Genomic DNA, 57,155 nt, shown 5'->3' on the forward strand with positions numbered 1-57,155 from the left:
AAAATTCGTCAACCTTTAACGAAGAACAAATTAAACAGTTATGCAAAATTTCTATGATAATTAGATAATTTCTGGTGAAATCATAAACATGCATATGTCTATCGACCTGGAGCAGCACCAGTACGCCATTTTAACGTCACGTCAGCCGGAGATGTTTTGCATGTAAAAACGGTCGGGAAGCGTTTACTCCTCTTTCTTTGTTATCATATATTCCATATAAAATTCAAACTCTCTATTTTCTTCAATGATTTTTTAAGACGTTGCGCACAGAATTGGGGCTGATTTTGTAACGTCAAAATATGTATTTCTGACGTTATTGTATACGTCGTTTAAGCGTAAAAACGTCAAAATTTTAAGGCGTAACAAATTAGACTAGACATCCCATTCCTGCTCCTGTTTTCTTAAAAATGTCTAATTCTTTATGATTCTTCCAATACAAAATTTCATTTATTTGCAAATTTAAAAATAAGATTTTTTCTGTAACAACTTTTTCCATTAAAAAGAGAATACAGCTCAAATTTACGACATACGTCCCGTGAAATACAATAATAGGTTTAACTAGTGCTAATTGTAACGGGGACCGTTACAGATGTTCCCCAAACGCTCCCCAACTCCCTTTTGGTGCCACATTCCCTGTAAGCTTCATTAAATAAGACAAACTCTATGCAGCTGAGATTTTAACAACATTTACAAAGAAGTGTACAAAAATCATTTAAACTTTAGTATTGCACGCGTGCACATGTGAATGCATTTGCGTCATGACCATATCATCTTGTCTACACAATCTATATTTTTAATTCACTGAATGTTAAAGTATTTCATCCAAAATTATTTTAAAAATACGCTCATGCAAGTGAATGTTTGATTTTACTCATTTCACGTGCACGCACGTGCATACATGAGCATGGTGACCATACCTGTAGAAGTCAATTACATCTATTCATGTTCTAAATTCCACCCCGTTTGGGTGAAAACTAAGGGAGTTATAGCTGTTTAAAGTTTCAGCCAATCAGATTGCAGCACATGTACACGCACGTGTATGCATGTGCATGGTGACCATACCGACTTGTAGAAGTTCATTATATCTATCTATGTTCCAAATCCCATCCTGTTTGGTTGAAAACCAAGGGAGTTATAGCTGTATAAAGTTTCAGCCAATCAGATTGCAGAGCACGTGCATGCACGTGTTTTCATGATAATTGCTTTATTTCATGTTGTAGGATATTTTAATACATGGCCATGTGCAAAATTTCAAAGGATTTCGTCAAAAAACAAGAAAGATATTAAGACTTTAGTTTCAGCCAATCAGAGCGAAGTGCACGTGCATGCGCGTGAGATCTTGCTATTTTCACCATGTCGTCATGTCTATACTACTAATATATCCTCACATTATGAGTTTCAAAGCATTTCATCTAAAAATAGAACGGTTGTGGCTATATCTATTATGTTGATCATTTCACGTGTTGCACGTGCACGCTCTTGCAAGCACGTGTGCGCAAAATGACCTTGATTCCGCAAATCTACATAACATGTCTTCTAACCCTAAAAAGGTTTTACCTACATCGGACGAACAGTTTACAAGATCATTCCCGGACAAAAAAGTTCCAGGAAGAAGAAGAAGAAGAAGAAGAAAAATAATAATAACTAGAAACGATCTCGTTGCTAGCAACGAGTGGGTCTTCCGTCCGATTCTGAAATAAAAAACGAAAAATCTAGCTGAAAAAGTCGTAAAAAAATATCAGTCACACGAGGGATCGAACCCGGGTCGCCCGCGTGAAAATCCAACGCGCTAACCATTATGCCATCGGGAACACCGCTTCAAATTTTTAAATGCGAATTTCTCGAGATTGGCTTCTTTAATTCAAAAACAAATTACACATTTCGCATTTATTTAGGAGTCTCTATTAACACAATGAAAATCAAAGAAAAATAATGAAAAACAAAAAAGTTGAAAATTTTGATTTTTTTAATTCGCTTCCGGTAGCGACCGGAAGTACTGACGACAAACGAAAGGGACATTCCGCATATCTAGAGGTCATGCCCTATGTTCTCCAACAAATCTCCAGTTCATATCTTTAGTAGTTCTTTAGAACTCGAACTGACAAAATTTCATTTTAAAATCAGGAAAATGGCCATAACTTGGCACCAAAAGCGAGTTGTTCCAAAATTCTTCCAAAATTAACAATGGCATATAAGAGCGCATCATCCCTGAAAGTTTGATGAAAAACCGTTGAATAGTTCTCGAGATATCGCGTGCACAAAATTTGTCTAAAAAATAAGAATAATAATAATAACTAGATGCGTTCTTGTTGCTGGTGCAACAAGCAGGTCTTCCGACCGACTTCTCTTTTGCAATCTATGCTGTTCATCCCATGAAATAGATTTCATAATGTATTTTTTTCGTTTACGTTCATTTACAGTTGTTTCTCAACACAGATCGGGATTGTTCAAGGTATTTGACAAAATATCTCCTAATATAGCTTTTAAAAATCGGCAAAATCTACCACACCTGTTATAAAAGTGTGAAAAGTAATTTGCAACTAAAAAAAGACAAAAACAAAGAAAAAAATTGGGGAACGCCCCGAGCGGGATTCGAACCCCCGACAGTAAGACAAAGTTTGGTTCGGTCATATCTTTGCAATAAAAGTACGCATGAAAAAAATGAAAACATATATAGATATCTTTGAGGACGCTCTATAAACCCTGTAAATCTGAAAGAAAAATATTGAAAAACAAAAAAAATGAAAAATTAGACTTTTTGAATTCACTTCCGTTTGTGACCGGAAGTAGGAACGACAAAAAATGAAGGACGTTCGGCACATCTACATGTGATGGTCTTTCATGTCCATGAGTTTCAATGTCATATCTTTGGCCGTTTTCGAGAAAAGTAGTGTACAAAAATCCATTTAAAAAATAAAAATTTCCCCAAAAATCGCTAACGGAAGAAAATTTTGAAAAAATGAAAAACACGTCTGGAGATATTAACATGATACATCTTTCCTGTAAAAATCTTTGAAATCCGTACAGTCACAGCTGAGATATCGCCATAGAAATGAAAAAAAGAATAATAATAATAATAATAATAATAGGAAACCGACGGAAAACAATAAGGTCTTCCGAAGGAAGTCGGAAGACCTTAATAATAAGAAACAGTAGAATCACTATAAGGTCTTCCGTGAAGACGGAAGACCTTAATAATAATAAGAAACAGAGTAAAAACAATATGTTCCCCAATTTCGTTTGGGGAACATAATTATGTCGTGGTAACAAAACCGACTAGACATCAAAATCGCTCTATTAATCTATGCTATTACTTGCGTATAATTTTTTAATGATACATTTGACTACTTCTTGATTTGCACATTTCATTAGTCACTTTAGTTTTACGAAAAAAAGATGGTATATAATAATATATTAAATCTTTACCAAACATTCCATCTTTCCTTGTTACTTGTCAAAATCACGGCATATTACAGAATGCTTCCAATTTTACGTTATGCGATATAACATAACTCGGGGTAGTTTACGCTTTCTTTTAACTGCTTCGCCCTTAAACGTAAACTGCCCCAAGTTATGTTATATCGTAAAGCAAAAGTTGAAATTGGCCTCATTCCTTGAATGGAAATACTCTTGTGGAGTTAAACGCAAACGTCTGGATGATGCAGACTATATAGGCTGTTTATAGAAATTCAAAATAGATTTTTAATTTAATGCATGATACTAACTCTGCAAGTGAAATCTAAATATAGTTTACGGACACATCTTGTATATAGTGTATTCACCGTATACAACGGGTAACGCGGGGGAGACGCTAAAAGTATGGGGAGTCGTTTTCAACGTATGGGGGAGTAGATTTTCACCGCTTCGGAGTCAGAGGAGATGTGGGTCACGTCTTTTTTCGGTATGTTTAAGATGTATTTACAAAAAACAACTAGCCCACGGAAGGTAGCAATAGTTAAGCTCTTGTTAGTCATTTGTCCGGCTAGCATATACATCTAGTTTTCTCAAACGAAACAAATTCATTTTTACTTTGATCGGTTGATTAAAACATGCATGTTTTGCACAATCTAAGACTTGTGTAGGGATTCTGACAATTAAAACAGCAAAAGTAAACGTTTATCTTTTAAGTGCAACAATTAAAACTTGTCTAGACTTTATACAAAATAATATTTAAGAAACTTTCTCTTCAGACAGTAACGGTTACGTAGGGGGGGGGGGGGGATCGTTTCTGGAAAAACACAACGCACAGGGGACTCGCACAATTGAATAGTTATACTTGAAATTTCGACTTTTCTTTTGCTAATTGCTTCCCAAGACTTACTTTGATAATTTATAATTTAAGTAAATGTAACATGAATAAAAATCAATATAAGACAATATGTACAAGTAAAAAATATAAACATGTATTTATCGTTCCCTATTTTGAAGTCCATGAGAATACACATGTATCAGTACTTTATATACTTTACTTCATGTACATTTGAATTGTTACAGTTTTTTGCACGGATGAGCAGTGGCATATTTAAAAAAATTCAGCATTTTAAATTAAATACAGTTGGGGAGTTAATGTCGAAGAAATATAAAAACAAATTTGGAGTGGGTATGAAAGGGGACTTAAGCTTTGTCACTTTCCTTCATACATAATGAAAATAAACTATAAAAATATATATCGGGATTAGGGCATAATATTTGAATATCTTTCTTTGTGAATTTTTTTAGCTCTGATTATAATTAGAGCTTCAAACCCTGCCATTTCCCGGAATAACAACTTTTAAATACATTTCACAAAACAGCCACGTAGTATTAAGGGCCATCCAACGTTTTGATTGATTGATTGCAGCCCGGAGGACCGGGCTGCTCTATACATATAAGTTTAAGTGTTGGTATATGGGGATTGGGGTGGGAGTAGTTATTCAAAATTAAGGGTTTTCTAAACATGGAAAAGATTGTTAATCAGAATGTTCTTTCCCTTTATTAATTACGAGATACATAATATATTTACTTCCAGAAAGTGAATCTGTAAAAATATATATGTTTTTCATATTTAATATATAAAATTGTTTATTATTTACAATCGAAAAAACGACAGGTCCCTCTTTTTAGAACATCGAATTTTACTTCTCGCATAAAAACGTACTCTGAACGATTCATGTTTTATATTCTAAAATTGAAAAATAAATACGTTTTTGAATATAGGTGATGCATGTGTCTAACTTCAATTTATATTTTATGCAGCCAACATTTACTCGAGGAATTGTAGTTTAAATTGGTATCGTTTTTGTTTTACATTTATCCGACTATAAGTTTTCCAAATATTCGCGACTATCGTCTCCATCAATTAGACGCATGCCTTGTCACACATATCGAAGCGGTTTAATGATTGACTCATGTCCATAGTTTACCTTATATATTTCCCGGGCGACAATTGATGGTTACATCAATGTTTTCTTGTTGTATATTGTTCAACGTCCCACACGAGATTGTTTCACTCATATGGAGACGCCATCACTTGCCAGTAGAGAGAACTGCAAATTTTGTCCTATGCTGAGCACTTAGGGCCATTGAGCAGGGAGAGATCTTTTTCGTGCAAGCACCTACTGCGATATGGGACCTCGTTTTATACGGTCTCATCACAGGCACGTAGCAACGGGGGGGGGGGGGGGGGGGGGGCTGCCCGCCCCCAACTTTTTTCCCAACATTACCTTTAATATTGAAAATGTCTATTGAAAGGCTAGTTGCCCCCCCCCCCCCTGTATAGTTATATCAAGGAAATGTAGTATTGTATCCAAAAAAATTGGAGGTGAAAGGAAGTTGGCCTTGAAAAACATTGAAGTTTAAACAGAACATATATACCAAAATATTTCTTAACTGTATACCTTTAATTATATGATACCCTCTCTTACTTTTTCGCAGGTATATATATACAGTTCCTCAGAACATAGGAGTCTGAAGTTTTAATCGTCAAAAAAAAAAAAAAAAAAAATCCGGAAAAAAATTTTCCTACCCTTAACTAAAAAGTGAAGGGTAGGAAAAAATTTTTCCGGATTTTTTTTTTTTTGACGATTAAAACTTCAGACTATTGTGCTCAGAATGATACCCCCACCAAATATGATTTTCGAGTTTGGGCAATTTTTTTTTTTTGCTTGTCAACTTATACAGGTAAGGATAAAAAAAAATTTCTCTGGTTGCCCCCACCCACACCACTTTCAAAAACGATTCTATGTGCCTGCATCCAAAGGACCGGTCTCCACGTCCCACAGTGGGATTCGAACCCACGACGTAAGGATTGACTCCTTACTTCGCAATTCTAGAGCTCTAACGACTGCGCCATGCCGTTTTGTTGCCGTATGGTTTAATCATAGTCATATTTGCTAATATGTTAATAAAATGTGGTGCAGAAACTCTGTTGTTTATGATTTTTTGTCATACTTTTGAAAAATTGTTGTTGTGAAAAATTATACTTAAAATGTAGAGCCTTTCTACTGTTTCCTTAACGGTCAGATAAACGCTGTTTGACCGTGGAGCGAGATATAGAACCTGTCGATGAGATATTGCACCGCTTACGTCATGGTATAGGCAGGGTCAGCTGTCAGATCTTTTACACGAATTAACCAAGTTTAAACTGCAATGCTGGTGAACATTTCATTATGATAATATCATAATAAACAGAAAACATTGTAACAAATCGATTTATCGAATGTGTTCTCGGACAAAAAGGCGTTTTGTCGACCCCTCAAACAAAACTAACAGCCTCGGGCAAACAGTTTGGTTCGTCGATCCGACAAAAGATATTTTGCCCTCAAACCCTGTCTATGAATGCCATTAATGGTTGCCCTCTTTCAAAAACGTCAAGTCTGCAAAGAACATTTCATGTGCCTGTGTTCATTATACATGTTTGTCAACATTTAGTTTAAATGCTGCATGGATACTAGTTATAGTAATCAGGGAACAGTAAACAAATGGATATCCCCGAGTAAATAAAAAGGTATTGGCATTATAAAAACCAAAAATAACACCAAGTATAAGTGCATTTGACTTTATTTTGCGACTCCCCTATGCGTTTTGTTTTTTCCAGAAACGACCCCCCCCCCCCAACGTACCGTTACTGTTTGAAGGGAAGTGTCCTAATTATTACTTTTTATCATAATAAAAAGATTGTGCAAAACATGCATGTTTTAACCACACGATCAATGTAAATATGAAATCTTTCGCATAGTTTCGAAGTGTTTGAGGAAAGTGGACGTATATGCTAGCCGGACAAATGACCAAGAATAAGCTTAACTATTGCTACTTAGCGTGTGCTTTTTGTTTTTTGTAAATACATCTTATATATATACCGAAAAAAGGCGGGACTCTCATCTCTACCGACTCCGAAGTGAAATGAAATTTTAAGCCTTTTTCTGGAGAAAAAATTGTCTTATTGTCTGCACTGCAATTAAATTATAAGGAATGAAACTTATTTCAACTTATGTTCTACAATATAACATAACTTGGGAAAGTGTGCTTTTTTTATACACCGCTTCGCGGTTTATAAAGTGTAAACTGTCCTAAGTTGTTAAATGTTAATCAAAGTACTGAAAGTACTGAAAAGCGGTTAGCATGCTTTCATCGAATATGTACAGTGTACAATAACAAAAAATGCATTGAATGGTATCTTTTTCCAGTGTCATCAGCGAAGAAGCAGACACACTGAATTTTGTAGTACTTAACTAAATGGTATAACCAATAACGTCCCAGACTGATGTCACAAATGTTTGTTTCAAAATATCAACCTGAAATTTTCAGTTTGAAAGACAGGAAGTTCAATTTCAAAAATTACTCCCTAATTGTCTCCATTGGTGGCGTCCAAAAGTGCTCAGAACGAAAAACAAATTATGTTGATGTTGCAAATTTAATTAGCTTTCATGCTCTATTGATTCTGAAATTAGGTAACTGTAAAGGCTACTATAGCAAACAACTCAAAAAGAAAATAAAATGATAATTCAAATTCTTTAGATTAATTGATTTTGGAGTACTGTACATAGATCTTTAGCTGGCTAGTCTGAGAAAAACGGATGGACGAGCAGAGAATTAATTAATTTCAGAGAGCTTCAGTTTCGTAGGCTCACTGCGGGTCAGCAGGTGTGACCTGTCATTGGGGATGCTTACTTCTCCTAGGCACCGGATCTTTCAAGGATCCGTTTTTCTTTTGAGACCGATCACTGTTCATTCTGTATTTTGATACAGATACTAAGTACATCTGTTTATTAATATTATGAACTATTTCTGTCACAGGAAGAAAGACAAGTAAACAAGATAATAAAGTTTTAAGAAATGTACATTATTGACTTTTCATACAATTAAATGTTCGAATAAGTAAATTGTATATGACAATTATTTAAAAAAGAGTCTTGCACGATATGTATAAACGAATATATACCGAGTATTTAGCAAATAATTTTCATGAAATATTGTAAAAAAAAAAAATAAAAAAAAAAAAAAAAAACGTGTGAAAAGGAAAAAATGTTGTTGTTTAATCCATCAATACTAGTATTTTAAAAATTCAAAGGTTCACTAAAAGTCAGTGTATAACAAACAATTTATTTGTCCATTGCAAGAATTACCTAGGTATCATTGTCACTTTCTTCAATATGTCGCATAAGCAATGCATTGTTTTTTTTTTTTGTTTTTTTTACTAAAAACAAGTATGCGAATTTCTATCAATATGTCTGTAAGCATCTGTATTTTAATTTTTATTGCTTCTCAAAGGCTCAAAATGATAATTAACAAATTTGACAAATTCAAATTCAAAAAGTATTTTTACAACTTATACCTTGCATAGGAATTTAGCAAACTTTCAAAAATAATCATTCATTAGATATATTTTTCAATTTGTGCTTATCGTCAAGATTTTTCAAGCCTCTTTTTTTCTGTGGATATTTTATATCGGCTGATTTTTAGAAAAGGATCGAATGCCGATTAAATTTTTTTTCTCCAATTCTTTAAAATTAATTTTAATATTTTCAGGTTCCCATTATTTTTTTTTTTTAATAAAAATGTGATCGTTTAAAATCGTTTGTAATAATTAGACTGAGTACAGAATTTATCCCTGGAAATAAAGCTTTTATCATCTTTTAAATAATTTCAATTGAGAAAAAAAGGAGAAGAAAACAAACGTTTCATTATGGAAGTAATCCATAACTGTACAACTTACAGACGTATTCAGTATTTTTATATAAAGGCTTTCTTCGTGCACTAGTATTAGTTAAGTTAATTAAACGATGCCTTAATTTTTTGGAAAATGAAACTCGATCGAGAGATTCTCCGATGTTTTGCAGTCGGTAATAACCTTCAAACCCTTTAGCCAGTAATTAACCCGTCCTCTCTGTGCCAAGTAGCATAATTCGGTCAAATATTTATTGTTCATGAGGGGTGCCTTATAATTAATCACAGGCACCTGAATTTTTATCAGTCTCTAAATTAGCCAAATATCGAAACATTCTACCCCCTCTATATATAAATACACAAGGTGTCCAACGCCATTTTAACCACCTGTTCGATTCAGGCTTCAATTTAACACATAAATCGGAAATGCCTACTTGTTTTCGTGTAGCATTGGGTTCAAATATGATATTTCTCGCTATACATTTCTTCCTAAAGTTTAAATCTAACGCGTTGATAATGATATCAGCTAAACTTCATGCTGACTTCGAACCGATCGCCTTCAGCTGATGTCACGGAAATTTAATCTGGACACCAAATGCTCCTATACATAAACTTTTTTTAATACAACAATTATAAATTTATTTCATTGACAAACAAAATCAGAAAAAAATTAAAAAACCGAAAGATTATGTTGTTTTGATAGTCTTGATTTTATTTAACATATGTTATATGTGTTAGAAACAAATCATAGGTACTAGGTAGAGGCTTTGTTGAAGTTTCCGTTGTCGATAGGTAGCGCCTTATCGAAGTTTCCGGTGTCGATAAAAATCCGACACATGCCATAAAGCGGTTAGCGCAGCTAACCGCTTAAAAAAATCAAAAATGTTTCAATACTGAAAAGTATTTAATACTAGCAATCTATTCTTGTGTGCAGAGAGGCTATCTGGCTGTGAAGTTATCGAAGAGATGTAATCCATGTATATAGCTTTAAAAGTGTTTCTCTTGAATTTGTAGCCAAACACAGAACATAGGTTTCCGAGTAAATATCTAAACATGTATATATACTTACAAGTTGTTCAGAATATATTGTTGTACTGGGTGAAATACTGGGAAAGGGCGCTATACCTCTTATAATATTCCCCTGAATGTAGAAAATCTCAAAGCATTATACAACCAGAACAAAACTTTATGTTGCATTTTCTTTGCTCCTGTTCGATACTCGAACCAACACAGTCTTTTCCCCCGTTCTGTGGTACCGGGTTGTTACATGTCCGATTTCGAGTTCTCTCCTGAATTCCGTTTCCACAGCTTGATGAGCATTGTGTCCATTCACTGTATGGACCATAAATGGACCATCCACCAGGAACTTGTTTGAAATTAAGTACATACATGAAAATACTTTTATTTAAAATTTTCTCCAGGAGAATAAAAAAAAAATAAGCGGATCAATATCAAATTTATTAAATTGAATAATTATTTAACAATATTCACAAAAATGTCCGCATTTCAAATTGTTTTAAGTATGTGCATTTTATACCTGGACAACCTTGTCCTCTACATTGCTTGTTTTCTAATCTCGTGCTACGTCCCATACAGGGTTTACCACCATAAAGAGGAGCAGGTTCGGAACACGTTCGGAATAAGACACGTGTTTGGACTCCATTGCTACAGGATACGGAACACTGACTCCAGTCACCATATGGAACAAATTCTGACCACCCACCGTTGACTTTAGATACATGTAAATGTGTTACATTATAAAACGTTTTCATGAATATTGTACTCTTACTACAAAATAACAAATTAAACACTTATTTAGAGAATTGAAAATTGAAAGCGTTCTGTCATACCCGGGCAAGGACTCAAATTACACACTCTTTCATCAGTGTATATATTTGTCCCAGTGCAGTTTTGTCCTCCGTTTTGTGGTTTCGGATTATCACATTCCCTCTTTTTGTTTCGCTGTTCTTTCCCCTTACCGCAGGTGACGGAACAGATTCCCCACTCGCTGTAAGGACCGAATTCTGACCAGTTCCCATTAACTTAAGTATAAAATGCAACTTTATTGATTTTATTTAAAAAATATAATGCAACATGAATTACTCAATTAAACTAAATGTTTCTTTAAGAGTCAGTCCGCGAGAAAAACGAAGAACTGTCCAAATCGAAGGTTGTCATATCTTAATGAAATTTGGTGGGTAGGTTGACTTAATAATATGTTATTCAACCAAAAGTCTCTATCGAGACTGAAGCTCTACTGGTTTGTAATTATAGGAAAGGAAGAGAAAAGTACTTACACAGTTGGAAATTGAAACTTTTCAACAGCAATAAATGGAATAATGATCCTTGATTAAGTCTCTTTATGTTCTTAGTGTAGTCTACTTGCATGCCACATTATATTATAATCAGACTAAAACTGTATTTGGAGTAGCATTTTGAGAGTATTTAACAGAATTTCTATTTTTAGTAACCATGGCAACACCGTTCATCGAAATCAAAAACTGATATACAGAATTATGAACCTTAGTGTAATCTACTTGTGGGCCAAGTTATATTGAAATCAGACCAAAACTGTAGGAGGAGTGGCATTTTGAAAGAATTTTACAGAAATATCTATTTTTAGTAACAACAGCAACACCGTTCATCGAAATCAAAAAATGATATACAGAATTATGTACCTTAGTGTAGTCTACTTGTGTGCCAAGTTATATTGAAATCAGATCAAAACTGTAGGAGGAGTGGCATTTTGAAAGAATTTTACAGAAATGTCTATATTTAGTAACAACAGCAACACCATTCATCGAAATCAAAAACCGATAAACAGAATTATGTTTCTTTGTGTAGTCTTCTTGTGTGCCAAGTTATATTGAAATCAGACCAAAACTGTAGGAGGAGTAGCATTTTGAAAGAATTTCACATAAATTTCTAGTTTTAGTAACAACAGCAACACCATTCATCGAAATCAAAAACCGATACCCAGAATTATGTTTCTTAGTGTAGTCTACTTAAGTGCCAAATTATATAGAAATCAGACCAAAACTGTAGGAGGAGTAGCAATTTGAAAGAATTTCACAGAAATTTCTATTTTTAGTAACCACGGCAACACCGTTCATCGAAATCAAAAACCGATAAACAGAATTATGTATCTTAGTAAAGTCTACTTGTGTGCCAAGTTATATGGAAATCTGTAGGAGGAGTAGCATTTTGAAAAATTGTTTACAGACGGAAAGACAGACTGACAGAAGGACGGACGACGGACGCATTACTATCGCATAAGCTCTTCTTGTCTCTGACCAGTAGAGCTAAAAATGACCAAAAAATTCCCATCATCAAACATGGCAGCCGTAGGCAGCGCCAAATCCTTTTTGCACATTTAAGTGCAATTGCACTTAAAAAATTCAAGGAAAATGGTATGTTGTGAGATGTGTATTGTTTCATTATGTATATAATTAGTAACATTAAGTTTCTTGAACGTTCCAGAGTGGTCAACATGTTCGGTCATTTTATCTAGAACATTCTTAAATTTTGTGTATGTCCAGATTGTTCCAGTAATATCATGTTTTAACAATTTCTAGAATATTCTAGATTTATGATACTGTATAAATACCCTGTCAATTCGATGCATAGATATACTTTGTCGTATAAGCACTATTGAGAAATAACTGGGATATATTTTCACTGGGACATTGTGTTCAGCAACTGACACTCTGATGTATGTATTTTTAGATTCTTGCTAGGTTTGTACTTTATGTTTGATATATTTATTATATATTACTGTAAATAAATTATTGTTAAGTTTAAATTGTGTTATTGATCTTTGCTGGCATTTCGGGTAATTCTGACCCATAACAGAATTGGGGGCTCGTCCGGGATAAAGAAATTTTTGCACTTTTGCAGTTATTTGACAGAATTTTGTTTATTGAACCGTTAAATTTGATTATAAGCCAGCAGAAATCAACATGGTGTTTTCGGTCACAGACTTTCTTAGTTCACCAAGTGTTCAGGTTTTTGATACGTTAAAAAAGGATGACTTGATCGCATTAGGTTTGCATTTTGGGTTAGATGTTAAATCCTCTCAGAGAAAGCAAGACATTAGAATTAAGGTTGCAAACAAACTAGTAGAAGAAAACGTCTTTGAAAAATACGATCTTCCAGAATATACAATTAAATCAGAGTTAGGCTCTTATAAAATGGCAGAATATCAGTTTCAAGTAGAGTTAGAGAAAATGAGATTAGAAAGAGAAAAATTAGAAAATTAAAGAGAAAATGAAATTAGAAAGAGAAGATCGAGAAAAAGAAAGAGAAGAGCGAGAAAGAGAAAGAGAAGAACGAGAGCGTGAACGAAAATTTGAATTAGACAAATTAGAAAGATAAGAGCGAGAAAGAGAGCGTGAAATGAACTTTGAATTAGAAAAATTAAAATTACAGCACCAACCAGAACCGTCAGTTGTCAAAACTGAATTTGACGCAGCAAAAAATATCAGATTAGTTCCAAAATTTCAAGAAAAATCTGTCGACAAATATTTTCCCCAATTCGAAAAAGTCGCAGAGAATCTTAAATGGCCACGAAATGTTTGGTCAACGATGTTACAAAGTGTACTGGTTGGCAAAGCAGCTGAGGTATACTCTGCACTAGGGGTAGTTGAGAGTTCAGACTATGAGAAGGTCAAAGCAGCAATATTAAAAGCATATGAATTAGTACCTGAAGCGTATAGACAAAAGTTCAGAAAGTATAGAAAGTTTGATAATCAAACATTTGTTGAATTTTCACGAGAGAAAGAAGATTTATTCGATCACTGGTTTAGATCTAAGAAACTTGATAAAACCTTTGCTAATTTGCGCCAAGTCATCCTAGTAGAAGAGTTTAAGGAATGTGTTCCTCAAGATTTGAAAACACATTTAGATGATAAGAATGTTAAAACTCTTGAAGAGGCAGCAGTCATATCTGATACTTATGCTCTGTCTCATAAAAAGAATTTTGTATCAAGATCTCAGACTAGCAGTAATTCTACCAATTCAGACACATATAAAAAGAGTGGTTCAGGGTCTCAGTCTTTCACAAGTTTCCAGTCTCCATCCCAAGGTGGTTCTAAGTCCGGTCCAGGACGTTTTGAAGGATCTTCTGGAATAGGGTCGCTTCCTACTTGTAGTTATTGTAAGAAAAAGGGTCATCTGATCAGTGAATGCTTTAAACTTAAGAGAAAAAATGACTTTGATAAAACTCAACCACACGCTTGTGCGGCAGTTAGAGGTGATAGAGAAGCCTTAGTTTCCATTTGTTCTGACACTCCTGATATCCAGGGTTCACAGTCCAGTTCTATTGATTCTATGGAGGATTATAAGCCCTTTATGTCTCAGGGATTTGTTTCACTCGGTGACTCTAGCGAAATTAAACCTGTCCAGATTTTGAGAGATACTGGTGCTGCACAGACGTTATTGTTAGAGGGCGTGCTTCCTTTGTCTGAGCAGACTTCTACTGGTGGGTCAGTTTTATTACAGGGTGTGGAGCTAGGCGTCATTGATGTTCCCCTGCATAGAATTAGTTTGAAGTCAGATTTAGTTACTGGACCTGTTATCGTAGGTGTTCGACCTACTCTTCCCGTTCCAGGCATTTCTTTGTTGTTAGGCAACGATCTAGCTGGTGGAAAAGTTGTACCAGATCCTATAGTTTGTGAGAAGATCACTCCAGATGTCATGTATAATGATGAAGATGATGACATATATCCAGCCTGTGCTGTTACTAGAGCGATGGCCAGAAGACGAGAAATGGAGGCAGACCATACTCAAGCCTTTGACGAGACGAATTCCTCTGTTGATATTGATTTGAATGACACTTTCTTATCTGACCTTGATGACACTCAAACAAGCATGGAACCACACAATATCAAGAAGCAAGAGAAGAAAGAACTTTTACCAAAATTTGGTGAAGATGAGTCAAATCTACCAGAAAGCCAAGACAAGGATATCATAAGCCGAGAGCAGTTACTTTCAGCACAACATAAAGACCCAGATATCATCCAACTTAGCAAGAGGGCACTTCCACCAGAAGAGGCCACTAAAGTTGAAGAATGTTTCTATATGAAAGATGGTATCCTTATGCGAAAATGGCGACCACCTGACGCTTCCGCAGATGAAGTGTGGCGTGTTGTTCACCAAATAGTGGTACCAGCTGATTATCGTCAAGATGTAATGAGTTTAGCTCACGATACACCTATGGCAGGTCATTTAGGTATCAATAAGACTTATAATAGGATTTTGAGTCATTTTTATTGGCCTAAGCTAAGAAAGGATGTTTCGAAGTTTTGCAAGTCATGCCATGTCTGTCAGATGGTAGGTAAACCAAATCAGAAAATACCATCTGCTCCTCTCCAACCCATTCCAGCTTTTGAAGAACCGTTTAGTCGAGTGTTGGTGGATTGTGTAGGACCTTTGCCTAGGACTAGGTCAGGAAACCAGTATTTACTTACCATTATGTGTACATCCACTCGATTTCCTGAAGCCATACCTCTTAGGAATATAAAGGCAAAGAGCATAGTTAAGGCCCTGACCAAGTTTTTCAGTTTTGTAGGAGCACCCAAGGCAATTCAGTCGGATCAAGGCTCAAATTTTATGTCGGGGTTGTTCCAGCAAGTCATGCATGAGTTGGGTATTAGGCAGTATAGATCAACTGCTTATCATCCTGAGTCCCAGGGGGCGCTAGAACGTTTTCATCAAACCTAAAAACAATGCTGAAGACCTATTGTTACCAGTATGAGAAAGACTGGGATGAAGGGGTTCATTTTGTACTATTTGCTGCACGAGAAGCAGTCCAGGAGTCTCTTGGGTTCAGTCCTTTTGAATTGGTGTTCGGTCATACAGTTAGAGGTCCTTTGAAATTGTTGAAGGAAAAGTGGCTGACTGAGACTAGTGATCTTAATCTTTTAGATTATGTGTCTGATTTCAAAGAAAAACTTTACAATGCTTGTAAATTAGCACAAGAAAATTTGAAGAATTCTCAGATGAAAATGAAAATGTGGTATGACAAAGATGCCAGAAATAGGGTGTTTAAGCCAGGTGATAAGGTTCTTGTATTTTTACCTATTCCTGGTCATCCTTTACAAGCCAGATTTTATGGCCTTTATGAAATTGAAAGCAAGATCAGTGATGTAAACTATGTAGTTAAGACACCAGGTCGACGTAAAGAGAAACGGGTTTGTCACATTAACATGTTAAAAGAGTATTTTGAAAGGTGTGACCGAAATTCTGTAAAACCAGTTTCCACTTTAGCCAATGCTAAGACTGTTCAAAATTGTATTGATAGTGATACGAGTGTAGAAATGAATGAGAAAGATTGTAATTAGAGTGTGCGCTTGAAAAACTCAGAAATTTTGGCTGATTTTGATGCCAAACTTGGACATTTGAACATTCACCAAAAAGAACAAGTTAAAAACTTGATGAATGAGTATCATCAAATCTTTTCGGATGTTCCAAAGAAAACTAATGCAGCTTGTCATGATGTCATAGTGAGTGACGTTCTGCCTATCAAACAACATTCGTACCGTCTGAATCCAATAAAATTGCAGTACCTAAGAAGGGAAGTGCAGTACATGTTGGACAATGACATTGTTGAACCTAGTAAAAGTGATTGGAGTTCACCGTGTATTCTTGTACCAAAACAGGACGGTTCGTACCGATTATGTACAGACTTTAGAAAGGTGAATTCTGTTACCAAAACTGATTCATATCCAATACCTAGAATCGATGACTGTATTGACAACATTGGAAACGCGAAATTTGTCAGTAAATTTGACCTGTTGAAAGACTACTGGCAAGTACCGTTAACAGAAAGAGCAAAAGAAATATCTGCTTTTGCTACATCAGATGGACTTTACCAGTATAAAGTAATGCCTTTTGGCATGAAAAACGCACCGGCTACATTCCAAAGGATGATTCACTCCCTTCTTCAAGACCTCGCGGGATGCGAGGCCTATATTGATGATGTCATCATATACAGCAACACATGGGACGAACATATCCAAATCATGCGTGCTTTATTTGACATTTTAGCTAAAGCAAATTTAACTGTAAACCTTAAAAAGAGTGAATTTTGTCATGCTTATGTAGAGTATTTAGGTCATAAAGTAGGTCAAGGTTATGTTACACCCATACTGGCTAAAGTGGAAGCTATTGCAAAGTTCCCGATTCCTACAAACAAGAAAGAATTAATGAGGTTTTTGGGCATGGCTGGGTTTTACAGAAAAATTTGTCCAAATTTTTCCTCAGTTGTTAGTCCACTTACAAATCTTTTACAAAAGAGGGTTAACTTTGAATGGACAAAGGACTGTGAAAAATCCTTTCATAAAATTAAATCTGTCCTTATGAGCAACCCAGTTCTGTCAACTCCAGATTTTTCTAAGCAATTTAAGCTTACTGTTGATGCTAGTGATGTTGGAATCGGGGCAGCTTTGTTTCAAGAACATAGTGATAAGGTAGATAGAGTTGTTTCTTATTTTTCAAAAAAACTTACAAAATGTCAACGAAATTATTCTACTATTGAAAAAGAATGCCTTGCTTTGTTGTTAGCTTTACAGCATTTTGATGTTTATTTGAATGTTACTTTGCATCCAATTCTTGTGTATACTGATCACAACCCCCTGACATTTTTGCATAAATTGTCAAACAAGAATCAAAGACTGACTAGATGGAGTTTGTTGTTACAAGAATACAACATAACAATTAAGCATATCAAAGGCAAAGACAATGTTATTGCAGACGCCTTGTCAAGAGTATCGTAAACATACTAGATTTTGTATTAATGTACATGTTTTACAATTTAAGTTTTTTCATTGACATTCAAACTTTTTAAGGGGGGAGGTGTTGTGAGATGTGTATTGTTTCATTATGTATATAATTAGTAACATTAAGTTTCTTGAACGTTCCAGAGTGGTCAACATGTTCCGTCATTTTATCTAGAACATTCTTAAATTTTGTGTATGTCCAGATTGTTCCAGGAATATCATGTATTTACATTTTCTAGAATATTCTAGATTTATGATACTCTATAAATACCCTGTCAATTCGATGCATAGATATACTTTGTCGTATAAGCACTATTGAGAAATAACTGGGATATATTTTCACTGGGACATTGTGTGCAGCAACGGACACTCTGATGTATGTATTTTTAGATTCTTGCTAGGTTTGTACTTTATGTTTGATATATTTATTATATATTACTGTAAATAAATTATTGTTAAGTTTAAATTGTGTTATTGATCTTTGCTAGCATTTCGGGTAATTCTGACCCATAACAGGTATAATTCACATTTGACTTATTTTACTCAAAATTAAACTTGCATTTCCATTAAGATTTTTTAAAGTTACATGAGATTATGTTCTTTCGAAATTGATATTTGTTATCATCAAATATGCAATATATCAAAGAACAGACAGCTCTTGAAAATTGGCATTATGCCAATTTTCAAGAATTGCCAAAAATATTACAAATTTAATGCCCCAAATTTTCCAAGACCAATCTTTGAAATTAATTATTTTGATTTTATTGTACAAATATAACTCTAAACATTATCTTTTCAAGATATTGAGCTTGGGAAATAATAAATAATTAAGATATGGGGATTTACAAATTGCCAATTTTCGGGAAAAAATGTTCAAACTCAATTGGGTTACAAAGTCAAATATAGTACTTTAAATCATAAACAATTGTCGTTCAATATTAAGCCTTTTACCATTTTTTTTTTTAAATAATAATTTGGATTGAAAAAAAAATTTAATTAAACTAAATTCTCAGAAATGACTCCTAATATGAAGATTGGCATTTTGCCAATTGTTTAGAAATGAAAAAAGCATAATAAATTGTATTGGCTTACTTTCAATTTTTCATCAATCACATAAATATTCATATTCTTTACAATTTGTAAGTTAGTTTCTATTTAATTAATAAAAGGGAAAGCACAAGTATTTAAATGCAAACGGACTCTATTTCAGTATCATTCATATGAATTTTAAGACTTGAACATATAAGATTTGCGCCATCAGTAAGTTGTTTGCTTTCTGTCAATTTTAAATTGGCACAATCTTATAAAAATACTGACAGCAGATGTTATACAAAATACTCCATAAAGGAGTTTAAGAAAATGAAAGATGCTGGAGTTTAGTCTTATCCCAACTCCCGAATCAAACAATTGTCATCTTTTTTTCGCTTGGCAAATTCTTTTCAGGTAAGTTTAATTTTACACCCCCTCCCCCTCGACCCTTTCAAAATTGTTTCTACGTCACTGCTATGACTGCGATTTTCGTGAATAAGAGATTTTATGAACATTAATATATCAACTTATATTTAAGAAATAAAATATCATTTTTAGAGTGTCATTGGGATATGACATGAAGTCGGTCACGTGATCAAATTCTATAACCCGAAGGGCGTTATAGTAGATTTGATCACGTACCAACTTCATGTCATATCCCAATATTTACATTTGCAAATGTTTCCCTTATATTACATTGTAAAAAGGAATGCGTATCTATTTAAGAAATAAGGTATCATTTTTTGAGTTTTATTGGGATGTAAAACGGGTTGGTCACGTGATCAAATCCCATAAAGCCCGAAGGGCTTTATGGAAGATTTGATCATGTGTCGGGTTGGCACATGATCAAATCTTCCATAAAGCATCCAATAAAACTAAAAAAAAATGATACCTTATTATTTATATTTGTGACTTGTTCATACTTTAAATTTGCCTGATGGTGACTTTTAACGTGTGAAATGCATTATTTTTCAAACCCAACGGCATGTATGTAATCCACTGAACGCGCATCGACCCTTTAGGACGTCACTGAGAAATTACGTCGAACGTTTATCCATACGAACATCTATGACCTCTTGACCCCGTACCTGTATTTATACAGTTATAAAAACGCTTGCTTTCAGTAGTGTTATATAAAGGAAAACATTTGCAAATGTAAATATTTCTTAAATAAATACAGGTACTGGGTCAAGAGGTCATAGATGTGCGTTTGGATAATTGTTTAACGTAATTTCTCAGTGACGAAAAGAAATTGAGCAACAACTGAAGATTAATCCTCAAATCTTAATCTTCAGTTGTTGCTCAATTTCTTTTTAGTTCCTTTTATTTATTTATTTAATTATTTTGGTATTGTTCCTCTGTTTTAAGTTTATTTTGTTTTGTTTGCTTTAAAAGTGAGTAAATTTAGTAGTCATAAATTTATAGTATTAAAAATATTCTTTTAACTAAACAAATTTGCTATATTTTTATCAAAATATAAAATATTTTTATCAAATATATAATTCATAGACTATATTTTTAGAGCATAAGTGCTACTTGGACACTCATTTATATTTATTTTCTGTGTTTGTCTTATTTATATGCATGATATATATGTGCTTTCTGTGTCGTTTTGTGTGTATATGTGTAAATATTGCTTGTTGTGATGCATGACAATGTAATGTAAATATAAGTAATAAGGTATCATTTTAAAACATCTATTGGGCTATAAATACGGGTTGGTACGAGATTAAATTTATCATATTCGGGCTTTATGGAATTTAATCTCGTGACCAACCCGTATTTATATCTCGATAGATGTTTAAAAATGATACCTTATTTCTTAATTGACACTCTAAAAATTATATTTTATTTCTTATATTTATATTTTTATTTCTATTCACATTATAAAGATAAAATGCCCTATTTAGACTTTGTTATTGATTGCAACATAACGTATAAATACAACGTCATATGACGTCACAGTCAGGACTTTCCAAATGTCTCGTGCAGTTTGCTTTCCATACGCAAGAAAGTCTGATCATGTGACCAACTGCATGTCATCGAAAATTGAATTTCATTTTTTTTAGTATTGTCATATAAGGAAAGACATTCGCAAATGTAAATATTAAATAATGGTAGATTGAATTTATGAAATATATATTGTTTATAAATTTGTGTATTTAAAGTGATTTGATATAAAATAAAAAGTATAATACGTTTTCCATTCCTCATTTTAGCAACACCCCTCAAGAACCCCTCATTTTTCATTATTTTATCCATTTCAATACTAGTATAAGTAGTATGTAAATTGTGGGGAGGTGAATGGGATTAGACGATTGGGTACTAGATTCACTCGTATATTTAAAACCTGACCTTTAAAATGAATTTATTAATCTTTTCTTGACTGACACGCCCCCTCCCCCAACTGTTTTCAGTGGATACATATAACATTTAAAAAAAACAATTTATCTTCAAAATAAAAATCTGTCTGTAATGGTATTAATAATACTATTATGGTTATTCAGAAAAAGTATCAAATATTAATTTGCAAAGTCTTATACAATTTTATTAATAATGTTATGGAAATAATTTTGACAAAATTTCATAGCCCACCCCCCCCCCCCCCCCCCCCCCCCCGCCATTGAATGTATATGAATCCAGCCTTTTATCATGTTTATAGATGTTAAATTCAAGCCAGTTTTAAATTGTTACCACTTTGTACTGCAAACTGGCATCAATTTTGCCTGCAGTAACGGCTCATGTTTTCTTTTTCTTTTTTAAATTTGGGGGGGGGGGGGTAAGTACCCTCCCCAGAATAATTTTGCCAATATACATCTTGGATTGTCCTATATCGCTGGGGTACCTATATCGGTGGCATCTCCTTTTGATGTGATGATTTTTTAATTGGAGATCTGACTTTATCCATATATGAATGTTAAGTAACAGTCAGTAGTTTAAAGTATGTAATGTAAAATTAAAAATATTCCTAGGAATGACGGTGTTTGGTTTACTCATAAACACACTAAATTTATGAAACGTAAACAATTTGCATGTTGATTGAAATGACCAATTATTTTTGAATTTGTTGAGAGTATGCAATCAAATACCTGTATGCATTCTTATGTTTTCTCAACTGATGACAAAACAAGTTTCTAAGACACTCAGAAAACTACGTACGTTTATATTGAAAATATATGATTTTAGTTAGTCGGTCCTCCATGATGATTTTTCCCCTCGCTTATTTAATACGTGTTTTTCTTTTTTCTCTTCCTTTTCATATTATGATTATGTATTTATATCATATACTTGTGTCCCTGACCTGAATTTATATGTTGTAAATATTCTTCATTGTCCTCGCGTACCTGAAATGGTTTGAGTGAATAAAATGATCTTGAACTTGAACGGGGCCAGATGCCATCAAATGCAAATTTTTATTAAAAAAAAAAATATCTCTTATTATTTGATTTAATTTCCTACATTCATATTGTACTTGTTAGGAAAAATTTTGTAACTGTTAATTACCACGAAATACATGTAGATTCCTCGAGGACAGAACCCTTTAGAAAACATAGCTACTACATGTATATGCTTGTTCCCCAAATAAAAAAAAAACATCTGATGACCTTTTATTTTTTTTTTTACTTTCTATGGAATTCTTGGTATTTGATAATGTAGGTTGTCCCCACTCCCGCACACTGAAATGGCTTCCTATGGGCCTGCTATTTGTTTATTCAAGCTAGGTTCTATATTACGGCGCCGCTGGAGGGCCAGGTAAAAAAATATTTTTATTTGTTCGGACAAATTGGAAATTCGTTCGGACAAATTAGTTATTTGTTCGGACGAATTAGATATTCGTTCGGACAAATTAGAAATTCGTTCAGACGAATTAGTTATTTGTTCGGACGAATTAGATATTTGTTCGGACAAATTAGAAATTCGTTCGGACGAATTAGTTATTTGTTCGGACGAATTAGATATTCGTTCGGACGAATTAGAAATTCGTTCGGACGAATTAGTTATTTGTTCGGACAAATTAGATATTCGTTCGGACGAATTAGAAATTTGTTCGGACAAATAAGTTATTTGTTCGGACAAATTAGAAATTCGTTCGGACGAATTAGTTATTTGTTCGGACGAATTAGATATTCGTTCGGACAAATTAGAAATTCGTTCGGACGAATTAGATATTCGTTCGGACAAATTAGAAATTCGTTCGGACGAATTAGTTATTTGTTCGGACGAATTAGATATTCGTTCGGACAAATTAGAAATTCGTTTGGACGAATTAGTTTTTTGTTCGGACGAATAAGAAATTCGTTCGGGCAAATTAGTTATTTGTTCGGACGGATTAGATATTTGTTCGGACAAATTAGATGTTTGCACATATTATCTTGTAAAGAGAGATATACAATTTGTCTATTCAGGAGCATTCATCCCTTTTTAATAATGCTCTTTGGACCATGACATACACACGTAGCAGCTAGACATGTGCTATTAAAGTCGGGTGTGTTGATTGTAAATATTTGGAAATAATGGTTCTATATCGGTATAAATTATAGGCCTAAAGTCTGCCATTCTGAAAGTATATTATTTGAGAGCCCACTACCGGTATTAAATTCAGAGGGTCAGTTACTTCTTATCAAACTCTTCACTCCCATCCCTAATCTGGTTCTACCAGACCAACTTTTGCTGGTGGTGTTAAATTGGTAACACTGGGGTGCCAGTGGTCAGTTACCGCTTCTTTGAAAAGATGAGATCCACTCCTTAAGGGTTTTATTCCTACTGCAGACAATTGGTACGGGAAAAAATTGGCATTGGAAAAGTAAGCCCCCCCACGAAATAGGACTGTCACCTTTGGGCAACTTTTCCTGAGTTCCCCCCCCCCTTTTTTTTTGCTCGTCAATTTTTCAGGTAGCTATTTTTTTCTCACCCCCCCCCCCCCACACACACTTTCAAAAACGATGCTTCGTGGCTGTATTAATTTATATTAAATAAACTTCGGACTCAAAATATCGAGCCTCTTATTCGAGGTCACAGTCGATGGGTCTAATTTTTTTAAAGGTGGGGCTTACTAGCTAGGACATTTGTATAGTTTTGCTTCTATACCGCTGTTCCCACATTTAAGTATTTTGTGATAAAGGAACAAAAAGAGGGAATCTCATAAGTCCATCTCCAATGGATTCATTCTAAGATCGTTAAAAACTATTTTTAAGTATCTAGATCTATATAAATATTATTTTATATTTAAATATCAGAAAAGCGCATGAATTAAAACATGCAGGTATAATATTGACCAAATTAAACACACGCCCTTTTCCGGGAAAAGGATAAAAAATAGATGAATGCATGTACGTTCCTAGAAAGTGCAGTAAAATTTAAAAACACATCATGATTTAATGCAAGTTAAGCTTCTCAATGATTAAGACAATCGATCGTTTTTAAATAGAGGGACTGAGGAGGGGGTGTTACTTGAAAATATTTTGACTTTCATTCATTCATGATTTATTTTCCCCATAAAAGAGGTTGGTTTCATAATTCCATTTCTATGTGAGTCATTGGCCTATCAAACCTTCGAATTGGTACTCAAATGTAAAAAAGTATAAACAAAATTAAGAAATGCTGAAAGCGAAATCAAATAGTTTTTTCAACTACATGAACCTCTCCAATAAGGGGAGGGGGCTATAAGTATGCTCTAAAAATCATTGGACTAGGGAATATACCAGATTGACCGGTTCACATTTTAATTCACCGGCTCGCGAGTCATAGGAACAACCTGGGATCAATACGAACAGGTTCATTTTTGTGAAGTTTTCTTAATTCACAAAACAGGAATATTTAATTAAAAACTCAATGAGGACCTTTATTCATTTTATACACTGCATATGTACCAGATTGATTGATTGAATGTTTTACGCCGAATCGGCAATATTTCAGCCACATGTCGGCGACATATGTATCAGAAATGTATTTCAAAAATCATTCACATGTCATGATTAATAAATGCAGGGTAGTGAATATGTACATAAAAATTAAAAGAAAGAGATCAACATTAAAACGACTTATCTTCAAAATATTTAATGATAATGTTGTTCATTAAAGTTATTTTACAAAGAATCAAAATAAAATGAAACGCCTTGGTGCAAATCGCACATTAATCGCGGTGTCGTGACAGTTGTTCACAATTTCTCTAATTTTTCCGAACAAATAATTAATTCGTCCGAACGAATTTCTAAATTCGTCCGAACAAACAACTTATTTGTCCGAACAAATTTCTAATTTGTCCGAACGAATATCTAATTCGTCCGAACAAATAACTAATTCGTCCGAACGAATTTCTAATTCGTCCGTACAAATAACTAATTTGTCCGAACGAATTTCTAATTTGTCCGAACAAATATCTAATTTGTCCGAACAAATAACTTATTTGTCCTAACAAATTTCTAATTCGTCCGAATGAATTTCTAATTTGTCCGAACGAATATCTAATTCGTCCGAACAAATAACTAATTCGTCCGAACGAATTTCTAATTCGTCCGTACAAAGAACTTATTTGTCCGAACAAATAACTTATTTGTCCGAACAAATTTCTAATTCGTTCGAACGAATTTCTAATTCGTTCGAACGAATTTCTTATTTGTCCGAACGAATTTCTAATTTGTCCGAACAAATATAAATATTTTTTTACCTGGCCCTCCAGCGGCGCCGTACTATCTTACATTAAAATATCTTAAAATAATTTTTCCCTCTTTCATAGTGCAATAATGCTCCACAAAAACTCCCTAGGTGAGGAAAAAATTATCATACATGACTTTCTTCTTTTCATATTGACATACCTGTCACTTTTTACCCAATAATACTAAAGAGTTCCAACACGGGGAGATAACAATTTAACTCAAGCAAATTGGTAAAAAGGGGCTAAAATAAGCAAAAGAAAGTAATATGAAGTATCCAAATCAGTTATTCCTATTCTAAAAAATATATTAGATTCAGAATCTTCTCTTTTTCATTTAAACATCATAGAAATAATCCAGAAATATGGTAATAGACTGTTATTTAAAATATGTGATATTGTACAGCAAAGTATAGTATTTCAAAAATAATTTACAACATGTAGATATTATTTCCCAAGCTCGATATTTTAATACAAAGTAGACCTTAGATCATTCTTAAAGTAACAGTTAATTTAATTTCAACCTTGGTCTTGATGAGAGAAATGAGCATCTAAAAATGGCTAAAAAATCATACTCATTGATATAGGATCTATAAATAGATGTGTAAAAAATAAAATATTCATTTGAATTAAGTTTTTTCTCATTAATTTTGTAAAATGGACCATGACTTTGAAAATAAAACAAAATTTGAAAATTAACTGCTGAAAAAAAGGTAACTTTTTGACTTGATCAATTTGTATAGATTTTCTATTAAATTTTGTGTGATTTTCGACAAATATGCAAATGAGCTGTTACTAAAAATAGATGCAGGGTTCGCCATTTTTGTGGGTAATCTGACTTCTACCGCAATGTAGAAAATTTTAAGGTACTAAAAACTCCCAAGTTGCAACCTTCCATTTGGACGATTTTTTGAATTTTGCATGGTTTTCTAGCGGACTGGCTCTTAAAATCATATCCTCCATTTCTGGTAGAGCTTTACCTGGACAAGGGTGAGTATTACAGGATCGTGAAGCCCTTTGTCCATAGCTTGATCCTTCACAAGGTTTGCCATCACCATAAGGAGAGGGGTTTGTACAGGTGCGCCTTTCTTGCCCTGACTGTATACCACCTCCACATGTTACTGTACACGACTGCCAGACGTAGGAAAATTGTGTCCAGCCTCCATCAACTAAATGAATTTTAATCAGGTTTTATTTATATGTTAACCATCCTCCTTGTATTGCCATTACATTAATTAAATGTTTACAAAATAACTAGGTACTCTGAAACGTGCATCTCTCTTTAGAAAGTGAAATAATCAATTGTGCACTTGCCTATAACTAGCTACAAAACTGTAACTCTCCGAAAAGAATATTTTTACAGACCGGGGAGCTACAGTTACACCCACTGAAAAAAGTGTACATTTATTGCGCTCAAAAAGTGCAATGTTTACATTTATTGCGCTCAAAAAGTGCAATGTTTATTAATTTAATTTCTCCTAAATTTATTAATTAGTTTTTTTTTTATTTTGTTATTGGGTAACCGGGTATTCGACCGAAAAATGCGGATAGCCGCTTACACTAAAAACTTATGTTAAAACGGGAACTATCAACATATGAAAAGTTGAACATCATAACTTTTTTAATGATATAAAGTAGAGATCCATGGCGTTAATACATACTGTAAAATAGCATATTTTCGTGGGGTCAATTTTTTAAGGTTTGAGGAAAAAATATTGGTTTGTGGGGATTTCATTTCGTGAATTTTAAACTTTTTTTTTTAGCAATAATGCTTATAAAATTTTACATTTCGTGGTGATTTTATATTCGTGGGTCTCTCTTTACCTCTTTAACAACGAAATTAAACCCCCACGAAAATTTGTAATTTTACAGTAGTCTATATATTTTTTTTAAATGTTGTGTACATAAAAATGTATTTTTAAGTGAATTTAAAAAAAAATTACTTGGGTTGACACTTAACTGCCTATTGCAGATAGAATTTAAGAAAAGGCACTGTTAATTGCCAACCATGTAAAATACTCAGTAGCTGAAAGTATCATGTGTTTAATTAGTCCGAATAATCTTAATGTTTTTCAGGGGTTTTTTTAACGATTTTGTGTTAGTATAAATGTAAGAGCTAAGGGAATTGAACTTATATAGTTAAATTACGTTGCTTTTCTTGCTTCTATGTTATGTTTTTGGATTTGTAATTTTTTATACCCCCGCTTGAAAAGCGGGAGGTTATGTAGTAATCGTTAATTCCGTCCGTCTGTACATCCGTCCTTCCGTCCGTCCGTCTGTTACGCTTTGCAATTGGGGTACCCATCTCTTATCCGCAACTCCTCTCATACCACTGAATGAAATTTGAGGAACTTTTCACAGAATCTTTATTACATATTGCCATTGTGCACCTCTTATTTTACCTTTTTGATCCGACACATATTTTGGGTTTTCCGACCACAGCAAAACATGGACTTTGCCATTAAAACTACTAGTATATGGGGGGGGGTAACATTTAGTGAGCTCATCGCTCACAGTACCTCTAGTTTCAAAAATGAATTCAGATGGTTGAGAGTGATAACTTTGGGGGCCTCCCTACAAGTTTATGGTTATCAGAAACATATGCCATTTTGATAATGCACCCAAAAATATAATCATAAAACTAGAGGTACTGTGAGCGATGATCTCACTAAATGATACCCCCCGCCTCCCATATGGTTATAACTGGTGAAAAAGTCCATGTTTTCCTGTGGCCGGGAAACCCAAAATATGTGTCGGATCAAAAAGTAAAATAGGAAATGCACAATGGCAATATGTAATAAAGATTCTGTAAAAGTTGCATCAAATTTCATTCAGTGGTATGAAAGGAGTTGCGGATAAGAGATGGGTACCCCAAAGCGTAACAGACGGACGGACGGACAGACGGAAGGACGGACGTACGGACGGACAGACGTACAGACGGAGGGAATTAACGATTACTATATACCCTCCCGCTTTTCAAGCGGGGGGTATATTTAGGCTCCTCAATGACTTTATATCCATTGGGATTACGCAAGCTAAAAAATCCATACCAGATGCATTGATCATGATGCTGCTATTAAGATATGCAATCAAATATATGTTGGAGCAAAGTACATAAAAAAAATCCCCTCCTTACATTCAAAAGTTTAAAAAACTAGAGGTACTGTGAGCAATGAGCTCACTAAATGATACCCCCCGCCTCCCATATGGTTATAACTGGTGAAAAAGTCCATGTTTTCCTGTGGCCGGGAAACCCAAAATATGTGTCTGATCAAAAAGTAAAATAGGAGGTGCACAATGGCAATATGTAATAAAGATTCTGTGAAAATTTCATTAAATTTCATTCAGTGGTATGAGAGGAGTTGCGGATAAGAGATGGGTACCCCAAAGCGTAACAGACGGACGGACGGACGGACGGAATTAACGATTACTATATACCCTCCCGCTTTTATAAAAGGAGTTTTATTGTATAAAAAGTAGGGGGTCACATTTCTATAGGGGTCATTTTTCAACATGTGTGGTTTTCAATGTGTAATGTGTGTGGAGTCGTAGAATTACTGGTCTGGAGAGGTTTTCTACGTCAAATATTTCGGACTAGTGTTCAATGTGTTGTACATCGAATCTTATGGTCTTAGGACAAGAAGGTGAAAACCAAATTACATGTACGTGTATTTCGTATTTACATGCTTACCTTTCCACGAGGACTGCATACCTTTAAACTGTATTTCTCTATTATTGAAGCATGTAGCATCTGCAATAAAATGAACACAAAATGGGTAAAATAATACTTTCATATATATATTATGCAGTTATTATACTTATACGTAAAACGTACCTGAAAACACAGACATGCATTTTTGCACTAAATTGTATTTCAGTTGAAAATGCCCCCTTTTTACATATCGAGCAAAAAGATCTTGATTTTATTCTGCCCCACACATTTGAAATCTTCAAAATAACGCACATAAAGAAAACGCAATACACTGAAAACCATCCTTAAACTTAACCACATCTACTGTTTACACTCAAAAAATAATGTTAATGAAGGTCGTGCAGTGGAAAATGTTCTCTTTATATATTTGGCATTCCTCTTTATAAAAGTCAAGGTCTCGTTTATCACATTTCTCTTTTTATATATCGAGGTTTTGTTTGTATATTTCGCATAGGTTTCAAGACAGTTGATGCTGAAATTCAGTGCAGTGAATTACAGTACTGTATTAAGTGCCGACAGTCTACAGAGAATATTAAATAGTCAAGAAGACAGTTTCAACACGGATGCGTATATGGCAACTAATGAACATAAGGAATTAAGTTCTGATGAAGATTATGATAACAGAGATATTGACTCTGATTTCAATGCAAGCGATTTTGAAGATTCAGAATTGGACGAGGAATCAGATGAAGAGGAGACATGTAACTACAGATTAGATGAAACAGATAATCCATCAGAGGAGGAATTTTATGTTGTGTCAGAAAGTGCACTTTTTCAACTTTTGTCTGTCTGTGATATTTGTAATGGAAAAAGTGTCCCACTTGTAGAATACAGCAAAGGCTCCATGATATCTACAGTGTCAACATGTGAAAATGGTCATATCAACAGATGGCAGTCACAATCAACACATAAGAAAATGCCATAGTTTAATTTACATCTTGCAAGTGCAATGCTTTTAAGTGGGAACAGCATACTAGTATCTAAAGTCCTTATGCTTTTTAACCATTTAAAAGTTCTAGCACCAAGATCCCGCACTATTTCCCGTCTTCAGTCCTGTTACAGTATTCCTGCAGTCATTAGAAGAGATTCACAACAAGCAGACTATTTTGATGAATTGCGCCGTAAGTAATAAATACGTAAATTTATGTGTAACAAATATGATTATATCTTTATTTTATTTCATATATGTCTACAACTAGTTGTGTAACACTATAGTTACTTTTTCACCAGAAAAATCTCATGTCGTTCTTGGAGGTGATGGGAGATGCGATTCACCTGGTTACAGTGCAAAATACTGCAGTTACTCACTGATGGACCTTGAGACTAATAAAATCATTGATGTACAGTTGGTCCAGGTAGAATATGATATAGAAATTGAAACATCATTTATAATGAATATTTTCTATTAGATAATTTAATTGCCTTTGTCTATTTGCAGAGTAACGAGGTGAGAGGATCTACCCATATGGAGCTAGAAGGCCTTAAAAGTGGACTAAACAACTAACCGAATTAAATCGTGTCCCGGTGCATGATCTCGCGACAGATCGCCATGTAATGATCAAGTCATACATGAAGACTAAAAAACCAGACATCAATAAATATTTCGATGTTTGGCACGTAGCAAAGGGTAATTTTAATTTTTGTTATTTTATCAATGATATTTTTTTAAATAACTGTAAATATAGTAAGTTGCTTAATGTCAAATATTTCATGAATATCAAGAAAACTTGAGACATCAGCAAAAAAGCGTGGGGCTGGTCAAATCCGTCCTTGGATAAAAAGTATAGTTAACCACACATACTGGGTTGCAGCGGCAAGTGGAAACAATGGGCAAATGAAGGTTGACAAATGGTAATCTATTAGCAACCATCTTATCAATGTCCTTGAACATGATTCTGAGATCTTTCCACGATGTGAACATGGCCAGCTAGATGAACCTAGAGACTGGATGCAGCAAGGTCATTATCCAATTATTAAACTATTTTGTTTTATTTTATAACTGTACACATTCCAAAAATGTTAGCAGTTTTTTTTCATTCTAGGCTCTAGATGCCACAAGATGGTAAAAGATGTTGCAGAGAGTCCCTATCTGCTTCGAATCTTCCAAAACTGTCACCTACAAACCAGACATATGAACTTGAAGGTTTTCACTCTGTGGTGAATCATTTCGCACCAAAGAGTACGCACTTATTTTACATGCCAATGCTTGCAAGGTTTGTAGCATTTCTTTTTTAATACATTCATAGTTCTAAAGATTAAAGTTTAACCTTTAAAGTTTAAGATTAAACTTTTCTAAAATGAAAATTTCATAGAGTGTATTCGAACAAATTCATCACATCCAATTATACATTTAACTAGGAACCAAAGCTTCCGGATAAACAATGCTCCACTGTACTTGGAAATGAATCCTACTTCAAAAAAATTAACCTGTTCACTTATCTTGAAAATGTAGGTCAGATTCAGCATCCGAAGCAAACACGGTAGTATGCATCCTAAGATGCACCATCCATGCAATTTTGGTCATTATAGGGCTCAAAGTATCTTGGAAATGAAACCTGCACCAAAAACGGTAACCTGTTCACTCAACCGGAAACTGTAGGTCAGATTCAGTATCCATAGCAAGTCTGGTAGTATGCATCCTTAGATGTATATCCATGCAAGCTTGGTCATTATAGGGCTCATAGTTACTGGAAAATGAAACCTGCACCAAAAGCATTAACCTGTTTATTCAACCAGAAATTGTAGGTCAGATTCAGCATCCGAAACAAGTCTGGTAGTATGCATCCTTAGATGTATCATCAATGCACGTTTCGTCATTATAGGGCTCATAGTATCTTGGGAATGAAACCTGCACCAAAAACTTTAACCTGTTCACTCAACCAGAAAATGTAGGTCAGATTCAGCATCCAAAGCAAACCTGGTAGTATGCATCCTTAGATGTATCATCTATGCAAGTTTGGTCAACATAGGACTTATAGTTACTTGGAAATGGGACTACACCAAAAACAGCACCAAAAATGTTAACCTGCTCCAAAACATTAAGCTGGTCATTCCTTTGCTGAAATTACTGCATCTGAAATTTGACTGGTACAATGAAACACACTAGAAGCATCTTCCATGCATGTCTAATCCTTATAAGGACATAGAAGTAGTTTAAAAAAAGAAAACTGCTCCAAACAAATCAACCTTAACCTTGCCGACGCCGAGGGAATTACATAAGCTCCCCTAACTTCGTTGAGCTGAGCTTAAATTGCATTCTGTTTTTTTATACAGTATTTGTAAATAAACATATTTAATTTGATGATCCTTAACTTTTTTGTCCAGTATATAAATATAAAGCGAGGTTCTGTTTATATATTTTGCATTTCTTCTACATGTATAATTATATTAAGGTTTGATTTTAAATATTTCGCATTCCCTTTACATATTAAGGTTTTCTTTTATATATTGCTTATAAATGACAAGTTGGCACCAATGGGATCGAGACTCCTTGGCTAGTATAAAAGATATTATAATAGAAATCAGGGATGGGGTAATTGAAAAAAGTAATTGTAATTGACTGTAATTAATTACATTTTTAAAAGTAATTGTAAGTAATTTGTAATTGAAATTTTTTTTCAATTATTTGTAATTGTAGTTTAATTAATTACACTGATAAAATAGCATGTAATTTCAAATACTTTATACAGTACAGTTCAAAGATATATTATCACCACTTCCTCCACATTTTAATGTATTTTATTTAATTGTTAAACTTATCCTCAGTCCTTCCATTACTGAAGTTAATTTTTACAAGCAAATAAATAATTGGTTTGATAATTATAATCTAGTTTCTTGTGAATCATTATGTATTTTTTTAAATATAGATTTATCTAAATTTTGTATCACCGTCCTTAGGTCTATTCGTTATGAAACACACAATTATTATGTTTCAATGTTTCCTGTTTGAACAAAAATAAAAAGGGATGTGTGTGTCAACGCATAATTAAGTTCTCACTTTCTGGGAAAAAATAATAGCCCTCCAGGTCATAGGTATAAATTGCAATCAAAACAAAATTCCTCTGAGTAGGTATTCATTTCATGAACTATAAGACAAAGCCAATGGATACAATTATTTCAATTTAAAATGCTCTGCTAACTGTAGAAAAGAAAAACTTTTAATTTCATTATTATTTTAACATCTAAAAAGAATTTTTTGAGTAAATTTTGTAACTGTAAAGGTTATGTTCTGTACAAATATTAGTTATGAATTAAAAATGTTCAACATAAATAGCAATTTAGGATGTTCAGGTACATAAATGTTTCATTTTAGCCTTGCAATTGGTTTTTCATGGAAAAAACCGCATCAAACTGATCGCGGTGTATTTGTTAAATCATGTTGTTTTGTAAAAATAATTTATAAATTAAACCACAATGATACAGAATGCCCATATCATTTTTCTTGTATTCTTTGTGCAGAGTCCAAGCTTATATACAAATGAATGTAGTTCTGTATATTTATTGACAAGAATTTAAACATTTTCAACAAAAAAATTTTAAAATGTAATTTGTTATTTAATTAATTACTTTTGCAAAGTAATTGTAATTTAATTAATTAAATGTCTTAGAAAGTAATTTAATTGTAATTTAATTGAAGATAAAGTCAAAGTAATTGTAATTTAATTAATTACTTTTTAATGTATTTGCCCCATCCCTGATAGAAATGTCTGAAATGGGTTTATTAGGTTATATTTACGGAAGGTCCATACTTTTACATATCCGATTTTCATTTTACACATACTGTGAACCAAGTTTTATTCGAGTGCGAGAAATTTTCGCGAGGTTCGCAAGAGCCTCGTGATCGCGAATATTTCTCGCCGCGAACCGGTGTTTAAAGCCTCTTTGTTACCATTAACAACAGATCCAAAAACCTTTGATCACAAAAATAAATCGTCGCGAACTAGTTTACCCTAGGTAAATCACGAAATAAAGTCTTCGCGAATAAAAGTTGGTTTACGAGTATATAATTTTGATTATCACCTATCTATTGATATAAAATATTTTTGTATGACTGAAAATAATTTTGCAAGTATGTACCGGTATTTGTTTATAATTATATACTTAAAGAAAAAGAAACGCATAATAAACTTTTGAATAAAATTAAAACTTTTATTTCCAATATCGTTTTCCAGTATTGTTATCAAACATTTTAATTCAACTTTAAACAACAAGTAACCGAAATCTTGTGTGACTTTGACTGATAATTCCGGAGTTATGGAAGTTGATATGTCGATACCCCCCCCAAAACTAAAATAAAAATTCTCATCATGTCACTTGCGCATCAGTAATAGTCTTGATTTTCTTGTGCATTGAGTTTTTATCTTTCTCATAGGATTATCAATCAATACTTCCGACGGTAGTCTTAATGGTTGAGAGTAGATGTATGATTTCAAAGCCAACAAATCCCCCCGCCAAATGAATCCCACGAATTTTCGATTTTAGATAGAATTTAGGATAGAATTGACCGAATGTAGCTTATTCGGTACACGTGAATGTTGTAAGGAAGTCTCGACAAACACTGGATACATTTTTGAGAGTAAAATTGACGTAAAGTTGCCAAGCTTGCGTACCAAATTAGAGCAGAGAGTTTCTGTCAGTATTAGGGTGAAAATATGAGTAGGATTGTCTGCCGTAAAAATATCGGTTTCAGTAATAATGACTTGACAATAACCGAGGTGGCATAATGAAAAGCCAGCTCTTGATGTGACGTTGTTACGCGCCAACGTCACCGTGATGGTTGGTTGGAAACATTTTAAGTTACTCTCTGACAACAGAAAAACCTTTTTTGATTAAGAAGTTAAAAACAAAATGCAGAACAACATGTTGTTGCCTTTTTATTCAGTTATTCAACTCAATTACTAGACCCCATGTAACTTCCGTCAACAATACCATGATTGCAACAAATTTTACTGACTGCAAATACCGGAAAACGATGTCTATAACTCTAATGCATCTCTTGGCACTACAAAATGTGATCACAAAATTGTCATCATCAACATGCATGTGTATTTGGCTTTTTATCACTTCCCCTACGTGACGCCATACATTTCATGGTTGAGTAATTTTGACCAGCGATTTAAGTGCACAGTAATCAAAATACACATTTGACCAATTTTCATAATTTTCGGCCAAATAGTTAAATATATTTCGCTATTATGCTATTATGCGTTTCTTTTTAGTCCCCTACCGGTGAAACCGGGGGGGGGGACTATAGGTTTCCTCTGCGTCCGTCCGTCTGTCTGTGTAGCTGTCTGTCCGTCTGTCTGTCCCCGTCAGTCTGTCCCACTTGGTTTTCCGCACTTTTTTTCTAAACGCTTGCAGATATTGAGCTGAATTTTGGTGTGTCAGTGTATCTTAATGAGTTACAGATCAAGTTTTAATTTCGCTTCGCTTCATTGATGTTTGACAGAATTATGGCATTTTGAATATTTTTCATAATCGCTTAATTAAGATCGGGTTCGAACTGCGCTAACTTCCGATTGTCGACAAAAATATGAAGCGAGGAAAAGAAGGTGGAGAAATGAGTTGAATTTTCGTCTTAATGTGGATTATCTTATTAGTTTTTAGGCATTTACAACTTGAAAATCTTTCAGTTTTACCTTGGACATGACTTTTGCATATTATAAAATGACATCTTGAAGAAAAAGGGGAACCCGGTAGGAGACATGTATTGCTTATGCAATACTCTCAGAATGCTTGTTCTTTTCAGTATAATGTCATTGTGGACACAAAGCATTTAATATACATTGTTAATGGAAAGTAACACTTTGCACTCTGTCTATAGGATCTACATGTCATTTAGTACATACACAGACATAAAATTCGTAATTGCTAAATATATGGACCTAAAGCTTTTTAATTCTTTTTTTCAACAAACTAACTAGATATCTATTTTATTGATTTCGAGCCTATATCATCATATGAAATTTTTTTCTTCATATTTTGGAAAGAATGATTGAAAAAATTGATATTTCAAAAATAAGGGCAGACATGTTCAAAGGGCTGTTTGGTTAGATTTTTCTGGTCATTCTTAATAAAGTTGTGCTTTTTAGCTCACCTGAGCCGAAGGCTCAAGTGAGCTTCTCTGATTACATTTTGTCCGTCGTCCGTCTGTCGAACTGTCTGTCTGTCTGTCCGTCTGTAAACTTCTCACATGTTCCACTTCTTCTCAAGAACCACTAGGCCAATTTTGACCAATCTTGGTACAAAGCATCCTTGGGTTAAGGAAAATTTAAATTGTTAAAATAAAGGGCCAAGTCCCCTCAAAAGGGGAGATAATCAAGAAAAGACAAAAATAGGGTGGGGTAATTAAAAAAAATCTTCTTCTCAAGAACCACTGGGCTAGAAAAGCTGAAACTTATGTGGAAGCATTCTGGGGTAGTGTAGATTCTAAATTGTTCAAATCATGACCCCCAGGGGAAGGGCGGGGCTACAATGGGGAATCAAATTTTTACATAGAAATATATAGGAAAAATCTTTGAAAATCTTCTCCTCAAGAACCACTGGGCTAGAAAAGCTGAAATTTATGTGGAAGCATCCTGGGATAGTGTAGATTCTAAATTGTTCAAATCACGACCCCCGGGGAAAGGGCGGGGCCACAATAGGGAATCAAAGTTTTACATAGAAATATATAGGAAAAATCTGTGAAAATCTTCCTCTCAAGAACCACTGGGCCAGAAAAGCTGAAACTTATGTGGAAGCATCCTGGGGTAGTGTAGATTCTAAATTGTTAAAATCATGACCCCCGGGGGAAGGGCGGGGCCACAATGGGGAATCAAAGATTTACATGAAAATATATAGGAAAAATCTTTGAAAATCTTCCTCTCAAGAACCACTAGGCCAGAAAAGCTGAAACTTATTAGGAAGCATCCTGGGGTAGTGTAGATTCTTCTAAATTGATCAAATCATGACCCCCGGGGGGAGGGCAGGGCCACAATGGAGAATCAAAGTTTTACATAGAGATATATAGGAAAATCTTTGAAAATCTTTCCGTCATCTTTGCTAAAGAAGGATACAAGTGTTTCTTTGTTTTCAAGAACAGAAGTGGGTCAAAAATTGATTCAAGAGTAGGCTCCTCAAGATAACGCTGAAAAAGTTGTATACTCTCTGAGATGTTCCACTTTCGCTTGGGTGTAGATTTTGGCAGAAAGTTAAAGAAGTCGTCAGATTCTTGCTTCTTGTTTGGAGAAGTATCTGAATTTCCGTCATCTGCCAAATCACAAGAAGAGCATTCTTTTAAAGCATTGTTGTAAGCTTCTCAACATTTTCTGGAGCTTCCCACAAAAGCTTGAAACGAGGATCCAACATAAAAGCAAGTTGATAAGAAACATCAGACTCAAAATGAGAAAGCCGAGACTCTAAAGAGGACTTCAGAACTGAAAGAAATTTAGAGGAGTAGTCACATCTTTTGGCATCAAGATGCTTCTTTAGGCCAAATGTCATAGAAATAGTCATGCTGCCACTAACACTTTTTTTCTCTATGCAGCAATAATGTTGCATCTTCAAAAGTTTTTGTCAACTCTAGTAGAACCTATCTGTCATAAGATGAGATCACCGGACAGTCCAATTTTTCCAACTTTTCTTCGGGAATACCAAAACAGAGTGAATCATGTGGAGTTGGCTATTCTGGTAGCATTTGATGCTTGGACAAGTTTGGACACTTTGATAATAATTTTTTTTGGCTGTAGTCAGATTTATCAAATGCATCTTTAATGACCAAGTGTAACAGTGGGCATAACATCTTTTATGGGTTGGAAATGGGCGGTCATCTTCAGTGGTAAACAGTCTACAGGTGAAAAAGAACAAAACAGCAAAAGAAGTATTGATTTAGACAGATTAGCAAACATATCCAATGCTATGCTCCAACAAATGATGCAGAGGAAGAAGCAAAAGATAAGTTCTGCAATAGACTTCAAAGCGTTATTGACAGAGAAAGGTGTTACCATCATGATGGGAGACCTTAACGTAAAAATTTGAAATAACACCGGATGTGACGAGGTCATGTGACAACATGGGCTGGACCAAATGAATGAAAATGGTGAAAGATTATATTAAATTAGTAAACTTTTATGCATTCATCAAACTAGTTATTCGTGGCACTTTATTCTAGCAAAAAAGAATCCACAAAGCCACCTGGGCATCATCAGACCAGATAACAGGTAGATAGATCATTTACGTATCATTAAAGAGTTTAAGAAATCTTTGCAGGAAACCAGGGTCAAACGAGCAACAGATGTAGCCTCAGATTACCATCTACTGGCAGACAGCATCAAACTGAAGCCTACGAAAATGAAAACAGAGTGAAACTATCATAGATCAGATAAAACATATTGTTGTTAGTTCACCTATTTCCTGTAGGGCTTGGTATTTATTTTTCACTCAATCCTATTCTCCTGTAAAATTTCGGTATCTTGAAGTAGCTTCTTCAAGATACCGAAATTTTACAGAAGAATAGGATTGCAGTGAAAAATAAATACCAAGCCCTACAGGAAATAGGTGAACTAACAACGCTTCTTCAAGATACCGAAATTTTACAGGAGAATAGGATTGCAGTGAAAAATAAATACCAAGCCCTACAGGAAATAGGTGAACTAACAACATTTGAAAATGATTGGAAAGGGATGAAAGAGACCATCACCACAAACTGTCTTGAAATACTAGGCCTGCTGGACACATAATTACAGGTGACGTAAATATAGTTATTTTCCGATCATGACAAGGAGCACACAGCGGGTGTGACCGGTCAGCAGGGGATGCTCACTCCTCCATGGCACCTCATCCCACCTCAGATGTTTCGCAGATCACAAATGACACACTCAGGAAAGTAAAGGAGAGGAAGGATAAGAATGTTGTGGTCAATTCAAGTACAACAAGAGCTGAAAAGCGAAAGCACAAAAAGAGTATGCAGAGACACGAGAAAAAAAGTATTAAAGCGGACAAAAGAAGAATTAGCAATGGAAGCAGGCAAGGTACAAAAGCAAGAAGTATGAAAGACCTGTATGACATCACCAAGAAGCTAGCTGGGAGGCGAAGTAAACAAGAAAGGTCAGTGAAAGACAATGCAGGGAAACAACTATAAAGGGGAGATAAAAACAAAGAAGGAGAGGAAACAGCATTTAGAAGAATTGTTGAATAGACCAGTTCCAAGTGACCCTCTATATACTGTTGTACAGTATGACGTCCCACTTGGTTTTCTGCACTATTTAACCTTCCAGGTATTGAGCTGATTTTTTGTATGAAAATGTATCTTGATGAGTTACAGACCAGATTTGCATGTAGTTCCGCTTCAATGGTTTTTTTTACGAAATTACGACCTTTCAGATTTTCCAGGGTCTTCCTTTTTTCATTGCAGTTATTGAGCAGATTGTTTTAGTATGTGACTTTAGCTTGATGAGTTTTAAGACCAAGTTTGCATTTCGTTCCGCTTCATTGATTTTTGAAGAATTATGGCATTTTCAATTTTTAGCGAGAACCAGTGAAGATCTGTTCAACAGAGCGAACGTTCGCGAACGCTCGCAAAAATAAATTCCTTATACCTCCAATAGAAATGCTTGCAAGTGCTAGCTCTGTTGAACAGACCTCTGGTTATATTTGTCGGTACGGGACTAATATTGCTTAATATGCAAATTTTTCAGAATGCTCGTTTAATAATTATATATGTGTAGTTCATACATTAATGTCGTTAAATTTTTATGCTTAATTGCACTAATCTTGCTCAAAAGTCTGTAGTGCTTCCTTCCTAAGCATTCTGTTCTGTGGTGCCTAAGATTGCCATCAAACTTCCCTACTGAGTATTTTTCGTGTATGTCTTTTCAAATGTCCGGAATTGCAGTGAAATCCTCAAAATGACAATGTAATAGATGGTAACTTCAAGCATATTAATTTTTATTGCAACTTTTTATGTCCCCATGAACGAAGTTACGGGGTATATAGTTTTTTTCGTGTCCGTTTGTCTGTATATCTGTCAAAGTTCTTGGTATCCAATGAAGGGTCTTCTCACAAGGATTACATATGTGAAGTATGAAAGCACTAGGCACTAGCCCCTACAGTTCAAAAGTTATGGCCAAGGTTACAGTTCAGTTTTTTCGTAAGTACGGAAATCTCCAACGTCAAGACCAATAGGTCAAAGTAGTTTGGTATCCAATGAAAGGTCTTTTCACAAAGAATACATACAAAGGTTGTCCGGTAAATTCGTGGACAAAGAGTTTTTCTCGAAAAGTAATGACCGCACTTAGCTGAAATTTTCAGAAAATCTTTATTCATCATATTTAAGTGCTTTATAATTTATTTGGTAATATATAAACAAAAACAAAGATTTTAAAATGCTTGAATGTGCATAGGGTATAGTACTACGGCGCAAGGTAAAAAAAAAACATGGTTATATTAGGGAATACACAAATATTAATTCGTAATAAAAGTTTTAAATACATAAGATTGTGAAGAAAATTATTCCAATTCGATTCCTTAATCAATTTTGTCGTCTTTTTAAACATTTCAATGCATTTGGTTAATTTTTGGCAGTTTTCCGAGAACTTGAAATGGGAAAGTGGTTAACACAATTATACACGAAAATGGCGACGTTTGATGACGTTACGGCGCACCGGAGAGGAGTTCAGTTTGATTAGGATTTTGTATTATTATACTTTCATGTTAAATACTAAAATCTGATTGGTTTAGACGCAGTTAACAATCCGTTCGATTACCCTGAGCCTTAGCAACACACGTGACAACGGGTAACACAACGGTAATGCCACATGCGTGTAAATTATGCGCGTACGGTTCACCGTAGAATTCTCAAAACGTCAGTTGCGCGTTTGAAAGAACCGGAATTAACTTGACGTCAATAAAAGCTTGCGTCCGATAAAGCTTACTTGAAAACAACAAACGACAGACGATACATGGTTGCGAGTGTAGGAAACATGCTTGCGAGCCAGAAATAACGAAGCTTTATATGATAAATGACTCTAATTCGAGTATCAAACAAACATTAAGGAGACTAGTGAACCGGTGAGTGTGAAATCTTTCTATACATGAACGTAAAGACGATCGACGTTTTTTTTTTTTTTTGCTGACGTACTTAATCAATAAGACATTCAGTATAATAAAATAAATAGTGCCTGTTTTGGAGGGTAACATTTGAAATTGACACCCCTCGGAAAACCATTGTCAACCTCCGCTGACGCGTCGGTTGACAATGGTTTTCCTTGGGGTGTCAATTTCAAATGTTACCCTCCAAAACAGGCACCATTTATATAATGACACCTTAAGATACATCAAATGAACACAGAAGAAAAAATTATTTTTAGTAAAGATGAAACGTGATGCTGTTTAAGACACTTTGACGTTATCATTCGAGCGCCGTAGGGCGATACAAAACATAACATAAAATATAATTTTTTTTATTTATGCATTTATCTATTTGAAATTTGCTCTATATATTCATAATATATGTACTAAGGAGTAGTGAAAATTTCAGAACGCTGTGATGATTGTTTTTCAAACTAGACAACTTCTCCACGATTTTACCGGACAACCCCTGTATATGAAGTATAAAAGTCCTGGTATCTACTGTTCAAAAGATATGACCAAAGTAAAAATTTGGAATTTTTGTGTAAAAGTGGGTCAAACACCAAGGTCAAGGTCAAAAGGTCCAAGTTGGTGGTACCCAAAGAAAGGTCTTGTCACAAGAAATATACATGTGAAATATGAAAGTCATAGCTCCATTAAATCAAAAGTTATGGGCAAGGTTAAAATTTTTGCGGACAAACAGACAGACAGACGGACACGACAAAAACTATATACCACCGAAACTTCGTTTACGGGGGCATAAATATGACTTGAATGGTAAGAAATTTAAGACTCGGAAAATATATTAGCGTCTATGAACAGAGTGCTTCAGAGCATGCCTTGTGGCCGCCTATATGGATCACGTGTCACGCATGGGCAGAACGGTGGCAGATATGCATTAAAGTCAGAGAGGGCTACTTTAAAAAAAATGAACACTGAAACCTAATTTTTTTGTATTATGGAAGTACATGTAATTCAATTTGTTCGAACTTTTTTGATCACCCCTCGTATATTGACTGCAACGGTATGTCAAATAGGCTTTTGAAAAATTATCACACAAAAATTTCTCTTTCAATTAACCATAGCAACAATGTGCATTAAAACAAAGAAATTAAAAAGGTATGTCTTTCCATCTGTAGTCTACCGGCTGCGTACCAAGTAATCTTGAGATCTGACTAAAACTGTGGGAGGAGTAGTTTTACAGACAAGTAGACGAACTGACAGACATTGGGCGGTGGACATCTTACAATCGCATTAGCTCCTTTGCTCTGACTCGCTGAGGTAAAAAGCAAAACATATTTTTTTTTTTTTTTTTTTTTTTTTTTTTTTTTTTTTTGCTTTCAATCTTCCTGTTCAACTGTTCATTTGATGATCATAAATTCAATACTCTGTAGAAGTACTTTTTTCCGCGTGGTATTAATTTACGCTATGTACGCGATCACAAATTTTCCGCGTAAATTTGTCCAAGCTTACCTAATATAAATGTAAGGCATATAGTGACAATCTAGAAAATCCGCGTAATTTTCTTTCCGTGGATTAAATAGAAATTGAGATTCCGCGGAATTATGACCCCGTGGAAAAAAGTACGTCTACAGCTATTTTTGTGACCACGTACATGTACTTACTGTTATTCCTTGTTGAAAAATAAACAAAGCAAAATGTGCAAAGACAACAGAAGAGTTACATTACTTACAGTTATAAGAATCTTTGGAACTATAAAATTTAGGACACAAGCTGCTTTTGCTACAGTCCCTGTCAAAATCATGTCTCACATATTGGGGTTCTCCATAAAAAAGAGGACAGAACCCTACAAAAGAAAACCATATTCATGTGTTTAAATCATGCTACTAGCCTGTTCCTCGAAAAATTGTGCTTCCTGTTGAAATCTTTTAAAACGTATTAATTCTTTCTTATTTTGCACTAATAAGATTTATAATTAAGTGACCTCAATCTTGCAAGTATAACTGCAAAAATCATGTGAACGTCACATCATTTGACGAGTCTGAATGAAAAAATGTAATCGTCCTTAATTTGACTTCAATAACCATAATCACATTTGTCAGATATTGAAAGTGCTTACGCGGGTTATATTTTTTGTGCAACAGCTGTGGCATAAATTTCAGCACTAACAACCAAAGAAAGTATTTTACTGTTTAACAATAAGCCTTTACTCTACATTCATAGGCTGGGTAAAAATTAATCTTTAGATTCTCATCAAAGCCCTCCCCCCTCAAAGAGCCCCGCCCTATTGTATGTTATTTTGCTTTTTGAGTATCAAAAGTACGCAAACTACTTAATGTAAAAATATTCATGATAATAGCTTTGAACATTTTGAACTAAACTAAACTGTTAAGTCAATATTTGACTTGATTATATATAGAATTTGTAGACAAGATCATTCTATGGATCATAAACTTTTAATTTTACAATATAAGGATAATTGAAAAATGTGTTATGGTACATGTAAGTTTTTTTCAAAAAGTTTCAATTAACTGGTTGTTCAGTATTGGTTAATTGTTCATATCTCATTATTCTGAAGATGCCCTTCATCTGTGTCTTAAACATCATAAAAATTATTTCGTTGTAAGATCTACATAAAAATGCATAATCAGGAATGAAACACAAGTCACTTTTCTGTAATAATTTCAAATTACCATGCAGATTCCTGGGCGCCACGCAAACTTCCACCATTGCTTTAGTATCTGCATTTCTTAAGCAGTGGTATGTGACATCTTCACAGTTTCTTGTCTTCTTTATTTCACTGCAGTCCATTCTCTTTGATGCAGCCTCCCATTCTTCTTTATTTTTCGGACAAGAAGAAACATTTCTCACTGTTTCCAATGTCCTCAGACAGTACTCTCCCACAGTAAACTTCAAAGTATAGGTTAAATTGTAATAAGACTTTTAAACATACAATAAAAGTATCGAAGTACCGGTACACACATACAAATAAATAAATATACATAAGTGCACTAGCTGGTAGTTGGTAAACAGGTAAAGTCCAGAAATATCATCTATCACTTAGTCTGGGCGAACTGCTTTTTTGGAGGATAGCTATTTTAATATGGCGGCTGATTTTTTTTTTTTTTACTTAATTGGAGACCGGGAGTGGTGAGTTGCAATGTGGTATAGTTTATCCTCAGATTTTAGAGGATAACAAATGTATTTTTCAAACGTCCCTTGCTTACCTTTAATCAAAAAATGCAAGCACTAGACTAAGAGTACATGTAAATAAAAGTTCAAACATTAAGCTATCCTTGTATGGGGCGATTTGAGATTCTTTGTCCAGAATTTTTGCAATAAGCATTCAATGTTGGCATTGCTTGCAGTGTTCCATTTTTACTTAATATTTGGTATTTTCACTATTTTGTTTTACTAGTATTTTAATGTTTAATATCTATCAAAACAAATAAAAAGAGAATATTTCTTTTATATTTCTTTTAAGGGTAATTAATACAAACAAAAAATGAATGCACAGGATTGATATATATTTTTTGACTTATTTTAATTTGAAATGACATATATAATAAATCCTTGTAATATGAAGAAATCGTAGGATCATAGGATTAGCGCGCTTCATGAAATATGCCTACGTGACAAGTCTGTGTGATTCACACACCAATAAATAGCACAAAACTTAAATTTAAAGCATTCATAAAATAGATATGCATTGCTTTCAGTAGTGTTATATAAAGGAAAACATTTGCTAATGTAAATATTGTTATTTGTTTGGTTAAAGTTAACTGCCCTTTATTTTGAAAAATCTGATAGGTAGCGACACTTCTATCCACTGTATTTACAGGATAAACTCTATCCACCAAAAACAGAGGCCACGTAGAGATTTTAAGAATCTCAAAACATTAATACCTGGTCTGCGTATCCCTGTCAATAAAATCCATAAAGATCCATCATTGGATGCTGGAATTTGTTTGACATTTACTTACTGGTCCATGTGTGTATACCCTGGCCTGTATACCTTGTTTGGGCACTCATGGCGACCTTCGAATTCACTTGATCCTTTGATAATTTACCGCAAATGGTATAAAGATATTACTATGAAAATTTTAAGCTTGTCAACTTATAACTTAATATTTTAGTGTTAAGACATGGTTAGGATATTAACACAAATGCTTAAAAGTTTTAATATTTGAATTCATTGTATAAGATAGTAGTAATTTTTTAAAATGGGTACGGGAGATTTTACATACTCGAACGTGTACATTCAAACACAAATCTGTAAATAAATTATCCCGATAAAACATTATTTACAACTTTTCATATATTATTTGAATTTTTAAACCACCCCCCCCCCAAACAGGTATAAAATTTGGCTTCTGGTGGTATTTCACTGCGTATTAAATCACCTCCTGCATGTGTGTTGGGATTAAGGAGACAAACGAACAACCACAGGTATAGACCGCTAGCCCCCAAGGCATTCACACTTGTTCAAAATAATCACCTCCCTCACCTGGAATTTACCACCCGGTAAGAAATCTCTTTCCATTTTCATGACTGAGCACCTAAGACCCCCCCCCCCCCCTATAAATCACTGAAAATCCGCAATAAACTGGTAAAAATATATACCTTGAAAATGAAGATAATCCAAAAAAAAATTACACCATTCATGAGAATGCTGACTTTTGGCTTAAACAAACTATTCCACGAAGACTGCAGCTTGATGCTCTTCTTCCAATAAATGGAGAATCAACATATATAGTTACTTTATACGGAAGTATATCAGTATCTGTATCTTTTATTAACTTGTTTTAACAAATTTTCTAATTGATAACAAATTAGTAATTTGTAAAAATAAATTACACTGTAGGTATTTGTTTTAATAGGTTCTGAAGTTCATTTATATCACTCACACCAACATCAGTGGTACATGAGGTACAATATATAAATTAGTCGTCATAATTGTGAGAAAAATAATCAATATAATTATGATACAACAGCATAAATGAGAGGCATATACATATGTACAAAGTATAGCAATAAACATACAATGAAAGAAGAAAAAAAAATGGTAGGATAACATTTAAATTATGGAGGACAGACGGTGACGTTTATTTTGGAAATGAATATACAATTTTTTTTAAAGATTTTAAATTTTTTGTTGATATAAGTTCAGAAAACTTGAAATGCATTTGGCGTTTTACAAAATCTGGGATGTAAAAGATTCTTTCTGATGCTGCTTAATGTTTTACATTCTAAAATGTGATGAAATTCGTCTGCTGTATTACACATTTTACAAACTCTTTCATCCAATGGAATATTTGACCATCTACCAGTTTCGATTTGAAGTTGTAAATTTTATTAGTATTTTTTGGAGTTTACTGGGTAAAATACTTCTAAAGATATTTTTCACATCCGAAATCACTCTTAAAAATTTTGTAAATTTGACCTTTTGATGAAATACTTATATCACTATGCCATTTTTGAATAAATTGGTCGCTTAATCTTTGCTTTACTGCTGCAAGTACCCAATTCCTATCGATGGAACTTTGTTCATACCAAATGTTGCAGAACCCACAAGAGTTAAACTTTAATAAATGAAATCTACCCATGGGTTTTTGGACCTCTTTGAAATTATTGAGAACATAGATATTTATACAAAACACGAACGGTTTAGTTTTCTAAATAATTCGGGGTAATCAATATAACCCGGTAGGAGATCATTCTTGTAAAAATATTAATATACAATAGGAATCGTCCAGTCTCTCCAATCCCATACACCGTATACGAGGGCGTACTACTCTTTAAATGGACAATATGTTTTTAAAATTCTAAATGTACACGTTCAATGATCATGATGATGTCAAGGTTTTCATAACCCAAAATTTTACAGCCATAAGTCAAAATCTGAACAATAAGTTTATCAAAAAGGTCTAACTGACATTCATTTGGTAAGCTTAATTATCTTATCTTCCTTATAACACCACACACTGCTTTCCGTCCTTGTTCACATAAATGTAGTTTCGCCTTACAAAATGAGCCTGAGTGTGAAAATATTAACCCAATATACTTAATTTTTTATTTTACATTTTCAATTGCATTATTATTGTAAAAAAAAAAAAATACCTTTTTTGATACTGGCCATTTGGAAAACACGAATTTTTGTCTTACTAACATTAACATTAGAGCAATATGAGCTGCATGTTTGACACTGGAAAATTTTGTTGCAAATTTGTAATTAACTATTTCAATGACAGAAAAATAAAACATTTATAAAGTTCTGTTGTTCATATTTGTGATTGGGAAAAATTATTAGCTTTGATTGAAGCAAAATTGAATTATTGTTATCCTGTACAAAAATGATTTCTTATATAATACAGTATTTTCGGTTGTACAGATATATTTCTTCTGAAACATTTTTACACTTTATTTTGGGATTATTGGTTATGAGGGTTTGAATTACATACAAATTAATTATCATAGCACATTTTACCAGCAAAATAAAATTCTTTAAAATGCAGCTCATAGTGCTTTAAATTTCCATTGTGAACAATACAAATAAAAATCATCCAGAGCCATATGTAAATATGCTTCAGCCATGATAACAGTATCGTCTGCATATAACAAAATCTATCTTTCAGTTTATAAAAATCATGACCTCCCATTGGTAGGGTTGAGGAGTTGGAAGTTTTACATAGGAATATAGATAATCAAGAAATGACAAAATCAGAGTGATTAATTTTTTTGAACATTATTTTAAGTCTTACAAAAGGATACCCACTTTAATGTATTGATTTTAAAAAACATTAAATAAATAGATTAATATTTTTAACAAGAGGCCCACGTACGAGCCTTATAGGTCACCTGAGTGTCCCGTTATTGGATTTGATTCGTGTTTTAAACTTGAGGACATGAATTTCACAATTTTGAAAGAGGCACCGTTGCTTATCAAGATTATACACTTAGCATGCTTACTTTGGTTACTTAATACCCAGAGGTAGATCAGAGTAACAAAGAGAGAATTCACTTCCACTTTGTAACCACTTGTGCATCCCTCCCCACAGGAACCACTGACATTGGGGCAACATATTTCAAAGTTTTGGAAATTTTATCATGAATTTTATTTCATCATAAATTGTTGATTAATATCAAAGTGCAGATTTCAAAGCATTAGTTTATATCCATACTATTAGGGACCTATGCCCCTGATGCTATGTACCCTCCCTCCCCCTCCAAGTACCTTTGACCCAGGGGTTCGGAATTTAACCATTTTGAAAGAGGCAGCTTTCTTCATCATAAATATGTACTTAGATAATTAACATAATATCCAGGAGCAAAGGAAATGATTTTCAAAGAATTCATGCATTTTCATCATATAAACATAAGAGCCCGCGTCTTAACACAAGAAGCCCAGGGGCCATAAAATTCACAAATCTCAAAGAGGCAACCTTCCTCCTGATAACTATGTACATAGTGCATTGGTTTAATACCCTGGTGCAGAAAAGAAGATTTTTAAAGAATTTATGCATTTTCACTATGTAATCTTTATAGCCCCGCCCTAGCAATAACACCCCTGACCCTTGGGCCATGAAAATCACAATTTTGGAAGAAGCAGTCTTATTCAAAAAGACTGTGCACTTGATTAGTTTATTTAATGCCCATGAGCAGAGACGAAGAATTTCAAAGAATTTATGCATTTTCACTATATAATCTATATAGCCCGGTGTAACGACGAAAAGTGACCCCCGTAGAATATTGACCTGGAGGTCATTTTTCTACGTAGAAAAATGACCCCCGGTCAATATTCTACGACAAGTAGGGTCATTTATCGACTGTAGGAAAACATTCCAGACCAGTAATTCTACGACTTCACACACGTTGAAAAATGACCCCCATAGAAATTTGACACCCTATTTTTTTTTACTATAACACCTAATATCTGTGTCTCTTGCTATTTTTTCATACTTTCAAATGCAATTAGGGGAAATTTTTTTATGTACTTTAATAATCCTTTCCAACATATATTTGATTGCATATCTCAATAGTAGCATCACAATCAACAATCTGGTATGGGTTTATTTTTGACTCGTGGAATCCCAATGAAAAACTTCAAGAGTACTGTGCAGCAATATATTCAAGAAGTGGTGTGAATCCGATATGGATACTCATAATTCCAAAGAACTTTTGGAAAATATGAAATCTTAAGATTTTTTTAAAATCAACAGCTTTTAATATTTTCCAAAAGTTCTTTGGAATTTTTGAGTATCCACATCTGATTCACACCACTTCTTTTTTTTTATTTAAGTAATTTCAAGACATATACACCTTTCTCTCCCACTCTCATACCTGTTGGAATAATCCAAATACACACATTTATAAACATCTAGTATACATACGTAAGGATATATACACTTCAATAAACGTAGTAATATAAATAAACATAAACTTATGTTTATGATTATATTTTTTGGTGATTTTTTTTATCATTCAAAGGTTTTGTTCCGAAAATGGCATGATATGTTTCTGATAACCATAAACTTTTTACAAATCACAAAGCACTGCATGGAAGCCAGAAAAGAAACGTAATTTAACTATATAAATTCAATTCCCTTAGCTTTTACCTTTCAACTTAGATATACATCTGTATGCATTCTGCTTTAGTATACATACGAGGGCTGTTCAATAAATAATGTCCTGAACTGTATGACATACAATACAGATATCATATGACATTAAACTTGACTTTATCTCATCATTGAATCTTTATTGAATTTATAACAAATTATGTGACCAGTTTTCATCACATAGTTTCATCGTGAGAAACTGGGAAACAAGGGCTTTTCGAGACATTGCATTATAAATAAATGGTAAAGAATCAGTAAACTAGAGTGAAATTAAAGGCTACCTTAAAGCTGCTGTAAAACTTGTTAAAAATCAAAAAAAAAAAAAAATTCACTGAAATATGTGTCATTTACAGCAACCGATGCCAGTTTTATAGACAAATGAGCAGGTGGATTTCAATGATGAAAAATTATATAATGGACATCAAAAATGGGTACCCTCCTTGCCAACAAAAATTATAACAACTTATGATTTGTTTGTCAAATTTCAACAAATAATATTTGATGATGTATGATTGACATTAAGACACATACAAATTTGGTAGACATCATATCGGGAGTAGTTTACACTGTTTTTAAGAAACGTGTGACAGTAAAAAGCTTGTTACTCAAAGGTCACCCTATATTTTGAAAAATGAGTGAAAAAGACAGCGTGTACGAAAGTCTTAACGATTATTTTAAAATATCAGTAATTGTAGTTATCCACGTTTGTTTTATATTCAAGCAGATATTGAAACATGTAGCTATTGCTTAAAATCATCAAAACAAAATTTACCATAAGATGTTCTTGATAAAAACGGCGAAGGTCTGACAAAAGCATAGGTATGCAAGAGCACGAAGACAGATTTATATGCAATTTTCTTAAACATTAGTGGTATTGTTGTTCAAATTCGTATTCGGGGACACAGTTTATTATCTGGAGGAGTCTGGAAAGCATTTCTTGCAAAAAGATCGAAAGGTGTATTAGAGGAAGGACGCAGCATCAGGAATCCACTACATTGAATTTCTTCATGACAATATCCAAACCCGCATGCCCTGAAGAGTAAAGGGGTTTTCGGGATAAAAAGAAAGTTAATGTTTTTTCACATTAACAATATTTGCCAGATCTTTGACCCTTTGACTTGCTTCTATTTCCAAACTTGAAAAAAACACCTTTTAGAAGGAAAAAACATGTCCAGAAAATCAATGGATCTGCCATTTTCCAGTATACTAAGGGTCATACCAAAAAATGAGTTCTGAAAACAATCAGAAATTGGATAAAAAATGTTATAGACATGTGTTTGAATTAAAAGAGATTAATAAGTAAAATCATGAAGACCAAATCATTGAAAAGCGTGGTTTGCTTCTTTCTGATCACCGAGGACATTATTTAATGAACAGCCCTCGTACTTTTCAACTACCTTATATAGAATGTGTTAAAACATATAAATACCTAGGTATAATACTCTCCAATTCTGGTTCTTTCAAAGAAGCAAGATCTAATTTATATAACAAAGCTTTAAAGTCATCATTTAAAATATACAAAGATATAAAATCGACAGATCCACCCATTAATACTTTACTTTATCTATTTGATCACATGATCAAACCAATAGCTACCTGTGGATCCGAAATATGGGGTTTATTGTCATCATCAATGCAAAGAAAAGAAAAATGTTTATTTGATATATTTAAAGATTGGGAGATTGAAAATCTTCATATGAAATTTTGCAAATTTATCATAGGGTCAGGGAAAAGAAGTACCAATATTGCAGTTCTATCTGAACTGGGTAGACAACCAATATTTTATTCTATTATCATAGCAATTATAGCCTACTGGCATAGACTGCAAAATATGCCTGAAAACTCTTTGTTATACAATGCATACAAAGAAAGCATTATCTTGGACAGTTGTAATGTAAATAGTTAGTTTTCAAATGTAACATATTTCTGTCATAGAATGGGCATAGATTTGTCAAGATGTAAATCAATGAAACTAATAACTTTAAAAAAACAACTGAAAAAAAATATTAGAGAGGATTTCCTTCAATATTGGTTTCAAAAAAGAGATGATGGTTGTCTATCGGGTAAACTTACAACATATTTCTATATAAAAAGAAGTTTTGAAATTGAAAAGTATTTATTATTAAAAAATTTTGAACAAAGAAAAATTATATGCAAATTTAGAATAAGTTCACATTATCTCAGAATAGAAAGTGGAAGATATGAAAAAAAAATTAAACTCTGTAGGAGAGCAAATTACCCTTTGCAAGAAATGAAAGAATTTGTAGAATGTGCGACATGAACTGTGTGGAAGATGAGATACACTCACTGATTGAATGTCCATTTTATAAACATGATAGAGATGATTTTTTTTTAAAGATTTTTGCTAAAAGTAATAAAAACTTCTATACTTTAACAAATAAAGAAAAATTTTCATGGATTATGTCTAATGAAAATGACATGTTGCTTATCAAGCTGGGTAATTTTTTAATCAATATCTTTAAAATAAGAAATAGCGAATTATGCAATGTTAAAAAAAAGAAACAAATAACTACTAGTACTTAAGAGTAATAATGTTTATACTTTAGTGAAAAAGCCTTATATTTACAATATGTAGATTATTTATGTGGTAATCCCCAACTGCTGTATCACCTTTAATCTTCTGTTAGTTGCTACTACCAATTTTGATTTTCTTCTTATATGTTTTTGTCATTACTTGTATGCGCTGATGGGCCCCAAATTGGTATCAATAAATCTTATCTTATAAGGCACTATTTTTTTCTGTATATAGGGAAAACGGGAAATACCATACACATCGAGAACGTTCTTGTAATGATATTTTAAAAATCCTCTAAAACTAGCAAAAATATACATCTGAGTGAATAATAGTTCAATGTTCAGAGATATATGTAAATTCAAAAAATACCTTTCCTTTTCAACAATTTTTAGCCCACAGACACCTGTCAAATGGTTGCTGTAACATACCATTTCTTCTGAGATTTTATAGACACTATAACTTTGCATATTAGTAACTTCGATATTTAAAGCATGTAAAGTCCTGGCACAAACCGTCCAAAAGTTAATGCCAAAGTAAAAGTTACTTTACTAGGAATATTTGTGTAAAAGTGTGTCAAACTCCAAGGTCATGGTCAAAAGGTCAAAGTTGGTTGTACACAAAAAAGGTCTTGTTACAAAAATACAACTGAAATATGAAAGTCATAGTCCCATCTAGTCTAAAGTTATGGACAAGGTTTAAGTATTTGCAGACAAATAGACAAACAGACAGACGGACGGGCAGGTAAAAAAAAAACTATATACCCCCGAAACTGTATAATATGTAAAGTAACAACTTTTTCATAATCCAACATTTGTTGTTGTTTTTTTCTATTGGTAAAAAACTCTAAAAATCATCACATGTAAGTACATGTAGAACGGGGAAAGCGATACTACATGTGCCAATTTTTGGAAAAACGAGCACCTCTTTTTTCATTTAATCATGTTTTATGCTACAACCCCCATTTTGCTATGGTTTTGTTGACACTAGCAAACGACAAGACATTTTACATGTTTTGAGCTAACCACTTTTTATTTCCTTTGTATCATGGGTCAGAGGCAATTGAATTTCGTACTTATTTTTACAAATTAAATCATCCCTATTTTTTATGAGAAGCTTGAAACTTCAATCATAGAAAACGAATTTTTAAAGATATAATTTTATAAGCTAGCGCCCTTTTTCGTGCCAGTTTTAATAGTCTTGTCCCATGATCCCTTGCACAATAATGAAGTCATGGGACAAGACTATACAGTTTTAAAAGTATAGGGGTCAAAAACGTTAAACTTTTGAAAAATAAAACTTTATTTTGAGTTTTGCAAATTATTTATTCAGGGTAAAATCAAAGAGATTTATAATTAATTAATTATGGACAATTTTTTAACTTTTTTTTCAGACACCAGCGAGAAAATAACCTTTTTTTTAATATTAAATTGACAACTGTGGAAACTTACTGTATAAAATGTAATAAACGATTCTATGAATGTGCGTATCATTGCTCTAATATCCTTAGAACATTTTAATAGATATTGTTTTTCTTTAAAGGGGATAAAACGGTTTGTATTATTAATGTTAGGTATTGTATAGTTTTGATTACGTTATTTAAGCTTAAAAGCTTTCAGAAATTAACACTTCAAAGCATATGGCAGCTTAATATTGCGTACCCGTATTCATTCGTCTAACAAGAATATTCCTACAAAAACGAGTGTTTTTGCATCTCAAAATGACATGGGGTCATTATTCTACGGGGTCATTTTTCTACCATGCAAACGGAGAAAAAAGTCCCCAAGGCCATAATCGCTACAGAAAAATGGGTCATTTTTCTACGTAGAATCTTGACCAGGGGGTCATTTTTCTACGTAGAAAAATGACCCCCGGTCAATATTCTACGGGGGTCACTTTTCGTCGTTACACCGGCCCTAGCACTAGAACCTCTGACCCTGGGGCCATGAAATTCACAATTTTGGAAGAGGCAGCCATATTCAACTTAACTATGCAATGGTAATGTTATTTAATGTCCAGAAGCAGAAAAGAAGAACTTCAAAGAAATAATGCATTTACACTATATAATCTATTTAGCCCTGCCCTAGCACTAGAAGTCCTGACCCCGGGGCCATGAATTTCATAATTTTGGTAGAGGACTCAATGCTGAATACAATCATATCATCAGTTTGAGTGCTTGATGTCCAGGAGTAAAGGAGAAGATTTTTAAAGATTGCACCAATTTCAGAGGTTTTGGCCGCACCCCAAGGCCCCAGGTGGGGGGGGGAGGGACCATGAAATTCACAATTTTTCCCCCTTCACCCATTGATGCTGTATGCCAAAATTGTTTGAATTGGTTCAGCGGTTACAGAGAAGAAGCTGAAAATGTTCAAATTTTAACACATGACGTACAATGAACCAGGCCGGATGAAAATGGATAACAATAGGTCACTTGAATTGAGTTTACTCAGGTGACCTAAATATGAATTTCAATAGTTGAATTTTAGAAAATACAATTCACTGGGACAGTATGATGAAATTGACTTAAAATTTCCATTTTTTCCTTCAAATATTAAGAAAAAGATCTGACTTATAATTCAAAAAAGCATTTAAAGAAGCAAATTTACCTATCCTATATTCCAACATGTGTTTATTAATCACTGTTTATACAGTATTTATGTTTGTAGAGTTAATTATTTGTTTACACAAAAATTCCACCTATTCCCACATAAAACCTTACCTTTTTCTACCTAATTTTCAAAAAGTGGGAATATGTAGAACGAACCAATGTATTGTGTAATATTTTGACAATATCGAACGTGAATATATACATGTATATGACCTCAACACTCATAAAGTGTAATAATGTAACGAGTTACATTCTCTAATCTTACACTCTGTATTTACATTCTGTAGTTAATGTAAATTCAACGATTAAAGTGAAAATCCCTCTTCAAGATCTATAAATGAAAAAAGATGGGTTATTTTGTCTGAAGCTTTTAAGCTTCAATTTCCCATTTCCTGAAACTAAGAATACACCTTATTTAAAATTTAACTAACTCTAATGAGATTATTTATGTACTTCCCAGAATTGTATTGTTAGAGGTTCTTTCCTGTTAACAGACACACAGTGATGCAAAAAAAGGAAAATTAACAAACAAGGAAGTACAGAACCTAAAAATTCTCTTTTTACCGAGAAAAATATGAGTAAAAATAATTTCAGTGTGCCTCAGCATGAAAATATTGCTTTACCTCTTCCTCCCTATTGCATGAATGCACGGAAAAGTTGAATAATTTACCATGGTCTCAAGTACCTAAGAATGAATGTACATATAGACCAAGAATTCTGATAAAATCTTTTTAAAAAGTTGTTAGAGCATATTTCTCATCTTTTCATGCTCCATTTGAATGTTGTGTGAGCTAAAAATATAAGTGGAATGACCTTGACATAAATGAAAACAATGGAACAGCAAATACAACCTTTGTTCTTCCGGCACTTATATTCTGCAGTCTTTTCTCACTTCACAATGCAGTTTAGTTGTACTGTCTTCACTATACTCTTAATTTTCATAAGCCATTCGCTGTATCATAAAGACATGTGCTAAAGAAAAACAATTGATTTTGACTCATTATGTAACTAAAACGAAGATGAACATTTGAAAATTTTCATTTATACTTTGTTGCAATTTATATAATCGTTTACATCATTTTTACAAACATTCATAAAACCTCACATGACAAGTGTAGCCAAAAATAAGAAATTCTAATGAAGTTGAACTCTCATATATTTATTTTTTACAATGATTTTGATGTGAATTTCTGATTAGTGCATCACAGAACAATCAAGGAAATATATGTATATTTACACTTTTATATTGACACTAACTGAGGAAAGTTCAACTGTACATTGTTTTTTTTTTTCATTAGACCCAAATTATTTTTCAGAAATAGTTTAGTGACCTTAATTTAGAGACACTAAAAATTTATATTACAATAACCAAGGAAAAATGTACATAACAAAAGAAAAAAAATACACTTGGTTAGCCTACATGAGAGTAGTATAAACGGTCCCGCTAGGACCGCATTCTGATTGGCTGAGAGGAATCACGTGATCAATTTTGATTGGTGGAGGGGATAGGTGGGTCAAGGGAGTGCATCCCCTGGGGGATAGGGGGTCAAGGGAGTGCATCCCCTGGGGGGATAGGGGGGTCAAGGGAGTGCAGCCCCTGGGGGGGATAGGGGGTCAACTCAGTGCAGTCCTTGGGGGATAGGTGGATCAGTAGATAGCTCCTGAATACGGTGTTTACATTGGTACGTGGGTACTACGTTTTGTTTATGGACACAGGTAAATACTTGGCAGCGACTCAAAAAAGAATGTGATTATGACGTCACGCTTCACAGTCTAGACAGCCCTATAACCGGTTCAAACTGGTTTTACTGAAAACAAGAACAAACCTTGGATTTTTGTGAAAAAACAAAGAACACTAACACAGATTTTTTTTTTTCAATTTTTATTCAGAATGAAAATACATACAACAATTTATCAGGCTGTCTTTTTTTAATCTAAAATACCCTCCAAATTAATCATTCACTCCTACACATTCCATCCAGTCCAGCACATTCGAAATTAATCGTCCAGGCCGAA

General features: G+C 33.8%; 1 protein-coding gene and 1 pseudogene across 1 annotated transcript; one reads left to right on the forward strand and one right to left on the reverse strand.

Annotated features, from left to right (window-relative positions):
• Positions 1 to 10,289: 10,289 nt before the first annotated feature.
• On the reverse strand, positions 10,290 to 29,453 carry LOC134238500 (thrombospondin-1-like). Its single transcript, XM_062720623.1, has 6 exons — positions 29,438 to 29,453; positions 29,294 to 29,353; positions 26,583 to 26,771; positions 10,995 to 11,186; positions 10,682 to 10,873; positions 10,290 to 10,510 (listed from the first exon to the last, which is right to left on the reverse strand). Exons 1-6 carry the CDS (start codon positions 29,451 to 29,453, stop codon positions 10,302 to 10,304), a joined length of 858 nt encoding a protein of 285 aa, XP_062576607.1. The 3' UTR covers positions 10,290 to 10,301.
• A 432-nt stretch (positions 29,454 to 29,885) lies between these two features.
• On the forward strand, positions 29,886 to 38,656 carry LOC134238499 (uncharacterized; annotated as a pseudogene).
• The last annotated feature ends 18,499 nt before the right edge of the window (positions 38,657 to 57,155 follow it).

Source organism: Saccostrea cucullata, unplaced genomic scaffold (assembly GCF_032062105.1).
Source record: "Saccostrea cucullata isolate Sc308-1 unplaced genomic scaffold, CSIRO_AGI_Scuc_v1 ctg3316, whole genome shotgun sequence".
NCBI lineage: Eukaryota > Metazoa > Mollusca > Bivalvia > Ostreida > Ostreidae > Saccostrea > Saccostrea cuccullata.

Excerpts from the sequence above, each read along its gene's own strand:
- LOC134238500 (XM_062720623.1), bottom strand. Across the intron at positions 26,772-29,293 it reads TATGCAGTCCTCGTGGAAAG|TTGATGGAGGCTGGACACAA; the intron begins GTAAGCATGTAA and ends AAATTCATTTAG. Across the intron at positions 10,874-10,994 it reads TAATTTGAGTCCTTGCCCGG|TCAACGGTGGGTGGTCAGAA; the intron begins GTATGACAGAAC and ends ATGTATCTAAAG.